This window comes from Chiloscyllium punctatum, chromosome 33, assembly GCF_047496795.1.
Source record: "Chiloscyllium punctatum isolate Juve2018m chromosome 33, sChiPun1.3, whole genome shotgun sequence".
Classification (NCBI taxonomy): Eukaryota; Metazoa; Chordata; class Chondrichthyes; order Orectolobiformes; family Hemiscylliidae; genus Chiloscyllium; species Chiloscyllium punctatum.
Genome location: NC_092771.1, coordinates 25,983,006 through 26,055,094, shown reverse-complemented (window position 1 = coordinate 26,055,094; position 72,089 = coordinate 25,983,006). Strand labels below are relative to the sequence as shown.

Here is a 72,089-nt window from a genome sequence, read left to right as displayed (position 1 = left end):
GACACCCCTCCCCTCACTTGACTGGCCACCAACCCAACAGGACTGCACACTTGGTATGGGCCTATCCCAACCTAGCTAAAATCCCAGTGGTGGTCAGAGGGGTGCTCAGTAAGGGCTTAAATTTGCCCACAGGTAGGTGGACTTCCCAAAGCCTCCCTTGCCATTGGTAAAGTTGGTGTGGGGGCAGGCCTGGCAGGTGTCAGAAAATCCAATTTTCTGGAATGTTTCCCATGGATTACAGTCAGTGGGCAGAATCCTGTGAAGTGACCAAAGGCACTTAGGGAGCAAGAAGCAAAAGATCAGCTTTTTGGCAGCAGTAAGGCTGCTAGGTATGAGGTTGATAGTTAACTGAAGCCTACTTGTGCTTCCCGATGGTTAGCAACGGGAACCTCTTTTTAACACATTAGCTTGTCATGCATACTCACTGAAATATAACTTCACTCGATTAGAATTAGAATTAGCATTATTGTCACATGTACTCAAATGGGAACAGTGAAAAGTTTACAAGTCACCACTTACAGTGCCATCTTAGTTACAAAGGTACCTAGTACAGAATCTTAAGTACAAATTCTTCAGGAAAAAAAATAGAAAAATAAAGAAATAAATTGTTCCTTTATGTAGCAAAGAAAAACATGTTACCAGGTTGTTTCCTGGGCTGGAGAGTTTTAGTCATAGAGTCATAGAGATGTACAGCATGGAAACAGACCCTTCGGTCCAACTCGTCCGTGCCGACCAGATATCCCAACCCAATCTAGTCCCACCGGCCAGCACCTGGCCCATACTTCTCCAAACCCTTCCTATTCATATGCCCATCCAGATGCCTTTTAAATGTTGCATTTGTACTAGCCTCCACCATTTCCTCTGGCAGCTCATTCCAGACACGTACCGCCCTCTGAGTGAAAAAGTTGCTTCTTGGGTCTTTTTTATATCTTTCCCCTCTCACCCTAAACTATGCCCTCTAGTTCTGGACTCCCCCACCCCAGAGAAAAGACTTTGCCTGTTTACCCTATCCATGCCCCTCATGATTATATAAATCTCTATAAGGTTACCTCGCAGCCTCCGATGCTCCATGGAAAACAGCCCTATCCTATTCAACCTCTCCAAATAGCTCAAATCCTCCAACCCTGGCAACATCCTTGTAAATCTTTTCTAAACCCTTTCAAGTTTCACAAAATCTTTCTGATAGGAAGGAGACCAGAACTGCACGCAATATTGCAACAGTGGCCTAACCAATGTCCTGTACAGCCGCAACATGACCTCCCAACTCCTGTACTCAATACTCTGACCAATAAGGGAAAGCATACCAAACGCCTTCTTCACTATCCTATCTACCTGTGACTCCACTTTCAAGGAGCTGTGAACCTGCACTCCAAGGTCTCTTTGTTCAGCAACATTCCCTAGGACCTGACCACTAAGTGTATAAGTCCTGCTAAGATTTGCTTTCCCAAAATGCAGCACCTCACATTTATCTAAATTAAACTCCATCTGCCATTTCTCAGCCCATTGGCCCATCTGGTCAAGATCCAATTTTGGTGTCATCAGCAAACTTACTAACTGTACCTCTTATTTTCCCATCCAAATCATTTATGTAAATGATGAAAAGTAGTGGACCCAGCACCAATCCTTGTGGCACTCCACTGGTCACAGGCCTCCAGTCTGAAAAACAACCCTCCACCACCACCAGTTGGAGCCAGTTCTAGCCAAATGGCTAGGTCTCCTTGTATTCCATGAGATCTAACCTTGCTCACCAGTCTCCCATGGGGAACCTTGTCAAATACCTTACTGAAGTCCATACAGATCATATCTACTGCTCTGCCCTCATCAATCCTCTTTGTTCATGAAGAGAGATTGAACACATTGAGGTTGATTTCCTTGGAGCAGAGGAGACTGAAGGGGAACATGATGGAGATTAATAAAAGTTTGAGGGGCAAATACAGGTTGGACAGGAAGGAACTCATTCCCTTTGCTGGAGGAATAAATGACCAGGAGCATAGATTTAAGGTAAAGGACAGCAGGCTTACAGGGGATGTGAGGAAAAGATTTTTCACTGAGAGAGAGGGTGACGGGAATCTGAAACTCACTGTAAGGATGGTGAAGGCAGAAACCCTCATGACATTTAAGAAATATTCAATTGCGCACCTATGATGCCAAGATAGACAAGGCTATAAGCCAAATGCTGGAAAATGGAATGAGAACAGTGAAGAGCTTGAGTTTGACTGATGCAGACGAAATGGGCTATTGACCTCTGTGACTCTACCTGCACTCAGATTCACAACTGGTAAAGATGTCATGTAAAGGATGAGTTACTCTTTGTGGATGCATTTGGATTGAATAGGAGTTTTGTTTTTGTTGAGGGAGCTTTGTTCGACTAGCAGAGAGGAAGCATTAAGCACATAAGAAGGAGGAACAGACCATGCCTGATTGAATGTGGGAGGGGTTTGGTGGCCTTACAAAAACCCATCCGGAACAGACTGAAATCCCTAGGGGAAGTCAATGTCAGTGGATGGATAGGTCTATCATGAGTTTGGGGAGAACAAAGGCCATGCAGGAAAGGTCAAAGATGAAGGCCTGAGTGTTGAGAGTCACAGAGGAAGGTTGAAGATGATAGGGGGAAGGTGGATGATGATGATTGGCAGGTTAAGGATAAGGGTACTGCTGGGCCATATCTGTTAGGCTGCGGGGAGATCAACCAATGGTGACAGGGCAGAGACCCATGGTAAGTCATAGTTAGTGTGTGGGTTAAGGATTGTTGAAGGCAGAACAGGGGAAATGGAGAGACACATCTGATTGTCGCCACATTCTTGCCAGAATGAGGCCCTGCCCCCACAAGACCTCTTCATCTTTCTCTGGAAACAGTGCTGAGTAACTGCCAACAGAAACTCCTCACAAACAGGTAATGAATGCCATTTGAACTCAGTGTCCCAATCTTTCAAGGTCAAGGTGGGGCCTTTTCCTGGCAAATGAGTGGATGGGGCCCATGGCTTGTCATATCTAATTGGCTGGCCACTGCAGGTATGGGCATGGCTGGGGTCTGTGCCTCAGAGTGCCACACATTTCTGTTTCCACCTTTGGATATGTCAACAGGAGACAAAGATTCCACCCAATGAACGTTTGACAAAACAACCCTAAGGTATAACAACTGTCCAGAAACAAGGCACTCAAATGGTAAAAGAAATGATTTTTTAATATATTCATGGGAAATGGGCATCACTGACAAGACCAGCTTTTATTGCCCATCTCTAATTGCCCTTTAACTGAGCGCTAGGGTTATTAAGAGTCAACCACTTTGCTGAAGGCTGGAGTCACACGTAGGTTAGATTTCCTCCACTAAAGGACATTAGTGAACCAGATAGGTTCATACAACTGGCAATGGTCGCAAGGTCACACTTTGCCACCAGCTGTGGTTGGATTCAATCTCATTACCCCAGAGCTTTATCCTGGACCTCTGCTGCATTCTAGAGTTTTCAAGGTGATTAGAATGTGAAATGCACTGCCTGGGTGTATGATGGAGGTAGATTCAACATTGGTTTCAAAAACCAATTTAATTATTATATGAAGAGTTATTATAATGAATTATTATATTTGCAGAGTTATGATGAGAAATGGAATTGGCTAAGCTCCCCTCACAAACTGCCAGTCCAAATAAAGAGGGCAAAATAGTCTCCTCCTGCAATATTGTTGTAAGTGCTCAACTGGACTTGAACCCATGACCCTTGCAGCAGAAATAACAATACTATGATTGGAGCTATAACTGCACCCTTCTGTAGAAAGGTTTTGAAATTATTACTGGTTGAAACACAATCTTACTTTTAAAATCATACTTGACAATCTAAGCAGTGATTTGTGGGGCTATGAGGCTTGAGCAGAGTCACTGACATTAATTGGAAGGCTCTTCCAAAGAAACATAATGGGCCAAATGGCATCTTTCTGTGCATTGTCATCCTCTGATTCCATCTTACAATTGTACATAATGAAATGATGCAATTACTCCAGCAACAAATCTTATGGCTCTTTGGCATATAAAGTATATAAACGTATTTGGGATGAATCTGTATTGTGAAGAAAAATCTCTGCCTTTCCCCACAGAAGTATCAAAAGAAGATTCATGATGGAGGATTTGGAGGCTCAATGAGCAACAACTTTATGATGAAGTCCACTGAGGAGGAATAGCAGCAAAACAGCAATCCTTTGGAGAAATGCCTTGGACAAAGAAATATCTCACACCCCCTTTTCACCATGTTTCACCGAATCATCGAATCATATCACTCAGAAAGATTTCTTCTCAAATCCCCTCACATCTTAACCTAAATATAAGCCGTCAAAGCAGATGTAGTCTGAGTCTGCTCTCTTAATTCTGGCTGATCTGTGAACACTCAACTCCACTTTCCTGCCTTTCCCCCATGATTCTTGATTCCCTTTCTGATTAAAAATCTGACTATCTCGGCCTTGAATGTACTTAATGACCCAACCTCTACAGCCCTCTGCAGTAACAAACTTGAAGATACACTCCACTCTGTGAAAAAAACTCACCTCTTAAATGTGTGACACCTTACTCTGAGATTATGCTGTCTGGTCCTAATCTTTCCCACAGGGAAAACAACCCTATCAGGACCCCTCAGACTCTTGCATATACCAATAAAATTATGACTAATTCTTCTAAATTCCAATAAATGTGATTTCAACCCACTCAACCTTTCCTCAAAAGAAAATTCTCCACACTTGGGATCAACTTCATGAACCTTTTCTAGACTGCCTCCAATACACTATATTTTTCATAAAATATAGGAACTAAAACTGTTCACAGTATTCCAAGTGTGGTCTGACTAAAGCTCTGTATAGTTTTAGAAAAATCTCCCTATTTTTATACTCCACTCCCTTTGAAATAAAAAACCAACAGACTATTTGCCTTCCCTATTCCCTGCTGAACTTGGATGCTGTCTTTTTGTGATTTCAATTAATCTATATGGTGTAGATGCAGGCCATTTGATCCATCAACTCCCTCTGATCAGCATCCCATCCAGACTCACCCCATTACTCTATCTCTGTAACCCTGCATTTCCCATGGCTAATCCACCCAGCCTGTACATCTTTGGATTGTGGGAGGAAACTGGAGAACCTAGCGTAAAGCCACACAGACGTGGGGTGAATGTGCAAACTCCACACAGACGATTACCCAAGGCTGGAATCAAACCTGGTTCCGTGTCACTGTGACGCAGCAGTCCTATCCACTGACTCACCATGCTGGCCAAATTCAAAAGGACTCTCTAACCCCTCTGCGCTGCAGATTTCTGCAGTATTCCCCATGCTAAATAACATTCAACTTCTTTATTCTTTTACCAAAGTGCATAAACCTCACAATTCCCCACATTGATATTCCACCTGCCAGGTTTGGTTTGTATCACTGTGTGGATTCTTTGTATCATCCTCACTACTTGCCTTAACCAATTTTTGTATCATCAAACTTCCTTCATCCAAATCATTAATATATATGATAAATAATTGTGGCTAGATCTGGAATTCCTATTCCATTGGTTACAGGTTTCCATCCTGTAATTCTCAATCTTCTATGAAGTTAGCTAATCCCTTACCCATACTAATAGATTAGATTCCGTACAGCGTAGAAACAGGCCCTTCGGCCCAACAAGTCCACACCGACCCTCTGAAGAGTAACCCACCCAGACCCATTTCCCTCTGACTAATGCACCTAACACTATGGGCAATTTAAGCATAGCCAATTCACCTGTCCTGCACATCTTTGGACTGTGGGAGGAAACCAAAGCGCTTGGAGAAAACCCACGCAGATACGGGGAGAACATTGCCTGAGGCTGGAATCAAACCTGGGACCCTGGTGCTGTAAGGAAGCAGTGCTAACCACTGAGCCACCCTGTTGCCCACCATTTGTGCTTATCTTACTAAGGAGCCTCATATGCAGTAGCTTGTTGATTACCTTTTGGAAATCCATATATATTATATTTATTGATTATCCTTTGTCTATCCTGCTTGTTACCTCTTCAATGAACTATAATAAATTTGTTAGGCATGATTTTCACTTCATGAAGCCATGTTGACTCTTCCTTGGTTATGCAAACCTTCAATTGAGGGGAATAGAGCCTTCTTCTTCACTAGCAAACCCTTCTTAATTTTTTAGTTACATTTCTCCTTGGCTTTGTATGTTTTAAAGAAAACAACCACAGCCTATACAATCAAAACTCTCCACCCTTAGAGATAGTACCCTCTCTAGCTCAATCACAGGTGGAATTTAATACCCACACCTGGTTGGATGTCTGGTGGCAGGGGTACTTAATCCCTAGTTGGGAGGGTGTCAGGAGGCAACCTCCCCTCTGTCCTAATTATAGAGTCATAGAGTTGTACAGCACGGAAACACACCCTTCTGTCAAACCCGTCCATGCCAACTAGATATCCGAAATTAATTTAGTTCTATTTGCCAACATTTGGCTCATATCCCTCTAAACCCTTCCTATTCATGTACCCATCCAAATGCCTTTTAAATGTTCTGATTGTACCAGCCTCCACCACTTCCTCTGGCAGTTTGTTCCATGCACGCATCACCATCTGTGTGAAAAAGTTGCCCCTTAGGTCCCTTTTATATCTTTCCTTTCTCACCTTAAACCTATTCCATCTAATTTTGGACTTCCCCACCCCTGGGAAAAAGTCCTTGGCTATTCACCCTATCCATGCCCCTCATGATGGGCGGCACGGTGGCACAGTGGTTAGCACTGCTGCCTCGCAGCGCCGGAGACTCAGGTTCAATTCCCGCCTCAGGCGACTGACTGTGTGGAGTTTGCACGTTCTCCCCGTGTCTGCGTGGGTTTCCTCCGGGTGCTCCGGTTTCCTCCCACAGTCCAAAGATGTGCAGGTCAGGTGAATTGGCCATGCTAAATTGCCCGTAGTGTTAGGTAAGGGGTAGATGTGGATGTAGATGTAGGGGTATGGGTGGGTTACGCTTCGCCGGGGCGGTGTGGACTTGTTGGGCCGGAGGGCCTGTTTCCACACTGTAAGTAATCTAAATCTAAATGATTTTATAAACTTCTATAAGGTCACCCCTCAGCCTCTGATACTCTCAGGAAAATAGTCCCAGCCTATTCAGCCTCTCCAGCTTCTCCCTCTATCTCAAACTCTCCAATCCCGGCAACATCCTTGTAAATCCTTTCTGCACACTCAAGTTTCACGACATCTTTCCGATGGCAGGGAGACCAGAATTGAATGTGGTATTCCAAATAGTGGCCTAACCACTATTCTGTACAGCTGCAACATGACATCCCATCTCCTAAACTCAACGCACTGATTAATAAAGGCAAGTCTACCATACACCTTCATCACTACCCTGTCTACCTGCAACTCCACTTTCAAGAAACTATGAAATTGTAACCCGATGTTACTCTCGCATGGTCCTCCCATATCACTGTCAATTGAGGCCTATGAATGAAAAAAATTGATGCCTGCTAAGGGTCCCCTCCCACCACAGCTCGTACTTACTCAGTGGTGGGCAGGGGTTTTGCAATGCAAGAAGTTCAAAAGCAAATCCTATCAGTGTTGCTTGTGAGCTTCCAGTGAAGTGGGTGTGAGGGCCCCTGTTCAAAGGTACTCAGTGCCTGATTGAGTGGCCTGGCATCAGGAAGCATGGGAGGCTGGGAATCCCACAACCCCTATTATGCCAACATTCACTGTGATCTTGATCCTGGATCTTTGGTGGATATAGCACTGGCAGCAGCCACCATGTCCCCAGTGGTGCTGCTGAGCAAGCCCCAGCTTTCCAGCTTCTGATTGTCCGACTGCTCTTGGGCTTGGTGGGGGGGTGCAGGGGAGGGATTTCAAGAGCATTGGTTCTGGGAAAAGCCTAGGCCTTTTTTAAAGGAGATGACATGGGCTTCTCAGCAGCTCTGTGTCTGACAAGTGAGATCTGTGTAACCACCATTAAACACAGCCCCACACAATTCACATGTTTCTTATAGTTAGTGAATTGCAAGCTGTACTGTGGCTGTAACCCAGTGCTTTCTACAATTCTAGCATCACCTCACAGCTCTTACACCCTATGCCTTGGTTAATGCCTTCTTGATCACCTTGTCTACCTGGCCAGAGTTCTGATTCCAACATGCCTGTTCCCCTCCACCTCTCACTATCCCCACTGTTTATTGTATAATTCTGTGCCCAATTGCATGATCTCACACTACTCCAGACTTACTTGAAATTGTTCTGCCCAACTTTGCAAGATTTTAGGGTGCACATTATTTTTAATTGTAAATCACTTTAGATTATACACTTTGCTGGAGAGAGCCAATCTAATGTTTAGTCATGGTTAGTTCATAAAACCATTTCATACAAAAATGCTCTCACAGGTTTCACTGAATTAGGTTTATCATAAAAAATACAAAGGAAATAATGTTTGATAGAAACAGCAGTTTTCAGCCTATCCATATTGCAATGCCAGTTTTGTAACACTAATTGACTAGGTAAAAGTCTCTTGCTTTGTCCTGTTGCCATATGTTCTTCTGTCTTTGGTTTTTTTTCAAAAACTCAGGCCTTATTAAATACCTTTCTTTTGGCTCCATAAGCGATCTGTTTAGCAAGCAGAACTTGAACCTGAGCCTTTAAGCTTACAAATCAGGAGCACTATCACAGTGTCTTATGAGCTGCTAGTCCCAGAACATAATCAAAAGCATCCTGAACTCAAATTGGCTTATTAATGCAATTATTATTAATTTTTTACGAACAGAGCTTGGTCAATTTTGATTGGTAAAACAATATTTGCCTGATTCCTCGTTGGTTTATTTAAAAGTATGGTCATGTAATGATATGACTTCCTACCGTCTCCTGACTGATTCTTTCACATTAATTAATTTGCCTGACAAGATTCTTTCAAATGGAGTATCTCTGGGGTGCAAGCTGCCTCCCCATGGATAAAGACTTTAAAATTAATCTTGATCAATTGGGTCAACGGGCTCAGAAGTGGCAGGTGGAGTTTAATTTGGATAAATACAAGGTATTTTGGTTTTTTGGTAAATATTTTGGAAAAACAAGGACACAGTTACTGGTAGGCCCTAAGTAGTGTTGGACAACACTGAGACCTAGGGGCTCAGGTACAAAATTCTTTGACATTTGTGTCACAGGTAGGCAGAGTGATTAAGAAGGCATTTAGCATGCTTGCCTTCGCTGGTCAGACCTTTGAGTATACGAGTTGGGATGTTATACTGAAGTTGTACCGACCTTTTCTGGAGTACTGTGTCCAGTTCTCACATTCTGCCGTAGGAAGGATATTATTACATTGGAGAGGGTTCAGAAGAGATTTACCAGGATGTTGCCGGGATTGCAGGTGTGAGTTATAAAAATAGGCTGGTTAGGCTGGGACTTTTTAACTGGATTATAGGAGGTTGAAGGGTGACCTTACAGAGAATTATGAAATCCTGAGGGGCATCGATAAGGATCTTTTCCCTAAGGTAGGGGAGTTCAAAACTAAGTGGCATATTTTTAAGGTGGGGGGAGAAGGTTTTGAAAAGGACATGAGGGGAAACCTTTTTACACAGAGAGTGGTTCATTCGTGGAATGAATTGCTAGAGGAAGCAGTGGATGCAGGTACAGTTACAAAGTTTTTTTTAATAGATGTAGAATCTCTACAGTGTGTAAACAGGCCCCTTAGCCCAACAAGTCCACACCAACCCTCCAAAGAGCAACCCACCCAGAGTAGTACACCTAACCTACACATCCCTGAATACTATGGGCAATCTAGCATGGCCAACTCACCTAAGCCTGCATATCCCTGGACTGTGGGAGTAAACCCATGCAGACACAGAGAGAATGTGCAAATTCCACACAGATAATTGCCCAAGGCAGGAATTGAACCCAACCACTGAGCCATCATAATTTGAAATGCTTTTAGATAATTATGTGTATAGGAAAGATTGGGAGGGATAAGGACCAAGTGCAAGTGGGTCAGGCTAGTATAGTTTGTGAACATAGTCAGCATGGACTAGTTGGACCGACAGGACTGTTTCCATGCTGTATGTCTCTATGACTCTATTTTACAACCTTATGCTTTTTATGTCTGCTCGTCCCTGTCAGCTCACCAATTCTGTAGATCTTTACTGAGAGAAGATGGCACCAATCAACAATGTCTGCTTAGAGTATCATGTATTGGCATCACTTCCTAGAGATTAACGAAAAGATGTGGGTGTCACTGGCTATGCCATCATTTATTGCCCATCCCTTAATTGCCCAGAAGGCAGTAAAGAGTCAATAACATTGCTGTTGGTCTGGAGCCACATGCTGGCAGGGTCTGGTCAGGACAGCAGCTTCCTTCCCTAAAGGACATTAGTGATCCAAAATGATATCTATGAATGTTCGACGAAACCTATCAACATTCTTTAACTACAAGGGCAATGTTTGACAGTATTTTGACCAAACATTGATGCCTGAAACAAATTAAGGTTCAACATAGCTGTACAAATTAATACTAGCAGGTCTGTTACATATTTAAAGTTCCTATTTGAAATATAGCTATGCCTTTGAGTTTACCTCAAGAATTTTACTTCAAAGCATTCTCATTGTATTAGTGTAAGTTTCCGTTGGCCTAGTCATAAAACAGTAATAACACAATATACCTTACTTTTGACCTGGTTCATATGGTTTCTTTTCTCCAGAAACTGTTGACTAACGATAATTAAATAGAATATAATTAATTCTTCACTTGCTTAAACAAGTTAAATTGTTGAAAAATAACTCAATCCTACACATTGGTGTCTACAACTTTCTTGGTACTGTAGTTTCCTCTCTGGCTAACACCACATTGATAATATGTAGTAAATTTTTTACTAGAGTCTTTCAGACTTTCTCATTACCTTTTCTGCTCAGCCTACATTAGGTCTGTGTTGTCCCACTATTTCCATAGCCCCAATGGCCTAATGGATAAGGCACTGGCCTCCTCAGCCAGGGATTATGGGTTCAAGTCCCATCTGGGGTGTGTTTTTTTTGTGTTGAGGAGAAATTATGCAAATTTTCTCAAGAATGTAGAAGATTAAGGGTGACCTGATATTAACAGGAACAGATAGTGTAGCTAAACCATTTCCACTGGTTGGTGATTCTAGATCCATTGTCTGCGAATTAGGGCAAACCGTTCAGGAGAGATGTTAGGCAGCACTTAGATACACAAAGGGTGGTAGATGTTTGGAACTCTCACAAATGGCAGTTGATGCTGGATCAGTTGTTAATTTTAAAACTGAGTTAGGTACATTTTTGTTAAGCCAATATATACAGGGATATGAGCCAAAGGCAGGTATTTGGAGTTAGGCTACAGATCACCTGAAAGTGAATGGTGGAACAGGCTTAACAGCTGAATGATCTACTCCTATGTTCCTGTGTTGGATGTCAGGAGAAGTTCAGTACCAGAGGCTAAACTACATTAAATGAGACAGATCTCCATTCAACTTAACACAAGATTGATGAGTGTTTGATATGGGTTTGCTTCATGATGTTTTAACCCACCAGCAGGACAGACTCAGCAGAGTGGTGGATAATTACACAGCTCACTGGAGGAGGAGGCTCAATGATGGAAGAGCCCAGCAATTCAGTGCAAACGTTAAGGCTGAAGCATTTGCAGCAATCTTCAGCCAGAAGTGCTGAGTAGATGATCCATGTCAGCCTCCTCCATTGGTCTCTAATGATGCTTGTTTTCAGTCAATTCAATTCAGTCCACATGAAAACAAGAATTGGTTGGAGACATTGAATTCTGCAAGGCTATGAGCCCTGACAACATTATGACAGTTGTACTGAAGACTTGTGCTCCAGAATGTGCCGCTCCCCTAGCCAAGCTGTTCTCCAGAACAGTTCTAACACTGGAAACTTTCCAATAATGTGGAAAATTACCCAGGTATGTCCAGCACACAAAAAGCAGGACAAATCTAACCCTGTCAATTCCCAACTCATCAGTCTACTGTTGATCATCAGTAAAGTGATGGAAGATGTCATAAATAGTGCTTCCAAGCAGCACCTGCTCAGCAATAACCTATATGGATGGGTATATGAATAGGAAGGGTTTAAAGGGATATGGGCCAAATGGGATTAGATTAGGTTAGTATATGTGGTCGGTATGCACAAATTGGACTAAAGGATCTATTTCCATGTTGTACATCTCTCTGACTCTATGCCTCTATAACCTACTCAGTGATACCCAGTTTGGGTTCTGCCAGGGCCACTCAGCTCCTGACCTCACTACAGCCTTGGTTCAAACATGGACAAAAGAGCTGAATTCCACAAGTGAGGTGAGAATGACAGCCATCGACATCAAGACCATATGAGTGTGGCATCAAGGAGCCCTAGCCAAACTGGAATCAATGGGAATCAGAGGGCAAACTCTCTGTTGATTGGAGTCATACCTGGCACATAGGAAGATGGTTGTAGTGGTTGGAGATCAGTCATCTTAGCTCCAGGACATCTCTGCGGGGGTTCCTCAGGGTAGTGTCCTAGGCCTAACCATCTTCAGCTCCTTCATCACTGACATTCCCTCCATCATAAGGTCAGAAGTGGGAATATTTGCTGATGATTGCAGCATTCAAGACTCCTCAGATACTAAAGCAGTCCATGTTCAAATGCAACAAGATCTAGACACTATCCAGGCTTGAGCTGATAAGTGGCAAGTAACATTTGCGCCATATAAATGCCACGTAGCAACTTCTCCAATAACAGACAATCTAACCATCATCTCTCGATTTTTATTGGTGTTACCATCACTGAGTCCCCCACTATCAAATGTCTTGGAGTTATCATTTCCTCCTGCAACATGTATGAGGTGAGGGATGCCATGGACGTCCCTGCTGATTACACTTGCAGGAAGTGCACCCATCTCCAGCTCCTCCAAGACCGTGTTAGGGAACTGGAGCTGGAGTTGGATGAACTTCGGATCATTCGGGAGGCAGAGGGGGTCATAGATCGGAGCTATAGGGAAGTAGTAACTCCAAAGATGGCAGATAGATGGGTGACAGTGAGGGGGACTGGGAGGAAGCAGCCAGTGCAGGGACCCCCTGTGGTCGTTCCCCTCAAGAACAAGTATACCGTTTTGGATACTTGTGGGGGGGACGACTTACCAGGGGTAAGTAACGGGGCTCAGGCCTCTGGCACGGAGCCTGTCCCCGCTACTCAGAAGGGAAGGGTGGAGAAGAGCAGAGCAATAATAATTGGGGACTCGATAGTTCGGGGCACAGATAGGCGGTTTTGTGGGAACGAGAGAGACTCACGTTTGGTATGTTGCCTCCCAGGTGCAAGGGTACGTGATGTCTCTGATCGTGTTTTCCGGGTCCTTAAGGGGGAGGGGGAGCAGCCTGAAGTCGTGGTCCATATTGGCACCAATGACATAGGTAGGAGGAGTGCTGAGGATGTTAGACAGGCTTTTAGGGAGCTAGGTTGGAAGCTCAGAGTTAGAACGAACAGAGTTGTTGTCTCTGGTTTGTTACCCGTGCCACATGATAGAGAGTCGAGGTTTAGGGAGAGAGAACAGTTAAATGCGTGGCTACAGGGATGGTGCAGGAGGGAGGGATTTCGGTACTTGGATAACTGGGGTTCTTTCTGGGGAAGGTGGGACCTCTATAAACAGGATGGTCTGCACCTGAACCTGAGGGGCACCAGTATCCTTGGGGGGAGGTTTGCTAGTGCTCTTGGGGGGGGTTTAAACTAACTCTGCAGGGGCATGGGAACCCAGACTGTAGCTTTAGGGTGCAGGACCTGGAGTGTAGGGAGGTTAGGAATATGGCATCAATCTTAAAGGAGGGTGCCTGTAAACAGAAGAGTGGCTTGAAGTGTGTATACTTTAATGCCAGAAGTATACGAAATAAGGTAGGTGAACTCGCAGCGTGGGTTGGTACCTGGGACTTCGATGTTGTGGCTATTACGGAGACGTGGCTAGATCAGGGACAGGATTGGCTGTTGCAGGTTCCAGGGTTTAAATGTTTTAGTAGGGTCAGAGGTGGGGGTAAAAGGGGGGGGGGTGTGGCTTTGCTTGTCAAAGATAGTATTACAGCGGTGGAAAGGAAGATGGACGAAGATTTGCCATCTGAGGTAGTTTGGGTTGAGGTTAGGAATAGGAGAGGTGAGGTCACCCTGTTAGGAGTCTTTTACAGGCCTCCTAATAGTCCTAGAATCGTTGAAGAAAGGATTGCGAAGATGATTCAGGAGAAGAGTGACAGTAATAGGGTGATTGTTATGGGAGACTTTAACTTTCCTGATATTGATTGGGAAAGCTATAGCTCAAGTTCGTTAGATGGGTCAGTGTTTGTGCAATGTGTGCAGGAGAGTTTCCTGACACAATATGTAGATAAGCCAACAAGAGGTGAGGCCATACTGGATTTGGTTCTGGGTAACGAACCAGGCCAGGTATTAGAACTAGAGGTAGGCGAGCACTTTGGGGACAGTGACCACAATTCGGTGATTTTTACTCTAGTGATGGAGAGGGATAGGTGTGTACTACAGGGCAAGAGTTATAGCTGGGGGCAGGGAAATTATGATGCGTTGAGGCATGACTTAGGATGTGTGGATTGGAAAAGTAGATTCCAAGGCAAGAGCGTAATTGATATGTGGAACTTGTTCAAGGAGCAACTATTGAGTGTCCTTGATAAGTACGTACCGATCAGGCAGGGAGGAAAGGGTCGTGTGAGGGAGCCGTGGTTTAATAAGGAGTTGGAATCCCTTGTTAAATGGAAGAGGGCGGCCTTTGTAAGGATGAGGCGTGAAGGTTCAATAGGGGCGATTGAGAGTTATAAGGTAGCCCGGAAGGACCTGAAGAGAGAGCTAAGAGCAGCAAGGAGGGGACATGAAAGGTCCTTAGTTGGTAGGATTAGGGAAAACCCTAAGGCTTTCTATAGGTATGTTAGGAATAAAAGAATGACTAGGGAAGGAATAGGTCCAATCAAGGATAGTAATGGGAAGTTGCGTGTGGAGGCTGAAGAGATTGGGGAGGCGCTGAATGAATACTTTTCGTCAGTATTCACTCAGGAACAGGACATTGTTGTCGATATGAATACTGAGGCACGAATAAGTAGAATGGATGGCTTTGAGATATGTAGAGAAGAGGTGTTGGAAATTCTGGCAAGGGTGAAAATAGATAAGTCCCCTGGGCCTGATGGCATTTATCCTAGGATTCTCTGGGAAGCAAGGGAGGAGATTGCAGAGCCATTGGCCTTGATTTTTGTGTCCTCTTTGTCGACAGGAGTAGTGCCAGAGGACTGGAGGCTAGCAAACGTGGTTCCCTTGTTCAAGAAGGGGAGTAGGGATAATCCTAGTAACTATAGGCCAGTGAGTCTCACTTCTGTTGTGGGCAAAGTCTTAGAGAGAATTGTAAGGGATAGGATTTATGCACATCTGGATAAGAATGATGTGATCAAGGATAGTCAGCATGGTTTTGTGAAGGGCAGGTCGTGCCTCACAAACCTTATTGAATTCTTTGAGAAGGTGACTAAGGAGGTAGATGAGGGGAAAGCGGTAGATGTGGTATATATGGATTTTAGTAAGGCGTTTGATAAGGTCCCCCATGGTAGGCTACTGCAGAAAATACAGAGATATGGCATTGAGGGTGAGTTGGAGGTTTGGATTAGGAATTGGCTCTCTGGAAGAAGACAGAGGGTAGTAGTTGATGGCAAAGGTTCATCTTGGAGTGCCGTCACTAGCGGTGTTCCGCAAGGATCTGTTTTGGGACCATTGCTGTTTGTCATTTTTATAAATGACCTGGAGGAAGGGTTAGAAGGTTGGGTGAGCAAGTTTGCGGATGATACAAAAGTCGGCGGAGTTGCAGACAGTGAGGAAGGATGTGGCAGGTTACAGCGGGATATAGAGAAGCTGCAGAGCTGGGCAGAAAGGTGGCAAATGGAGTTCAATGTAGCTAAGTGTGAAGTGATTCACTTTGGTAAGAGTAATAAAAAGATGGATTACTGGGCTAATGGTAGACTACTTGGTAGTGTGGAAGAGCAGAGGGATCTTGGTGTCCATGTACACAGATCTCTGAAAGTTGCCACCCAGGTAAATAGTGCAGTGAAGAAGGCATATGGCGTACTGGCTTTCATTGGTAGAGGAATTGAGTTCCGGAGTCCTGAGGTCATGCTGCAGTTGTATAAGACTCTGGTGCGGCCGCATCTGGAATATTGTGTGCAGTTTTGGTCGCCATACTATAGGAAGGATGTGGAGGCACTGGAACGGGTGCAGAGGAAGTTTACCAGGATGTTGCCTGGTATGGTCGGAAGATCCTATGAGGAAAGGCTGAGGCACTTGGGGTTGTTTTCATTGGAGAAAAGAAGGTTTAGGGGTGATTTGATAGAGGTGTACAAGATGATTAGGGGGTTAGATAGGGTTGACAGTGAGAACCTTTTTCCACGTATGGAGTCAGCTATTACAAGGGGGCATAGCTTTAAATTAAGGGGGGGTAGATATAGGACTGATGTTAGGGGTAGGTTCTTCACTCAGCGAGTCGTAAGTTCATGGAATGCCCTGCCAGTAGCAGTAGTGGACTCTCCCTCTTTATGGGTATTTAAGCGGGCATTGGATAGGTATATGGAGGATAGTGGGTTAGTGTAGGTTAGGTGAGCTTTGATCGGCACAACATCGAGGGCCGAAGGGCCTGTACTGCGCTGTATTCTTCTATGTTCTATGTTCTATAAACTCCACTGGGCTCACCGTACAAACACAGTGGCTACAAGAGCAGGTTAGAGGCTAGGAATTCAAAGTTTGTGAGAAGATTTGTAGCTTGGGTGCTCGTTGTTGTGGTTCTGTTCGCCGAGCTGGGAATTTGTGTTGCAGACGTTTCGTCCCCTGTCTAGGCGATATCCTCAGTGCTTCCTGTGAAGCGCTTCTGTGATCTTTCCTCCAGCATTTGTAGTGGTTTGAATCTACCGCTTCCGGTTGTCAGTTCCAGCTGTCCGCTGCAGTGGCCGGTATATTGGGTCCAGATCGATGTGCTTATTGATTGAATCTGTGGATGAGTGCCATGTCTCTAGGAATTCCCTGGCTGTTCTCTGTTTGGCTTGTCCTATAATAGTGGTGTTGTCCCAGTCGAATTCATGTTGCTTGTCATCTGTGTGTGTGGCTACTAAGGATAGCTGGCCATGTCGTTTTGTGGCTAGTTGGTGTTCATGGATGTGGATCGTTAGCTGTCTTCCTGTTTGTCCTATGTAGTGTTTTGTACAGTCCTTGCATAGGATTTTGTACTGGTGAGTTGTTGTCTGAGAGTGGCTGTTAGGTTGTGTGCTGTTATGAGTCCTAGTGGTCGCAGTAGTCTGGCTGTCAGTTCGGAAATGCTCTTGATGTATGGTAGTGTGGCTAGTCCTTTGGGTTGCGGCAAGTCCTCATTCCGTTGTCTTTCCCTTAGGCATCTGTTAATGAAATTGCACGGGTATCCGTTTTTGGCGAATACATTGTATAGGTGTTCTTCTTCCTCTTTTTGCAATTCTGGTGTACTGCAGTGTGTTGTGGCCCTTTTGAATAGTGTCTTGATGCAACTTATTTTGTGTGTGTTGGGGTGGTTGCTTTCATAGTTTAGGACTTGGTCTGTGTGTGTGGCTTTCCTGTAAACCTTTGTGGTGAATTCTCCGTTAGGTGTTCTCTGTACCATCACGTCTAGGAATGGGAGTTGGTTGTCCTTTCCTTCCTCTCTAGCGAATCGGATTCCTGTGAGTGTGGCGTTGATGATCCGGTGTGTGTTCTCTGTTTCTGTGTTTTTAATGATTACAAAGGTGTCATCCACATATCTGACCCAGAGTTTGGGTTGAATTTGTGGTAAGACTGTTTGTTCTAATCTTTGCATTACCGCTTCTGCTATGAGTCCAGAGATGAGTGAGCCCATGGGTGTGCCGTTGATTTGTTCATAGATTTGGTTGTTGAATGTGAAGTGTGTTGTGAGGCACAGGTCCAGTAGTTTGAGTATGCCGTCTTTGTTGATAGGTTCACCGTCCTGTTGTCTGTTCTGTATTTCCAGCAGGTTGGCTATTGTTTCTCTGGCTAGGGTTTTGTCGATAGAGGTGAACAGTGCCGTTACATCGAATGAGACCATTGAACAAGACCTTGTCTATGTGTATATTTCTGATGATAGCCAAGAATTCCTGTGTTGATTGTTTCAGAGTGTCTGGATTTGCTGATCAGGTGTTTCAGTTTCTGCTGTAGTTCTGCTGTAGCCTGTACAGGCTAGGAATACTGCTTTGAGTAATTCACCTCCTGCCTCCTCAAAGCTTGTCGATCACCTATATGGCACAAGTCAGAAATGTGATGGAATACTCTCCACTTGCCTGGATGGATGCAGCTCCAATAACACTCAAGAAGCTTGAAATCATCCAGGACAAAGCAGGCCATTGATCATGGTCAGACATCCAGAACCCTGTAGAGATTAAAGAAAATTTCTAAACATCTAATACTGCTCTTTCTATACAGATCAGTTAGTGAAAATCATCTTATTCATGGAAGCAGCAATTTTTAAAATCATTCTTGTCATGTATAAGAACAGAGAAACTTACTTTCATTCCCCTAATTCTTGAATTGTTTATTATAGCTATCACTCAAACTGCAAATTCTGAAGCATCTATTAAGATAATTGAAGTTTTTGAAAATTGGCCAATCATTCATAATGAACAGTTCTTTTGGAAATGTTGACAACAAACTTTATTGAATCTGCTTGAACTGATGCATCAGGTAACCTGTCAATCCAGCAGAGTTCTGTTTTAACAATCACTGACTGTTGCAGGTACAACTAGTTACATGCCACCTTTCACACAATATAGAAAAGAGGAATTTTAAATATCTTAGTTTAAGATAGCTAAACACACCTTGTTGATACTTTGGTGGCATTTATGTCCACACCATAAATTCATGACTCTCACTTTGTTGATTAAGGTCCTGCAAGTGAAGACTAAGTTTAAATGGACTATCTGATTTTAGTAAGGAGGAGGTTGAGCAATTCATCAACTTCACCAACACATTCCACCCTGACCTTAAATTTACCTGGACTATCTCTGACACCTCGCTCCCCTTCCTGGACCTCTCCATCTCCATTAGTGACGACCGACTTGACACTGACATTTTTTACAAACCCACTGACTCCCATAGTGACCTGGATTACACCTCTTCCCACCCTATCTCTTGCAAAAATGCCATCCCGTATTCCAAATTTCTCCGTCTCCGCCGTATCTGCTCCCAGGAGGAGCAGTTCCACCATAGGACACACCAGATGGCCTCCTTCTTTAGAGACCGCAATTTCCCTTCCCACGTGGTTAAAGATGCCCTCCAACGCATCTCGTCCACATCCTGCACCTCCGCCCTCAGACCCCACCCCTCCAACCGTAACAAAGACAGAACGCCCCTGGTGCTCACCTTCCACCCTACAAACCTTCGCATCAACCAAATCATCCACCGACATTTCCGCCACCTCCAAAAAGACCCCACCACCAGGGATATATTTCCCTCCCCACCCCTTTCCGCCTTCCGCAAAGACCGTTCCCTCCGTGACTACCTGGTCAGGTCCACACCCCCCTACGACCCACCCTCCCATTCTGGCACTTTCCCCTGCCACTGCAGGAACTGTAAAACCTGTGCCCACACCTCCTCCCTCACCTCTATCCAAGGCCCTAAAGGAGCCTTCCACATCCATCAAAGTTTCACCTGCACATCCACCAATATCATTTATTGTATCCGTTGCTCCCGATGTGGTCTCCTCTACATTGGGGAGACTGGGCGCCTCCTAGCAGAGCGCTTTAGGGAACATCTCCGAGACACCCGCACCAATCAACCAAACCGCCCCGTGGCCCAACATTTCAACTCCCCCTCCCACTCTGCCGAGGACATGGAGGTCCTGGGCCTCCTTCACCGCCGCTCCCTCACCACCTGCCTGGAGTAAGAACACCTCATCTTCCGCCTCGGAACACTTCAACCCCAGGGCATCAATGTGGACTTCAACAGCTTCCTCATTTCCCCTTCCCCCACCTCATCCTAGTTTCAAACTACCAGCTCAGTTACTGTCTCCTTGACTTGTCCGACCTGCCTATCTTCTTTTCCACCTATCCACTCCACCCTCTCCTCCCCCACTCACCCATTGTACTCTATGCTACTCTCTCCCCACCCCCACCCCCACCCCCACCCTCCTCTAGCTTATCTCTCCATGCTTCAGGCTCACTGCCTTTATTCCTGATGAAGGGCTTTTGCCCGAAACGTTGATTTCGCTGCTCGTTGGATGCTGCCTGAACTGCTGTGCTCTTCCAGCACCACTAATCCAGTATCTGATTTTAATCATGATTTGGAGATGCCAGTGTTGGACTGGGGTGTACAAAGTTAAAAATCACACAGCACCAGATTATAGTCCAACAGGTTCAATAAACCTGTTGGACTATAACCTAATGCTGTGTGATTTTTAACTGATTTTAGGTTTCCCTCCTGTGTGAGTTATACCCTGGCCCTTTTCTCCTCATTGCTTCCACTGCAATTGTGAGCTTTGTTATAAAAGAGCAGGCAAGTTCTGCTGAGTGTTCTTTCCAATATTTACCCCTCAATAATGTAATGAGGGAACATGTCATTAAGTTGCTGTTTGTGGAAGCTTGCTGTGCTCATATCACTTACCTTGTATCCTAATTTACAAGAGAGGCTCCACTTCAATAAAGGACTTTAAGCACTTGGAGATGTCTGTTTTTTTTTGTGGAAATGCAAAGGGAAAACACAGGGAAAATGTACAAGACGAATTTAATTGTGTTTCTGGAGAAGGGAAAGATTGAGAAAGAAAGACCTTTATGATAACCTCAACTGGTACAGGAATTGAACCTGCTTTGGAGCATCAACTCATCAGCAGTCTACCTAACTGAGCTAACTAACCCCTACAATTATACCTTGTGATGAATGGGAATGGACAGGGGCTGGATGAATGAATGGGACGTGAGCTACTGGGAAGGTTGGCATCAGGCAATGCGCTGGACAGCTTAGGCTTGGGGTCCTCATTACTGCCGTTCCCAGCAGTCTTCGCTCTCTTCACTGGTTCGCAATCCAAGATGGTGGGTCTGTCAGAATCGGCCACGATTAACAATCTGTTTCCATCCGCCCTTAAAACGGCCCTAAACCCGTCAGCGGATGGTCGGGCGCATCGTAAACTTGCCCGGCCATATTTAGCCGCCGATATGAGCGGGAGGCGAGCGGCCGATGGAGCGGAGGGAAGCTGTGACTCTCCGCCGCCGAGTTGATGGTGGCGTTTGGCCCGGGGCTGATTAAGGAGGGTTCAAGGGAAAAGCGGGCTCGAATTGAGGGGCCTCTTAGCCAGGCGTTGGGGTTGGTTGGTGGGTGGGAGGAGAGATAATGAAGCAGTGAGCCAGGCCTTGGGCTTTCTCCGAGTATTTTCAGGCTCTCAGTCGGTGTTCCTAGTGGCTGCTGGCGCAGGTTGGCAGCAACTTTCCCCCTTTTGAGATATATTCCAGGAGAATCTGGAATGCTCTTTGAGGCCGAGATATAATCGAGCTTAGGCTGGAGTAACTGGGGTAGGGAAGCAAGAAGGTTACGATTAATTGGCAAAAAAACAATGTTAAATATTATTCATAATATTATCGAGTTGATGTAGTTCGCAGTGTGCTTCCTGAAAGGGCAAGGAAAGCAGATTGAATGGCAGTTTTGCAAGGGAATACTTGAAAAAGAACTCGTTACAGGTCTATGATTGTTTAAATAAGTTCTTTTGAAACCCTAACAGTATTATGAAGTAGTTTAACCAGGCAGTGGTTATTGATCTCCATTTAGCAGCAGCAGCATTGTGTCTGTGGTACTCTTAATGTATTCAAAGGACATTCACTATAGATGATGGAAGGCTGGGTCCGTTGTCTGAATTAAAAGCAATAAAAGGGCTCTTGTTTTTCAGCTGCAGGTGCTGTATAGAGTGTTAGTCTTAGGGAAATGGGAACATGCAGGTCCGAAAGCCAGTGTTGTCTTTTGAGTTTACCTGGAATGTAAAAATACAGCTGTGGCCCAGACTGTGAGGCAAGAGTAATTTGTTTATCAGTTCTTATTCCACAAACCATTGTGGATGTCTGCCCTTTTATTGCTGTTGGATTATGAAAGTTGTGGAACAAGGATGGTTTTCTTAAAATGACGGCTTTTCTCTTCTGGTCAGGGTCGTGTCAGGACTAAGACAGTCAAGAAAGCTGCTCGAGTGATCATTGAGAAATATTACACTCGCCTTGGCAATGACTTCCATACCAACAAGAGGGTCTGTGAGGAAATCGCCATCATCCCCAGCAAGAAACTTCGCAACAAAATTGCAGGGTAGGTATCTTTGTGTTCCTCTTTACCTTTGTTGGATCTAATTGAGGTAGAAAGCAGCTTCATGTTCCTGTTATACTGGATCAATTATGCCAAATTGGTTGCAATCGACCTGCAAGTAGTAAGAAAGAATGCTGGGAAAATGCTTCACCTGTGGGCCATGTCTTGTGAGGAAGGCAGAGGCGAGCACAAAGGGATTGATCACAGTCCTGTTCTGGTTACTGGTTATTACCACCGCTTGACAGAAGAGTTGGGCCTTGTGGCCAATTGCAGATCTTCCTGTTGTCCAATCTTTCTTGAACATTGGCTCAGGCAATTACGCAGTCCAGAGCAAGGCCACTTGGACCATTGTGGCTCTGCATATCAGATTAGTTCCATTATTTATTTTTCTCCTTGATCTACGTAGATCCTGCTCCAAATATACACACTGCATCCAGGACTCGCAGCAAAGTCATCTCATCTGTTCTGCATTAATAAAAACCAACCCAGTAGCTCCCTCAGTGCTCTTGCTGTGTTCCTTTATGGTTGTTGAAATAGAATTCCCATCTAAATGAGGAAAGGGTTTGTTTGCACTATGATGTGGTTTCGGTTGGGCTTGGATAGTGAAGAAGGCATTTGATATGCTTTCCTTTATTGGTCAGAGCATTTGAGTATCGGAGTTGGGAGGTCATGTTGCGGCTGTACAGGACGTTGGTACGGCCACTTTTGGAATATTGCGTGCAATTCCAGTCTCCTCATTGGAAGGATGTTGTGAAACTTGAAAGGGTTCAGAAAAGATTCACAAGGATGTTGTCAGGGTTGGAGGATTTGAGCTATAGGGAGAGACTGATTAGGCTGGTGCTGTTTTCTCTCAGAGGCTGAGGGGTGACCTTTATAGAGGTTTATAAAATCATGAGGGGCATTGATAGGGTAAATAGACAAGGTCTTTTCCCTGGGGTGGGGGGAGTCCAGTACTGGAGGGCGTAGGTTCAGGGTATGAGGGGAAAGATATAAAAGGGACTTAAGGGACAACTTTTTCATGCAGAAGATGGTGCATGTACGGAATGAGGTGCCAGAAGATGTGGTGGAGGCTGGTACAAACACAGCATTTAAAAGATATTTGGATGGGTCTATGAATAGGGGCAGCATGGTGGCTCAGTGGTTAGCACTGCTGCCTCACAGCGCCAGAGACCCTGGTTCAATTCCCCACTGCAGGCAACTGTCTGTGTAGAGTTTGCACATTCTCCCCGTGTCTGCATGGGTTTCCTCTGGGTGTTCCAGTTTCCTCCCACAGCCCAAAGATGTGCAGATTAGGTGAATTGGCCGTGCTAAATTGCTCATAGTGTTAGGTGGATTAGTCAAGGATAAATATAGGGGGGTGGGTTTCTTTTCGGAGGGTCAGTGTGGATGTGTTGGACCGAAGGGCCAATATCTAATATCGAAGGGCCAATATCTAATAGGAAGGGTTTGGAGGGATACTGGCCAAGTGCTGGCAGTTGGGACTAGATTAGGTTAGGATATCTGGTCAGCATGGACGAATTGGACTGAAGGGTTTCTTTCCGTGCTGTACATCTTAGTGAACCTGAATGTCCTTCTGTGTTTGTTCCGATCTCCATTTAAGGGTGAAGATGGTTATACTAATTGAACAGCAGCAGAATGAGATGATACTGCTTCCCCTGCAGCCTTCATTTTGATTTGAAGGACTAGAGGACCTTACATTGTTCATACAAACAATGACCTGAAGAACAACCTGGAGGGTGTTGGTAGTGGGAAATGAAACTTGAAAGTCTGAAATTTAAAATGTTCTTCAGACTGGATTATTCCCAGTGCTACGAGCTAGTGAGGGCAGGAATAGGAGGATAGAGTAGATGAATGCATGGCTGAAGAGCTGGTGAATGGGAGAAGGATTCATATTTTTGGATCATTGGAATCTCTTTTAGGGTAGAATTGACCTGTACAAGAAGGACAGGTTGCACCTAAATTGGAAGGGGAATAATATACTGGCAGGGAAATTTGCTAGAACTGCTCGGGAGGATTTAAACTAGTAAGGTGGGTGGGTATGGGACCCAGGGAGATGGTGAGGAAAGAGATCAATCTGAGACTGGTACAGTTGAGAACAGAAGTGAGTCAAACAGTCAGGGCAGGCAGGGACAAGGTAGGTCTAACAAATTAAACTGCATTTATTTCAATGCAAGGGGCCTAACAGGAAAGGCAGATGAACTCGAGGCATGGTTAGGAACATGGACTGGGATATCACAGCAATTACAGAAACATGGCTCAGGGATGGGAGGACTGGCAGCTTAATGTTCCAGGATACAAATGCTACAGGAAGGATAGAAAGAGAGGCAAGAGAGGGGGGGGGGGGGGGGAGTGGCCTTTTTGATAAGGGATAGTATTACAGCTGTGCTGAGGGAGGATATTCCTAGAAATACATTCAGAGAAGTTATTTGGGTGGAACTGAGAAGTAAGAAAGAGATGATCACCTTCTTGGAATTGTATTATAGACCCCCTAATAGTCAGAGGGAAATTGAGAAACAAACTTGTAAGGAGATCTCCGCTATCTGTAAGAATAATAGGGTAGTTATGGTAGGGGATTTTAACTTTCCAAACATACATTGGGACTGCCATAGTGTTAAAGGTTTAGATGGAGAGGAATTTGTTAAGTGCGTACAAGACAATTTTCTGATTCAGTATGTGGATGTACCAACGAGAAGGTGCAAAACTTGACGTACTCTTGGGAAATAAGGCAGGGCAGGTGACTGAGGTGTCAGTGGGGGAGCACTTTGGGGCCAGCGACCATAATTCTATTCGTTTTAAAATCGTGATGGAAAAGGATAGACCAGATCTAAAAGTTGAAGTTCTAAATTGGAGAAAGGCCAATTTTGACGGTATTAGGCAAGAACTTTCAAAAGCTGATTGGAGGCAGATGTTCGCAGGTAAAGGGACGGCTGGAAAATGGGAAGCCTTCAGAAATGAGATAACAAGAATCCAGAGACAGTATATTCCTGTCAGGACAAAAGGAAAGGCTGGTAGGTATAGGGAATACTGGATGACTCAAGAAATTGAGGGTTTGGTTAAGAAAAAGAAGGAAGCCTATGTCAGGTATAGACAGGATAGATCGAGTGAATCCTTAGAAGAATATAAAGGCAGGAGGAGTATACTTCAGAGGGAGGTCAGGAGGGCAAAAAGGGGACATGAGATAGCTTTGGAAAATAGATTAAGGAGAATCCAAAGGGTTTTTACAAATGTATTAAGGACAAAAAGGTAATTCGGGAGAGAATAGGACCCCTCAAAGATCAGCAAGGCAGCCTTTGTGTGGAGCCGCAGAAATGGGGGAGATACTAAATGATTATTTTGCATCAGTATTTACTGTGGAAAAGGATATGGGAGATATAGACTGTAGGGAAATAGATGGTGACATCTTGCAAAATGTCCATATTACAGAGGAGGAAGTGCTGGATGTCTTGAAACGGGTAAAGATGGATGAATCCACAGGACCTGATCAGGTGTACCCGAGAACTCTGTGGGAATCTAGAGAAGTGATTGCTGGGCCTCTTGCTGAGATATTTGTGTCATCGATAGTCACAGGTGAGGTGCCAGAAGACTGGAAGTTGGTTAACGTGGTGCCACTGTTTAAGAAAGGTGGTAAGAACAAGCCAGGGAACTATAGACTAGTGAGCCTGATGTCGGTGGTGGGCAAGTTGTTGGAGGGAATCCTGAGGGACAGGATGTACATGTATTTGGAAAGGCAAGGACTGATTAGGGATAGTCAACATGGCTTTGTGCGTAGGAAATCATGTCTCTCAAACTTGATTGAGTTTTTTGAAGAAGCAATAAAGAGGATTGATGAGGGCAGAGCAGTAGATGTAATCTGTGTTCGACAAGGTTCCCCATGGGGGACTGATTAGCAAGGTTAGGTCTCATGGAATACAGGAAGAACTAGCCACTTGGATACAGAACTGGCTCAAAGGTAGAAGACAGAGGGTGGTGGTGGAGGGTTGTTTTTCAGACTGGAGGCCTGTGACCAGTGGAGTGCCACAAGGATCGGTGCTGGGTCCTCTACTTTTTGTCATTTATATAAATGGTTTGGATGCGAGCATAAGAGGTACAGTTAGTAAGTTTGCAGATGACACCAAAATTGGAGGCGCAGTGGACAGCGAAGAGGGTTATCTCCGATTACAACAGGATCAGGACCAGATGGGCCAAAGGGCTGAGAAGTGGCAGATGGAGTTTAATTCAGATAAATGACAGGTGCTGCATTTTGGGAAAGCAAATCTTAGCAGGACTTATACACTTAATGGTAAGGTCCTAGGCAGTGTTGCTGAACACAGAGACCTTGGAGTGCAGGTTCATAGCTCCTTGAAAGTGAAGTCGCAGGTAGATAGGATAGTGAAGAAGGCATTTGGTACGCTTTCCTTTATTGGTCAGAGTATGGAGTACAGGAGGTGGGAGGTTATGTTGCGACTGTACAGGACATTGGTTAGGCCACTGTTGGAATATTGCGTGCAATTCTGGTCTCCTTCCTATCGGAAAGATGTTGTGAAACTTGAAAGGGTTCAGAAAAGATTTACAAGGATGTTGCCAGGGTTGGAGGATTTGAGCTATAGGGTGAAGCTGAACAGGCTGGGGCTGTTTTCCTTGGAGTGTCGGAGGCTGAGGGGTGACCTTATAGAGGTTTACAAAATTATGAGGGGCATGGATAGGATAAATAGGCAAAGTCTTTTCCCTGGGGTTGGGGTGTCCGGAACTGGAGGGCATAGGTTTGGGGTGAGAGGGGAAAGATATAAAAGAGACCTCGGGGCAACTTTTTTACACAGAGGGTGGTACGTGTATGGAATGAGCTGCCAGAGGAAGTGGTGGAGGCTGGTACAATTGCAACATTTAAGAGGCGTTTGGATGGGTATATGAATAGGAAGGGTTGGCACGTGGGACTAGATTGGGTTGTGATATCTGCTCGGCATGGACGGGTTGGACCAAAGGGTCTGTTTCCATGCTGTACATCTCTATGATTCTATGTCCAGTTTGTGTCACCTGAAAGAGGAATATACTTGTCAGCTCAAATATGACTTTTAGAGCTGGTGTCTTCAGTTGGGAAGTCTACAAACTGGAAGCTAGTGATGAATTGCTTAGTGACTTGGTAGACAGATAGTGATTAAAATGTACAGTAACCACTGTCTGGCTTACCCAGGTATGTGACACACTTAATGAAGCGTATCCAGCGTGGACCTGTCAGAGGCATCTCTATCAAACTGCAGGAGGAAGAGCGGGAGAGGCGGGACAACTATGTCCCTGAGGTAAGTTTCTCTCCAGTCCAGTCCAATTCACTGTCTGCTGAAGGTAATGACTACTGGTGTAACCCATGTATGTTGTGAAAATTTGGTCTTTTTATTTAAATTGCAAGATTAGGAAGCTTGAAGTATTCAACTAAAGTACTAAATTTGGCTGTAAATTACCAGTGTTCAAGGTTCTATTTGAAATAATGTGAACCACTCTGTCTCTGAAGTCTGATCATAATTTGGATTTGAACTTAGGGCCTTCAGCCGCATTTGATTTCATTTTTCCAATAATTGCCATGACATTTGTAGGATGTGAGTTGTAGTGTGGAGAATAAATAGGGTCTTCATTCCTGCCATCTGAGATCTTGAGAGTTGCGCTGCATAACATTATGCTGTTACTTAGCCCCATTTGTGCTGTTGTTCAATTCTGTAGCATCATTCCACTGTCTTCCTAATATGATTTGATGTTGTGTAGATACCAATTGTTTGGAGTGCTGGCACTCACCCAGTTTTCAGATTGTTTGTTGGTTGTTCTTGATATCTGGGTTGAGGGTTCGTTTTAAAAGGAAAGGTTACATAGTCTGGGCCTGTATCCATTAGAGTTATAAGAATGAGACAGGATCTTAAATATCTCAAAAACACTGAATAGGGTGAAAGCTGTGGGATGGTTCCCCTTGTGAAATAGACCAGAATATGGGGCACTGTTTTAAAAAGGGAGTCTTGCCTTTTTAAAAAAAAGGAACGGGAGTAAGCCATTCAGCCCTTTCCGTTTGCCTTTAAGTCTGATCATGGCTGATTTTTTAAAAAGTCTGTTTATTTCTACTCTTTGTTACTGTTTCCTTTTTGCTAACCAGTTGGTGTTTGCCTGAAACATCGGTTTTCCTGCTGCTCAGATGCTGCCTGACCTGCTGTCCTTTTCCAGCACCACATTCTCTTGACTCTAATCTCCAGCATCTGCAGTCCTCACTTTCACCTACTTCTCAATCGGTGTCAGTGCACTACCCACAATGTCATGCGTTATAATTTTAAATGCTAATCTCTTATGTGGGACCTTATTAAGAACCTTCTGAGTCCAAATAAATCACATTCACTGACTCGCCCTTATCTACAATTTAAATCCTCAAAAAAATTCCTTTAGATTACTCAGAGTATGAGTTTTATATCCTAAATCTATGCTGATTCTGTCTAATCCTGTTACTGTTTTCCAAATATTCTGCTATTAAAGCTTTGATAATGGACTGTCAGGCTGACTAGTCTATGATTTCCTATTTTCTCTGTACTTTTTGAGTTGGCGGGGTTACATTAGTAGCCCTCCAATTCATAGGAGCTGTTCCAGAGTCTACAGACATTTGGAAGATGACCACCAAGGCCTCTTTCTACGGCCACTTTTAAGTACGGTGGGATGTAAATTTATCTGGCCCAGGTGATTTATCAGCTTTTAATTGCATCAATATGGGGCACTTTTTAAAACTGTGCCCCGCATCCTAATGTCTTTCACAAGGGGAACCATCCCTCTGCCTTCACCCTATTCAGTCTTATTAAGATATTTAAGATCCTGTCTCATTCTTATAACTCTAATGGATACAGGCCCAGAGTATGCAACCTTTCCTTTTAAAATGAACCCCCAACCCAGATATCGAGAAGAACCAACAAACAATCTGAAAATGGGTGAGTGCTGGCACTCCAAACAATTAGTATCTACTTGGCAACACCATTTCCCTACTAATACTGATTTCATCCAGTTCGTCTCACATCACCTTTGTGCAGCAACATTTTTGAGAGGTTATTTATGTCCTTTTGAAGATAGAAGCAAAATATGTATTTTATTGGCCTGGCATCTCTTTGTACCCTACTATAACTTCCACTGTTTTTGATTGTATGGAACCTACATTTGTCTTCGCTAATCTTTCTCTTCACATAACTATAAAGGCTTTTACAAACAGTTTGTACGTTCCTTGCAAGTTTACACTCATATTCTTATTTTCCCACTCTGTCCTGTTTTGCTAAAATCTAAATTGCTCTCCATCTTCAAGTCTGCTGCTTTTTTTTAATCAATTTGTATCCCTTCCTCGAATCTAATCCTCTTCTTAATTTCACTTGTTAACCATGGCCAGGCCACCTTTCCCATTTTATCTTTGTGCCAGACAGGACTTGGCGTTTGTTGCAGTTTCTCCATGTACTCTTTAAATGCTTGCCAATGCCTTTTTAAGTAATGTTCCCCAGTTTATCATAGCCAGCTCATGCCTCATACCATCGTAGTTTGCTTTTGTTAGATTAAGGACCCTTGTTTCAGAAGTCAATTTGTCATTCTTCATCTTAATGAAGAATTCTGTCATGTGGCCAGTTTTCCCCAAGGGGCCTTGCACAGCTAGGTTGCCACTTATTCTTTTCTCATTACACAATGCCCAACCAAGGATGGTCTGTACTCTTGGTCCTTAATTTATTGATCCAGAAACTATCGCATATGCACTCCAGGAATTCCTTCTGTCTGATATTGTAACTGATTTGACTTGCCAATCTATATGTGGATTAATGTTACCCATAATTACAGCTGTTTGTTGGTCCCTTTGTTGCTTGCTTCTCTAATTGTTTGTTTAATGCCTTCCCTAATGTTCGGGTCGATACACAACCCCATTCTCACTTTCTGTTCCTTTGTGTTTCTAATCTCTACCCGTACAGATTCCACTTCACTAGAGCTAATGTACTTCCTCACTGTTGCATTATGATCCTGTTCAACCAGCAAGGCTACCTCAACTCCTTTTCCTCTTTGTCTGTCCTTCCTAAAAATTGAATAGGCTGTGGCTTAGTATTATTACTAAACTATTTAATTTCAAAATCCAGCTAATATTCTGGGAGCCTGAGTTCGAATCCTACCATGGCAGATGGTGGAAATTGAATTCAATAAAAATCTGGAATTCAGAATCTAAAGCTGACCATGAAACAATTATCAATTTCCATTAAAAACCTATTTCATTCACTAATGTCCTTTTTGGGGAATGAATCTGCTGTTTCCACCTGGTCTGGCCTATATGTGACTCCAGACCTACAGTAATGTGTGACTCAACTGCCCTCAGAGGCATCTAAGGATGGCAATAAGTGTTGGCCTAGCCAGTGACACCCACGTGAGTGAGTGAACAAATGGATAGTAAAATATACCTCTGGATATTTAGTCCCCATCTGTGGTCACCCTACAGCCACGTATCCATAATCCCAGTATATTATGCATGTGCGACTAATTAACCCACTCTGTTTCTCCACGCATAAAAGCACAAGTTTGTGGCACAAGGTCCTTGTCTTTTTAAGCTGAATGTGCTTTTGTGGAAGTTTCCTTTAGTTAAACTACATCTGCAGTACTGTGTACAGCTTTGCTTTACTTGCTTAAGAAAGAATATAATAACATTGAACTACTTCTTGGTTCCGGGACTGAAGAGGTTGCCTGTTGAGGAAAGATTGAGCAGGTTGGCCCCTATACTCATTGAAGTTTAGAAGAATTTGAGTTCATCTTATTGAAAATTTTCCATGCTGTACATCTCTATGACTCTATGGTTCATGCTGACGATGATGCCCTCTCAGCTAGTTCCGATTGCCTGCATTTGGTCTATATCAGTTTAAACCCTTCCCATCCGTGTACCTATCAAAATTTTTTTTAAAATTTTGCCTCAAACACTCTCTCTGGTAGTCCCTTCCATATATGCACCACACTCTGCATGAAGAAGTTACCCCTCAGGTCCTCCTTAATCATTCCCCTCATTAAATATGAGAGATTTTTGATTAACAAAGCAAATTATAGTTATTGGTGGGGGAGGGGGGCGGGGGGAGGAGGAGGAGGAGGAGGAATGGAGAGAGACAGGAAAGTTAAGTTGAAGAAAATAAACCATGATCTTTTTGAAAGGCAGAACAGGCTTGAGGGCTGAATGTCATCAAGAGTGTAGTGCTGGAAAAGGTCAGCAGGTCAGGGAGCATCAGAGGAGCAGGGAATACGACATTTCAGACAAAATCCCTTCATCAGGAATGGTGATGAAGGGCTTTTGCCTGAAATATCAATTTTCCTGCTCCTCTGATGCTGCCTAACCTGCTGTGCTTTTCGAGCACCACACTCTTGACTCTAATTTCCAGCATCTGCAGTACTCTCTTTCGTGTTGAGGGGCTGAATGGCCTACTCCTCTTTCTTGTATTCCTTGATTCAGGCCTATGTTGAGCTAGTGTTGGTTTGTTTGTAAAGCATGAGTGCTCTCCATAATAAATCGTAGAACCTCTATAGTGTGGAAAGAGGCCATTCGGCTGTCTAATCTGCAACGACCCTCCGAAGAGCATCTTAGCCAGATCCAACCCCCTATCCTATCCCCATAACTCCACATTTACCATGGCTAATCCATCAAGCATGCGTATCCCTGGGCACTACAGGACAATTTGCCATGGCCATTACCTAACTTGCACATCTTTGCATTGTGGGAGGAAACCGGAGCACCTGGAGGGAACCCATGTAGACACAGGGGGACCACAAGTTATCATGGCTTGTGTAACTGAACCCAAATAGTTAATGTTTGTCTGTAACAACTATAGACAGTGACTTTGCATTTATGCTCAAAAAGGTTGTTTGCCAACATTGTAGACAGTTCCAGTACAGACAATTTCCATATCTTTATCACTGCAACTTGGCAATGCTTCTCTGTTGCAAGTCCTAACATGAAACATTGATTAGACTTTCAGCATTGTTTCAGGGCTTTTTGGATGCTCAGGGTTTAGCTTCAATCAAAAGACTGAGACTTGCTGAGATCTGTTGGTTTGATTCTGTTTTGCTTCTGGCTGTGTTGTAGCTCATTGCCAGCAATGTCCGCCTTAACACACTGTACACATGAAAGTGTTAAATCTGGAATACTGAATAACTTGCCTCCAGAGGTATTGCTAATTCAATTACAAATCATGAGTACAAATGTAGTTTGCTGTTAGAACATTCTTGCCCAGGTCAATCCTGTCCAAGTGATCAGTGTGTGAATACATTGGTTGTTTTCAAAGTTCGAAGTTTGCACAGAGTGTTCATCTCTGAGATTACTGACTGTTTAGTCTTTGCGTTTGGTTTAAGCCTTTTTATTTCCATTTTATTGTTATTTGGTTTTGATTTGTGTCTGGTCCTTTCCTGGAGCAGTGCATTGATGGGTTTTGAATGAGGTTATGTCATTCCAAGTGTCTGGAAGAAGGAAGCATTTGCGTAGTTCCTTTCACACCTCAGCACAATTAGTAGTGCAGTTATATTTGGTTATCACATGTGGGTGTTGTGCACAGGAAGATCTCTCAGCTGAGAACAGTATGAGTGACTGGATTCTCTGGCATTGGTTGAGGGAGTGAATGTTTGCTGGAACTCCCCTGCTTGCCTGGAGCACCATGGCAATTTCCATGACCATCTGAGCTTGAGCTGCACGTTTGGGCTTGAAGGTTTCATTTCAGGCAGTGACCGAATCTGAGCATCATAACCTAGTGTGAATGTCACTCTCTGAACCAAACTGTGTGAGCAACCACAGGCTCCAGTCCTGTGTTATGACTGGAAGGAGTGTTTTTTCTGGTTACTACATTCTGACTGTTTTCTCTGTTTTCCAGGTCTCTGCGCTGGACCAGGAGATGATAGAAGTGGACCCAGATACCAAGGAGATGCTGAAGCTGTTGGTGAGTATTTAGAGGTGGGGTGGTGACTGGCTGTTGCTTCGAATTTGTAATTCATCTAGACTGCTGTTGTTTGAAAGCCTCCAGAAATTGTGGCTTGATGATACAAAGCTGCATTGATCTTGTGGCAGGAACTTGCATGTGGAGGTAAAGTGTCCTTTCACGGAAAGTGGTGAGAGGATAGAAGATGTAGATGTGCGAAGGGACTCTGATGTCCTTGTCAGTAAGTTAATTGAAGGCTAACATGCAGATGCAGCAAGTTATTGGAAAGATTAATGGACTTTTAACCTTTATCACAAGAGGATTTGAGTGTAGGGTTTGTGAAGTCTTGCTTCAGTAGTATAGGGACAATAAAAACTGCAGATGCTGGAATCCAAGGTGGATAAGCAGGAGGCTGGAAGAACACAGCAAGCCAGGCAACATCAGGAGGTGAAGAAGTCAACAATTCAGATGTAACCCTTCTTCAGGACGTGGATGCAGTCCTCTGAGGTGCAGAATTCCAAGCATAAGATTGAGTTTTTAAAAAAAACCTTTTATCATGGTCGTAAATGGCATCCTTCCTGTTTGTTTATAAATTAAGGCTTACTCTTGTTCCATTGACAGTCCAGTGGCATTGTTCAAAACTGCTGGTTGAAGCTGGACTGGATTCCTGAAATGATAGGGGAGAAGGAACTGAGAACCTTCACAGTATATGAAGGTGATGGCATAGAGTAATAGAGGCCTACAGCATGGAAATGGGCCAATTGACCCAACTCAGTCCTGAAGAAGGGTTACATCTGAAACATTGACTTCTCCATCTCCTGATGCTGTCGGACTTGCGTTCTTCCAGCCTCCTGCTTGTCTACTTTCAATAGTATAGAGCTGGTTAGCCTGCAACTGGAGTGTTGTGTGTAGTTTTGGTCTCCTTATTTGAGGAAAGATATTTTTGCCAGAGAGGGAGTGCAAGAAAGGTTTACCAGACTTGTTCCTGTTTTGGTGATACATCCTGTGAGAAGAGTTTGGACAAACTAAGTCTGTATTCTCCGTAGAGGTTTGAAGAATGACAGGTGACCTGATTAAGCATTTTGTAAGTTTCAAAGAGATTGACAGGGTAGGTGCAGGTAAAATATTTCTGCTGGTTGGGAGGTCAGTAATCCAGGAGCATAATCTATAAATAAGCAGGAAGGATGCCATTTAGGACAAACAATGGAGGTGGTTGTTTTAAACTCAGTGGGTTATGTTTGGTATTCTGCACCTCCAAGGATTCTGGAAGCTCAGTTTTTGAGTAAGTAAAGGTTGATAAATTTTTGGTTTATAAAGACAAGAGTGTTAATATAAATAAGAAGCATTGAAGTGTTCAATCAGCCATTGTGATATGAAATGTTGGGAAAGGCTGAATGGCCTATTCTTGTTCCATTGACGGTCCAGTGGCATTTTTTTGAAGCCACTGGTTGATGCTGGGCTGGATTCCTGAAATGATAGGGTGGAAGGAACTGAGAACCTTCACAGTATATGAAGACGATGGCATAGAGTAAAAGAGGACTGCAGTACAGAAACCAGCTTTTCGGCTTAACTCGTTCACACCAACCAAGCTTCTAAACTGAAGTGGTCCTGTTTTCCTGTGTTTGGCTCAACCTTTCCTATCCGTGTACCTGTCCAAATGTCTCTTCAATATTGTAATCGTATCCGCCTGTACCATTTTTTCTGGCAGCTCATTCCACATATACACCACCATCTCTGTGAATAAATTGCCCCTCAGGTTTCTTTTTAACTCTTTCCCCTCTCCCCTTAAATCTATGCCCTCTAATTTTGGATTTCCCTAGCCTGGGGAAAAGACCTTTCCAGTTTAGTAACATCCTCCCAATAGCAGGGCAACCCAGAATTCTAAGCAGTACTCCAAATGTGGAGTCTTCTACTGTTATAATATGCCATCCCAACTCCTGTACTGTGTTCTGTCTGAGGAAGGGAATTGTGCCAAACACCACTTTCACCTTTCTGTCTACATGTGACATCCCTTTCAAGGAACTATGTACCTGCACCCTGAGGTGTCTCTGTTTGACAACACTCCCTAGGCCTCTACCATTAACTGTGGTAAATCCTGCCCTGCTTTGTCTTACCAGAATGCGACATCTCACATTTATCTGAATTAAATTCCATCTGTCGTTCCTTGGCCCACTGGCCCTGTTGATCAAGACCTCACTATACTCTTAGATAACCTTCTCCACTGTCCGCAGTGAATTTTGGTATCATCCACAAACTTGCTAACCATGGCTGCTGTATTCTCAGTGATCATGACATGAACCAGAAATCCAAAAGCTCAGATCAATCCTGTTCAAATCCACAACAGCCGGTGAAATTTAAATTACATTTAATAAATTTGCAATGCAGCCTTAGTAAAGAACATTAGGAGCAGGAGTGGGCTGTCCAGCCCTTCGAGCATGCTCCGCCACTCAATAAGATCATGGCTGATCGTTTTGTGGACTCCGATCCACTTACCCACATCTTCACCATATCCCTTAATTCCTTTATTTTTCAAAAAAGTACCTACCTTAGCTTTAAAAGCGATTACTGAAGTAGTGTCAACTACTTCCCTGGGCAAGGAATTCCATAGATTAACAACCCTCTGGGTGAAGAAGTTCCTTTTCAGTTCTAAACCTGCTACTTCTAATTTTGAGGCCAGGCCCTCTTGTCCTAGTTTCACCTACCAGTGGAAACATCCTATCCAATTCTGTTTTATAGATTGCCCTCATAATTTTATATGTATCTATAAGATTCCCCCACCCCCACCCCATTCTTCTGAATTCCACTGAATATAATCCCAATCTATTCAGCCTCTCCTCATAAACCAAAGTTGACCAAAAAAAACAATTAATTGTTGTAGAAACCAATCTAGGAAAAGAAATCTGTCCTTATCTGGTCTGGCCTACATGTGACTCCGCACACAAGTTATATAGTAAGTCTTAAATTGCCCCATGGACAGCAAGCTGCTCTTAGATAACCTTCTTCACTGTCCACCATATCACCAATTTTGAGGGTAGAAGGCCAATTAGGGATAGCTAACAAGTTCTGTTCCCCCTTCCTCCGCTTATTTTGCTGTACAAAATCAATGACTTCTGTTAGAATTTGGGGCTCTTATTCAGTAGGGCAGTTAATGGTAAGGCCCTTGGGGAGAGTTATTAAATATTGACCTGGGGTACAAGTGTAGTTCCATGAAAGTAGCATCAGAGTGGTGACTAAGGCATTTGAACACTTGGCTTTGTCAATCATGAGGTTCATGAAGAGGATACCCTCGTTGTGTTGTCTTATTTGTGTCACCTGATAAATTAGATCCTGCTTGACTGTAATCCTTCTACCTCAGCAGATTTGTGACTGCTGTCATTTTGTCATTTGGGTTTCGAAAGTCAGGTTGTAGTTGCAGTCCATTTTTGGTTTATCCAAAATTGCAGGACTCAAGCAGATCAACTTGCTGCTTGTTTGATGGAAGTGTTTCAATCCTTTCTCCTACCTTACGTCTCTTTGCTAGACCCTACACTAACATTGTCTAACTCAGCTAAGCATTCACTTCCCCCACTCCCCAGTCTATAAATCTTAATCTACTATTCTTTTGACCTCCCTTTTCCCAGATGCTATTCACAGTAATACTTGAAGGATAGTGTACGTTCATATAAAGAGCATTGGCAGAATCAACCATATTGTTTTGTATGTTATTTTGGGGTGTAGCACACTCGAGAGCATTAGATACACATTGAAATAGAGCAAATTTGGTCAAGATTCCAGTTACTGGCTTGATTTTCTTAATCTGTGTAATCCCAGAATGGATGAGAACATTTGTTGCTATCCATCAGATGTGCTGTGGGTCCCAGGTGAATCGAACATCAATGACAATAGACAATAGGTGTAGAAATAGGCCATTCGGCCCTTCGAGTCAGCGCCACCATTCATTATGATCATGACTGATCATCCACAATCAGTATCCTGTTCCTGCCTTATCCCCATAACCCTTGATTCCACTATATTTAAGAGCTCTATCAATCTCTTTCTTGAAAGTATCCAGAGACTTGGTCTCCACTGCCTTCTGAGGCAGAGCATTCCATATATCCACCACTCTCTGAGCAGAAACTTCTTCACCCAATGATGGAACTTGGGAATGGATGACAAACTCTACCATTCAGAGTAACAACGGAGCTTGACTCCACTTGCTTCAAATAGATAGCCATGTATAAAATTCTCATTGGAGAGGGAAGCAATGCACCATCTGTGCTGACTTCAATTAGTTTGGAACAGCATGATTAGGTTCATTTATATTTTACATTGAGTTAAGGCAAATGCATCATGTGCAAATAAAATTTACCATTGTGAATGGATTTGTGCCTGCATTGCAACGTTTGCCTTTTTTTTTTAACCTCCTATTATAGCTCCTTCCTGTTCCAATGCATTCCCACTGCCTGTAAGGGAGAGGTGTTCCATACATCAGGAGTCTGCATGGAAACTTAGATTAAGATCACATTTAACTCTATGCTAGAACTACACAAATTTTAGGATCTATTTTTAGCCCAACCTCAAATGGAAGGTATGAAGTAGGAATCAAAAAGCATTCAGCATGCACAGAAAGTACATGATGAAAATTAACTGCTAACCCTCCCACGCCATGGAGCTTTCCGAGGGCACTGTGACAGACATTTAACTGAACTTGTAACTGAACTGTCAGTGTTGTAACTTGCTTATCTTGTAAAGTTCTCTGGGACACCTGCGGATGGAATGTAAGTCTGTTGTCTGAAAAGACTGTCACTGGTCTGGTCTTACTGAGCTGACCTGTGTATTGGGTGGATTTGTTTCTGCCTTGGATTTAACGTGGTCTGTGTCTTCTCTTGCAGGACTTTGGCAGCCTGTCCAACCTGCAGGTCACACAGCCTTCAGTAGGAATGGCCTTCCGGACTCCAAGGATCTAAAATTATTTGTATGACATCCCTCTAAAATTAAACAAAACGACAAAAATATTGTGTCTGTAATTTTCATTGTTCCACATGCTGCATTTTCTTCTGACAACCTACAGGTGATTTCTGTGAAATAAATGGAGTTTCTACAGGGTTGGTGTGAAATGCTGGCTTCTTGATCAAAAAACCTTCAGTGATTGTGATTTCTGATATTTTACTTTGGGGAAGGGGTGGTGATGTTGGGGGGGATGCTATTCAGTTTCTCCTGTACATCGGTCTGGTTATTGTGGCTGAGCAGAGGTGTGGATAGCCTGGTGAATCAGATTCCTTGATCAACCTGAAATCTAAATTGTATGGATTTAACCTCGATACCTTGATTTCCTCTGTGCATGACTAAGAGACTCATGGAGCCCAATGCTTCCTCTTGCATAGTTACATTGGAAAGACTTGTGCATGCACTGCAGTGATAGGGACTGCTCGGAGTGGCAACTGCGATGACACCATCTGACAACGAACACATATTTGTTTCTTCTGGCAAATAGCATGGATTTGACTAGAGCAAACTCATGCCTCCACTTGGCGCAAGTAGTTGGGATGGCTTCTGCAATGGGCAATCATTGGGATCTTCGCTAATTGGGAGTTTGAGAAGACCGGCTTGTCAAGGCAGCAGAAACCCGACATGAATTATTATATTACATGACTCCAAGTGATTTGACTGAACCCTGTAACACGCATTTCACTGATTCTCCTGCATTAACTTGAAATCACCCATTGTGTGAACCCATCATTTTAGCAATGTTTAACTTGTGTACTATTATTGATATATGTGAGACAAGGGTACAACAGAGACCAAATGGTGTTGTGCTCACAGGAAAGCTAGCAAACTATTGAATTTCTCCAAGTTGGATTGCACCCAAGGTGAGGCTGGTGTCCATTTCTGCGTGCATTGATCGAGCTAAAATAAGAGATGAGCTTTTATGCATGGCAAGATAGAACAGAGCTGTGGCATGATTGCAATCTGCATTGTGTTTTGCATTGGACTTAGTCTGAAGTGCACACTTCCATACATTCTTCAGTTTCATCAACTTGTGTCTCTACTCCCTTGATGGACAACTGCACCATTAACAATAGCTATTTAGGTATAGCACTCATACTATAAATAATAGCTGTTTCATACACACTACATCTTAAACAATAACTGAAATACATTTGAACCATAAACAACATATGTTTGAAATGTTCCAAAGCCAAAAATGATAGCTTTGTGAAACACCCTTAATCATAAACGCAAGCAGTGTGGTGTCACAGTCACAGATACTGCTAAATACATGATCAATATCTCCAAACATTCTTTCTGAAGCATGTTTGTTTTTGTGCATAGGTACAACTTGTGTCCGCATTCTGCATGAAAAGAGAAGATAAAGTTCAAACTCCTTTGTTACTAATTATGATAAGCCAATATCTAACAAGGATGCTGAGGTCCTGAAAGCATGCCCAGCAGATTTGTGCATACTGTAAAACACCTAAAGAATACTAGTAGCTATACATAATCTGCATAAAGACCATCCTTGATTTTCATATAAAGAACTGGAGTATTCACACTTTAAAACAGTGATAATATCAGCAATTGGAAGTTGTGCTTAATGATGGTTATAAGTTTATAACTAGAGGACTTGCTGTCACATGACTGTGGCCATACTTGAGAGCAGGCTGTAGGGGTTGTTGGACTTTTTTTAGATTAGATTCCCTATAGTGTGGAAACAGGCTCTTCGACCCAACCAGTCGACACCGACCATTCGAAGAGTAACCCACCCAGACCCATTTCCCTCTGACTAATGCACCTAGCCCTATGGGCAATTTAGCATAGCCAATTCACCTGGACTGTCAGAGGAAACCGGAGCAAACCCACGCAGATATGGGGAGAATGTGCAAACTCCACACAGACAGTCCCCTGAGGCTGGAGTCAAACCTGGGACCTTGGTGCTGTGAGGCAGTAGTGCTAACCACTGAGCCACCGTGCCACCCTACATAAGGTTGGTAACCTGTCTGGTGATGGATACAATAGGGTGAGGGTTAGGGCTAGGCTTAGTGTTAGTATTAAGGTCTCATTGCAAATGTCTGGTTGGAAGTAGGATATGAATGCTTGCCGGATGACTTACCATCCATATCTTAGCCCTTGTGAGTTCTACTACAGTCAAGCCAACTGTAGCCGTTCAGCAGAGATGGTGGCACCTGCAATAGGCTTAGGGATATGGTTAGAAAGGGGATTTGGGAAAGTAAGACTTGGGATTAGAGGTAGTGTTATGGTCTCCTTGGAGATCACTGGGTGGGGTTGAGTTATCAACATTTACCAATGACTTCCTATCATTCTTGACGGGTTCTGCTGCAGTCCATCCACCGTTGCCATTCAGGAGAGGTTAGGGTGAGTGTTTATGTTAGGGTCTCCTTGTGGATGATTGGGTCGAAGTGTGATATCAATGTTGGCCAGATGATGTACTATCCCTATCTTAACCTCATAAAAGGGTGCACCAGAACACGGAACAGTCTTATAGGACATGGCAGCCCTTTTTAAATTATATTGAAACCGACTTGTCGGCAATATTAATTAGGGCCGTGGTACAGCCGTGGGAATCTTTACAGGCGCCCGTGGGGCCCTGGGAGGAGGAGACTGGAAGGAAAAGAATATGGGTACCGCAGGGGATACTCCCAGGGAAGGGAGTCTCAGTAGAGATGCGATGAGTAAGACAGAATAAAGTAGTAAGACATTAACTAATTTTAAGTAATTTGAATGTAATATAAACTAGTATTTATTTAATATGTTTGTAGTTTAGTTTTAGTTAAGTAGACAGGTTTGTTTCGGTGGAATAGTGGGCTGTTAAGTAACAATGGTACTGTTCGCCGAGCTGGGAATTTGTGTTGCAGACGTTTCGTCCCCTGTCTGGGTGACATCCTCAGTGCTTGGGAGCCTCCTGTGAAGTGCTTCTGTGATCTTTCCTCTGGCATTTGTAGTGGTTTGAATCTACCGCTTCCGGTTGTCAGTTCCAGCTGTCCGCTGCAGTGGTCGGTATATTGGGTCCACGTCGATGTGCTTATTGATTGAATCTGTGGATGAGTGCTATGCCTCTAGGAATTCCCTGTCTGTTCTCTGTTTGGCTTGCCCTGTAATGGTAGTGTTGTCCCAGTCGAATTCACGTTGCTTGTCATCTGCGTGTGTGGCTACTAAGGATAGCTGGTCGTGTCGTTTCGTGGCTAGTTGGTGTTCATGGATGTGGATCGTTAGCTGTCTTCCTGTTTGTCCTATGTAGCGTTTTGTGCAGTCCTTGCATGGGATTTTGTACACTACATTGGTTTTGCTCATGCTAGGCATCGGGTCCTTCGTTCTGGTGAGTCGTTGTCTGAGAGTGGCTGTTGGTTTGTGTGCTGTTATGAGTCCTAGTGGTCGCAGTAGTCTGGCTGTCGGTTCGGAAATGCTCTTGATGTATGGTAGTGTGGCTAGTCCTTTGGGTTGCGGCATGTCCTCGTTCCGTTGTCTTTCCCTTAGGCATCTATTGATGAAATTGCGCGGGTATCCGTTTTTGGCGAATACATTGAATAGGTGTTCCTCTTCCTCTTTTTGCAGTTCTGGTGTACTGCAGTGTGTTGTGGTCCTTTTGAATAGTGTCTTGATGCAACTTCTTTTTTGTGTGTTGGGGTGGTTGCTTTCATAGTTTAGGACTTGGTCTGTGTGTGTGGCTTTCCTGTAAACCTTTGTGGTGAATTCTCCGTTCGGTGTTCTCTGTACCATCACGTCTAGGAATGGGAGTTGGTTGTCCTTTTCTTCCTCTTTAGTGAGTCGGATTCCTGTGAGTGTGGCGTTGATGATCCGGTGTGTGTTCTCTGTTTCTGTGTTTTTAATAATTACAAAGGTGTCATCCACATATCTGACCCAGAGTTTGGGTTGAATTTGCAGTAAGGCTGTTTGTTTTGATCTTTGCATTACCGCTTCCGCTATGAGTCCAGAAATGGGTGAGCCCATTGGTGTGTCGTTGATTTGTTCATATATTTGGTTGTTGAATGTGAAGTTTGTTGTGAGGCACAGGTCCAGTAGTTTGAGTATGCCGTCTTTGTTAATAGGTTCACCATCCTGTTGTCTGTTCTGTATGTCCAGCAGGTTGGCTATTGTTTCTCTGGCTAGGGTTTTGTCGATAGAGGTGAACAGTGCTGTTACATCGAATGAGACCATGGCTTCTTCCTTATCTATGTGTATATTTCTGATGATGTCCAAGAATTCCTGTGTCAATTGTATAGTGTGTCTGGATCCGCTGATCAGGTGTTTCAGTTTCTGCTGTAGTTCTTTAGCCAGTTTGTGTGATGGTGTCCCTGGTAGTGATACTATGGGTCTGAGTGGGATGTCTGGTTTGTGCACTTTGGATAGTCCATAGAATCTGGGGGTGTTGTTGCTTTCAGGTTTCATTCTTTGTAGGTCAAACCTGGTTATCTCTCCATTTTTTTCTAGGTTCCTCAGTGTGTTGTTTATCCTATTGGTGAGCTGTGTGGTGTGGTCAACCTCCCTCTTTTGGTAGGTGTTGGTATCTGCAAGTGGTTGTTGCGCTTTTTTGGATGTAGTCTGCTTTGTCCAGGATGACTGTCATTCTGCCTTTGTCTGCTGGTAGTATGATTATGTTCCTATCGTTTCTTAGAGAATTCACCACAAAGTTATACAGGAAAGCCACACACACAGACCAAGTCCTAAACTACGAAAGCAACCACCCCAACACACACAAAAGAAGTTGCATCAAGACACTATTCAAAAGGGCCACAACACACTGCAGTACACCAGAACTGCAAAAAGAGGAAGAAGAACACATATACAATGTATTTGCCAAAAACGGATACCCGCGCAATTTCATAAACTGGAGGAGAACAAAGAGTTTGGGCGAGGCGCAGTGAGGCGAAGCGAACATTTTTCTGGCTGCTGCAATTTTGATTTTGCAAGATTAAAGTCTTGTGAAGGATTTTCTTCCTCTCCTGGTAATTTTTTATAGATTCTTCCACAACACTAGTAAGAACTCTCTGAAAGGTACCTGCCTAGAGAAGGGATTTGCGCACAAAAAAAAAGTTTGATACTGACCAGAGAGAAATTCTACAGAGGAAGATACCAAGAAAAGATTTGATTGCTGGCTGGTTTTGAAATTTGAACTTTTCTGTAAATCTTAATTGGCGGTTTTATTGGACCATATTGTAAGGGGGAAGGTAAAAGATAGGTTTAGATAAATGAGTTGTAAGTAGTTGTTTATTAATTATTCTCTGTTAGACTTTAAAAAAAATTAAAGTTATTCACTTTTACTTTAAATAGTGACTTTTGGGATAGTTCTTTGCCTCTTGAGTTTTCACAGATTATAGCAAGGGGTGAATCTTTTGTGAGTGTTGGGTTTAAATTAGCAGAGGGGTAACAAGATCCCTGGGTAGAAGTAGGATATCAATGGTTGCCAGATGAGCTACTGTCCCCATCTTAGCCTTTCCAGATTCTGCCACAGTCAAGCCATCGGGTGCTATTCAGTAGAGTTGAGGCTTAAGGTTCACATTAGGATTTGGGAAAGGGTTAGTGTTAGGGTTAAGATTAGGATTAGGCAAGTGCTCGGACGAGGAGTGGAGTTGAGGTTAGAGCTAGGGCCAGTGCTTGGGCTAGGGCTAGGGATCGTGTTTAGGTTAGGACTTGGTTTGGGCCTAGGGGAGGGTTACTGTTAGGGTTGAGGTTAGGGTTATGGTTAGGGCATGGGTTAGGGATGGGATAATAGTTGTGATTAGAGCAAGAGCTAGGTTTAGGGTTGGGGATGAATTAACTAGGGTTATGATTAGAGTTCAGGCGAGGGCTAGAGTGTGTAGTTAGGTGTAAGGGCTAGATAGGTATAGGGTTCGGGTAAGGATTAGATTATGGTTAGGATTAGAGTTTATGCTAGGGTTATGGTTAGGGATATATTTAGGGTTAGGGCTAGGGCATGGTCTAGATTTCTGGTTAGTTTGAGTGCTTAGTGTTATGATTAGGGATAAGGATAGAACTAGGTTTTGGGCTAGGGTTAGGCTGAAGGTTAGGGTTCAGGTTACAGTCTCCTTGGAGCTGGCTGGGTAGGGGTGGGGGGGTAGCTATCAATCTCTGCCAGATGACTTACTGCCTCTATCTTAACCTTTGCATGTTCTGCAGTAGCCAAGCTATTGTTTGCCATTCAGTAGAGGTATTGGTTCCTTGTTGATTCTAACAGCCGCTCACCTTTCTCTCTGTGTGATATTCTCCTACTCAAGCACTACCCTCATTGAATGGAAGATTTTGGCACCGTTTCTGGTGATAGTTTGCCATTGTGTGAGCATTTGTTTTTATTTATTCACTGGATGAGGGAGTCACTGGCTAGACCAGCATTTATTGCCCATCCCTAATTGCCTAGAGGATAGTTAAGAGTCAACCACATTGCTGTGGGTGTGGAGTTACATGGAGACTAGACCAGGTAAGGATGGCAGTTTCTTTCCCTAGAGGACATTAGTGAACCAGATGGGTTTTTAGAACAATCGACAGTGGATTCATGGTTAGACTCTTAATTCCAGATTTCTTAAATGTTTTGTTTTTATCAACACATCCCAAGTGCTGATGTTCATTGCAGAGACCTTTAGCAAGACTTTGCAACTGCCTTTGACCGGGGTATTGAATGTGGTGTATCTCTGAGCTGCCACCAGTTTGGGGGGTTGTAGGTGTCTGACATCCCATCCATCTCGGCTGCTGTGAGATGATAGCGGCCACGGCACATAGCACGTCTGTCTATTGGAGGATTCTCTCGTTTATTCAGCTCAAAATTACAAAATATGGGGCGAACAAGTAAATCCCCACGATTCCCAAAACGCTGGCTAAAATTTAGTCACAGTGGTTGAAGGGGCAAATCCATATGAAAATAAGATGCCCACCCTCCCTGGAAACTGGGTGGAGCTTCTCCTCCTATCACAGACTGGTTCCCGCATGTGCTTGCTGGTGATTGGTTCATTACTGAGCCTGTCAGCAAGAACATGGGAGAGAACCAACCTCTGATTGGAGGAGCAGCGAGCAGCCAGGAGTCATTGAGTGACCGAAATATAGGGGGAGATGCAACAGGTGCTACAATAATAAACACCATTTAAATTTAAAAGTTAAGAAAAAGCAGCTTGTTTAGAACAGTGCGGCTTTGTGAATATGTGATGGAAAAGCATGAGCCGTGGCCTCACCAATCTGGGTACTGCATTATATACACGCTAACAAGTGAATTATAAACAGCAGGAGGCCATTCAGCTCTTCAAGCCTGTTCTGCCGTCCAGTGCAGGCAACGGTCTGGTGGTATCATCACTGGACTGTTAATCCTGTGAAATGCCCTGGGGATCATGGTTGGAGATACACCACAGCAGATGGTGGAAATCAAATTCCATTAAAAACGTATGGAATTATGAGTCCAAGTAAGTGTCATGATTAGGGTCATAATTTTAAGGTGATTGGAGGAAGATTTAGGGGAGATGTCAGAGGTCGGTTCTTTACACAGAGAGTGGGTGGTCCATGGAATGCACTGCCAGCAGTGGTAGTAGAGTCAGAGACATTAGGGACATTTAAGCGTCTGCTGGACAAGCACATGGATGGCGGTAAATTGAAGGGTGTGTAGGTTGAGATTAAGATAAATATTCGGCACAACATCTGTACTGTTCTATGTTCTTTGTTATATGTTCTAATGATGACCAAGGATTCATTGTCAATTGTGATTCCAAACCCACAGCAATGTGGTTGACTCTCAAACTGCCCGCTAGTTAGGAATGGGCAATAAATGCTGGCCTACCCAGTGACGCCCTCATCCCATGAATGAATAAAACAGATCATGGCTGATCTGATTACGACTTCAGTTCCACATTACCATCTATCCTGATGACCTTTCAACCCCTTTGCTTAACAAGAATCCATCTATTTTAGAAATATTCACGTCTCAGCCTCCATCAGTCTTTTCAGGAAGAGAGTTCCAAAGACATAGGGCCCTCTGAAAGGAATAAAAAATGCTTTACGAATGCCTGAAGGTAGGTTGAGATAGAGGTGCAGATCTATCTCTTCTAAGCCAATAAACAGCTTCTGGGATCCTGGGTTTTTACTTAAGTTGGAACAATAAAAGCAGCATGAATAGGTGTCGTCACGTTCCCACAGAACCAAGGCTTTAGTTTAGCTTTCAGTATTCGGGGTTTTGAATACTGACAGGCTGTGGAACCTGTTACATTTCTCCCTGCTATAGCAAAAAGTTGGAGTTTTCTCTCTCTCTCTCTCTGTGCCAGAATTTTCTCTTAATGTTCTTTCCTCTTGGACTGGAGAAACTAGATATCAAACCTACAGCTCAGCGAGTAAACCTACACCCGAAACTGGAGAAACACCACACGTGAGACAATCTACTCTACTGACATTGCCTTTGCCCAGGTGTCTTTATGGCATGTTATTACACTGGAGCAGTTGCTGTTTAGCTGTTAAATAATCTATTATTCTGTTAAGTTTTCCAATAGAGTTAAAGTTACACCAAATCATCTTTCCTTCATTTGCATTTTAACTGGGTGTAAGAATAAAGTGCGTTTTTATTTCAAGCCAAGTAGTGTGACCAATCAAATCACACCTGAAACGCAGCACCTTAGTTTTGCTTTTAAATAAGATAAACGTTAGGGTCTAGGCTATCTCCTTAATATTTTTGAAGTAGGTTTGGTCTGGTCCATAACATATGCTGACCCCACACGCCAGACCTTGTCAAACACATGGGCTGCTATAACAACAACCCATTGTCAGCTACTAATAATCCCCATTAGCAGCTTCACCAATTCCTTTGTCTGCCCAATTGTTTTTGCCTCCCTGGGCTCCATTTCCACTTCCCATTTACTCATCATCTCCTTTGCCCACCTCATCTTCAGCCTTTTCCTAGCCATGATTTGAAGAAGGGGGTTTGGAGGGATATGGGCTAGGTACGGGCAGCTGGGACTAGATTGGGTTGGGATATCTGGTTGGCATGGCCCGAAGGGTCTGTTTCCATGATGTACATCTCTGTGACTCTGAAACACTCGCTCTGATTTCTCTCTCAACAGATGCTGTCAGACCTGCTGAGATTTCTCAGCCATTTCTGTTGGTGTTTCTGAAAGAAATAGAGATGGAAAAGGATAGACCAGATCTAAAAGTTGATGTTCTAAATTGGAGAAAGGCCAATTTGACGGTATTAGGCAAGAACTTTCAAAAGCTGATTGGAGACAGATGTTTGCAGGTAAAGGGACGACTAGAAAGTGGAAAGCCTTCAGAAATGTGATAGCAAGAATCCAGAGAAAGTATATTCCTGTCAGGGTGAAAGGGAAGGCTGGTAGGTATAGGGAATGCTGGATGACTGAAGAAATTGTGGGTTTGGTTAAGAAAAAGAAGGAAGCATATGTCAGGTATAGACAGGATAGATCAGGTGAATTCTTAGAAGAGTATAAAGGAAGTAGGAGTATACTTAAGAGGGAAATCAGGAGGGCAAAAAGGGGACAGGACATGGCTTTGGCAAATAGAATTAAGGAGAATCCAAAGGGTTTTTACAAATACGTTAAGGACAAAAGAGTAACTAGGGAGAGAATAGGGTCCCTCAAAGATTAGCAAGGTGGCCTTTGTGTGGAGCCTCAGAAAATGGGGGAGATACTAAACGAATATTTTGCATCAGTATTTGCTGTGGAAAAGGATATGGAGGATATAGAATGTAGGGAAATAGATGGTGACACCTTGCAAAATGTCCATATTACAGAGGAGGAAGTGCTGGATGTCTTGAAACGGGTAAAGGTGGATAAATCCACAGGACCTGATCAGGTGTACCCGAGAACTCTGTGGGAATCTAGAGAAGTGATTGCTAGGCCTCTTGCTGAGATATTTGTGTCATCGATTGTCACAGGTGAGGTGCCAGAAGACTGGAAGTTGGCTAATGTGGTGCCACTGTTTAAGAAGGGTGGTAAGGACAAGCCAGGGAACTATAGACCAGTGAGCCTGACCTCAGTGGTGGGCAAGTTGTTGGAGGGAATCCTGAGGGACAGGATGTACATGTATTTGGAAAGGCAAGGACTGATTAGGGATAGTCAATATGACTTTGTGTGTGGGAAATCATGTCTCACAAACTTGATTGAGGTTTTTGAGGAAGTAACAAAGAGGATTGCTGAGGGCAGAGCAGTAGATGTGATCTATATGGACTTCAGTAAGGCAAACGACAAGGTTCCCCATGGGACATTGATTAGCAAGGTTAGATCTCACAGAAAACAGAGAGAACTGGCCATTTGGATACAGAACTGGCTCAAAGGTAGAAGACCGAGGGTGGTGGCGGAGGGTTGTTTTTCAGACTGGAGGCCTATGACCAGTGGAGTGCCACAAGGATCGGTGCTGGGTCCTCCACTTTTTGACATTTATATAAATAATTTGGATGTGAGCATAAGAGGTATGGTTAGTAAATTTGCAGATGATACCAAAATTGGAGATGTAGTGGACAGCAAAGAGGGTTACCTCAGACTACAACAGGATCTTGATCAGATGGGCAAATGGGCTGAAAAGTGGCAGATGGAGTTTAATTCAGATAAATGCGAGGTGCTGCATTTTGGGAAGGCAAAGCTTAACAGGACTTATACACTTAATGGTAAGGTCCTAGGGAGTGTTGCTGAACAAAGAGACCTTGGAGCACAGGTTCATAGCTCCTTGAAAATGAAGTTGCAGGCAGATTGGATAGTGAACAAGGTTTTTGGTATGCTTTCCTTTATTGGTCAGAGTATTGAGTACAGGAGTTGGGAGATCATGTTGCAGCTGTACAGGACATTGGTTAGGCCACTGTTGGAATATTGCGTGCAATTCTGGTCTCCTTCCTATCAGAAAGATGTTGTGAAACTTGAAAGGGTTCAGAAAAGATTTACAAGGATGTTGCCAGGGTTGGAGGATTTGAGCTATAGGGAGAGTCTGAACAGGCTGGGGCTGGAGCGTCGGAGGCTGAGGGGTGACCTTATAGAGGTTTACAAAATCATGAGGGGTATGGATAGGGTAAATAGACAAAGTCTTTTCCCTTGGGTCAGGGAGTCCAGAACTAGAGGGGCATAGGTTTAGGGTGAGGGGGAAAAGATATAAAAGAGACCTAAAGGATGGCCTTTATGCAGATTATGTACAGCTGCTAGTGTTCTTTACAGTATGCACAAATCTGGTGGGCATGCTTTCAGGGCCTCAGCATCCTTGCCAGGCATTGGTTTATAATAACTAGTAACAAAGGAACTCTGTCTTCCATTTTAATGCAGAATGAGGACACAACAAATCGTACCTTTGCACAAGAACAAACATGTTTCAGAAAGAAGATTTGGAGATATTGATCATGTATTTAGCAGTATCTGTGACTGTGTGACCACACTGCTTGTGTTCATGCTGCAGGGTGTTTCATACAGCTATCGGTTTTGGCTCGGGTACATTTCAAACATATATTGTTTATAGCGAGTTTTGAGAACATTTGTAGCTCAGGTTGAGGTTTTCGATGTAGGTTTGCTCGCTGAGCTGCAAGGTTCATTTCCAGATGTTTCGTTACCCTACTAGGTAACATCTTCAGTGGGCCTCAGGCAAAGCAATGCTGAAAATTCCTGCTTTCTATTTATATGTTTGGGTTTCTTGGGTTGGTGATGTTATTTCCTGTGGTGAAGTCACTTCATGTTCCTTTTCTCAGGGGGTGATAGATGTGTTTGTTGATAGAGTCCCAGTTGGAATGCCATGCTTCTAGGAATCCTCTCGCGTGTCTTTGTTTGGCTTGTCCTAGGATGGATGTGTAGTCCCAGTCGAAACGTGTCCTTGCTCCTCTGTTTGTGAGGATACTAGTGAGAGAGGGTCATGTCTTTTTCTGGCTAGTTGGTGTTCATGTATCCTGGTGGCTAGTTTTTTACCTGTTTGTCCAATGTAGTGTTTGTTACAGTCCTTACATGGTATTTTGTAAATGACATTAGTTTTGCTCATTGTCTGTATAGGGTCTTTCAAGTTCATTAGCTGCTGTTTTAGTGTGTTGGTGGGTTTGTGGACTACCATGATACCAAGGGGCCTGAGTGGTAAGGTCCTCGGGAGTGTTGCTGAACAAAGAGACCTTGAAGTGCAGGTAGATAGGATAGTGACGAAGGCATTTGGTATGCTTTCTTTTATTGGTCAGAGTATTGAATACAGGAGTTGGGAGGTCATGTTGCGGCTGTACAGGTCATTGGATAGACCACTGTTGGAATATTGCGTGCAATTCTGGTCTCCTTCCTATCGGAAAGATGTGGTGAAACTTGAAAGGGTTTAGAAAAGATTTACAAGGATGTTGCCAGGGTTGGAGGATTTGAGCTATAGGGAGAGGCTGAACAGGCTGGGGCTGTTTTCTCTGGAGTGTCGGAGGCTGAGGGGTGACCTTATAGAGGTTTACAAAATTATGAGAGGCATGGATAGGGTAAATAGACAAAGTCTTTTCCCTGAGGTTGGGGAGTCCAGAACTAGAGGGCATAGGTTTAGGGTGAGAGGGGAAATGATATAAAAGAGACCTAAGGGGCAACTTTTTTACACAGAGGGTGGTCCGTGTATGGAATGAGCTGTCAGAGGAAGTGGTGGAGGCTGGTACAATTGCAACATTTAAGAGGCATTTGGATGGGTATATGAATAGGAAGTGTTTGGAAGGATGTGGGCTGGGTGCTGGCAGGTGGGACTAGATTGGGTTGGGATATCTGGTCAGCATGCACGGGTTGGACCGAAGGGTCTGTTTCCATGCTGTACATCACTATGACTCTAAATGACTCATCAGTTTGAAATGTGCACCCCCCCCGATTTTAAACAGTGACCCCCTATTTCTAGATCAAAGAGTATGGTGCTGGAAAAGCACAGCCAGACAGGCAGCATCTGAGCAGCAGGAAAATCCATGTTTCAGACATAAGCCCTTCATCAGGAATGAGGCTTGTGGGCCAAGGGGGTTGAGAGATAAATGGGAGGGGGGAAGGTAGCTGGGAATGCAGTAGGTAGTTGAAGGTGGGTGTGAATGATAGGTCAGAGAGGAGGGTGGAGCAGATAGGTGGGAAGGAATTTGGACAGGTAGAACTGTACAAGAGGGCAGTGCCAAGTTGGAAGGCTAGGGCTAGGATAAGGCAGTGGGGGAGAGGAGGGGTGGAAAATGGGGAAAGTGGTGAAATCCACATTGATCGCATCTGGATCGTCCTGTAAGAGGAAACATCCTCTCCCCATTCTCTCTGTCAAGATCCCTGAGGATCTTACCCCCATTCCAGGTATTAATGTAGTAAACCTACTTTGAACCACTTCCAGAGCATTCATATCCTTCCTTAAACAAGGAAAACATTATTGTACATAATACTTCAGCTGCAGCCTGACCATTGCCCTGTATAACTGAAGCATGAACTCTCTATTTTTATATTCAATTCCACTTGTGATAAATGATAATATTCTATTATTTGCTGTAGCTGCATCAGGACATCTCCATCCCTTTGTAGCTTTCTGCTCTCCAAACTTCTGTTCCATCATTTTTTTAAAAATCTGCCTGATTACCTTGAATTTAGCCAAGTGGTCCGCTGTATCCTCTTTGAAAATAGATTCTAGTATTTTCTGTCTGACAGATATTAAACTAACTGGACTGTTATTATTTATTTTCTCACCCCCTCCCGTTTTGAGTTATATTCGCTATCTTCCAATCTAATGGGACCATCCACAAATCAAGAGTTTTGGAAAATTAAAACCATCAGCTATCTCACTAGCTGCTTCTGTTATGAAGATAGGATGAAATTCATCAGGACTCAGGCTCTGATAAAGAGTCATTTAGACTGGAAATGTTAGTTTGTTCACTCCCCATAAATGCTACTTGACCCGCTGTGATCTCCAGCACTTTTTGTTTTCATTTTCCAGTACCTGCAGTAATTTGTTTCTACATAGCTCGATTTACTCCGTTTCATTTCCCTTAAGTTTTCTGTATTTCATGAATCTACCAGTTGCTGTACTATGTTGATCCTTATTAGTAGAACAAACCTGAGTAACTTACTAGATTCATACCAAATAACTAACTGCTTCTCCTGTAAAATCAACTCCTGAGGCTGAAAAGGTTTAGGACAAGCAAAAGCAACACAACACCTCTTTTTCTTCCCCCCCCCATTACAGAATCACTTAACTCCTGCACTGTATTGTAGATTGTGTTCCAGTACTAAGTGGCGCAAAGTTGGCAAATTTGATACGTTCTTAAATTAAAAATGCCAATATGACTTATAGGATAAGCACCTGGTTTCAGCTGCTTCATAATTAAACTGCTGTTTCATTGGAGCCATGTTAAAACCCTACTTAAGACTGGCAGCTACAGAATTATAAAATGTACACAACAGCAAATTATACAAAATGAACAAAAAGGCTTTCTTACTAAACCACTGCACTCAGTCCCAGGACAAACTGAGTTTGCTAGCTGCTTTTATATGCTCCTGAAACAAAAGAGTAGCTGACTTATTGCTCTTTCACTGAAAGCCTTGCTAAAACTCTGAGAAGAAGGATTATACCCAAAACGTTGACCTCTCCACCTCCAATGCTGCCTGGTTTGCTGTGTGCTTCCAGCCTCTGGGCTGTGAAACTAAAACCTCTGCTGTAGGCTGGCAACTGCAGAGCGTGTTGGCTTTTTGTGAACAGAAATGTGTTAATTAATTTGAAAAAAAACTTCTACGCTAACTTATGCCTGTTTGTTTTGTACCAATCTATATAATTGTGATGTACAGGAAGTTAATACATTCCTTTTGTGTTACTTTATGTTTGACAACTGTTGAGAATATTTTTTGTGTGGAGGCTGCGAGAATGCATTTCTACAATGTCCTGTTTGGTGACAGTTCAAAGCCTCCGCTTCTGTCGGTGTCTGGTTCCCCCATTGGTGTATGATTCTGCTGTGTGGAGGTGGTTTATTTTGACAGAAGATTTTATCTGCGCCAAATAATTGCAGGGAGTGACCCCAATGCTGGCTTTGCACAACTTCTTTGTGAAGAGTTGGAGATAATGGGATCATTTTTAGCAATGCCCCTCCAGCCAAAACAGTTTGCAACAACCTCCCAAGCAAGGGGCTAGAATGATTGCGTAGAATTCAGACTGTGAGCACAACAGTGCTGTCCAGTGAGTGGTACCAGCTCTTTTCATTGTCTGTCATAGAGCTAGTACAGAATTAATAGATTGAATGATCACCTTCTTGTGCTGTGATAGGATAACATGCCCTTGATTAAGTTATGCATGCCTTGAATTGAATCTAAACGCAAATAACAAGATAATAATATCTTATGATTAACTTTGTATATTCAATTTTTAAATAATTTCACTTGGGTCTTTCTGTTCATTTAATGATCAATGTATAATTTCCCTGAAGCGAATTCTTAATTCCTGCTGTCCTTCTGCTGTTATCACTGCCAGCTGCAGCACTAAGTGATTCATGGTGTGTTTGTAGTGTAGACTATTGTTCTGATGAAATCTTCTGTATTCTGTTTATGTTAAAACTAATGTCGATGTAAAATCATGCAGACTGATTCAATTCTTGTCAGTTTACATCTCCCTATTAACTAGATGTGGTGTATGGACAGGGGTAGACAGCACAGAAACAGAGACATCTTGCTGCATTTGTGTAGAGCCTTTGTGACATTGCACCTGGAGTATTGTGTGCAAGTCCTAAGGAAGAATATATTCTCCACAGTGATAGTGCTGTGGAGGAATAATCTAGAATGGCAGGTAGATTGTACCATACAAAATTCATCAGAGTAGCAGAACAGAGCACAGAATGCAGTGTTACAGCCGCAGAGAAGGTGCAGAGAGAGATCTGAATTAAAATTTGAGAGGTCCATTCAAAATCTGATAGCAGCGGGGAAAAAGCTGTTCTTGAATCTGTTCATGCATGTATTCAAACTTTTATATCTTCTGCCTAATGGAAGAGGGTGGAAGAGAGTATAGCCAGGGTGGGAGGGGTCTTTGATGATGTCGGCTGCTTTCCTGAGGCAGCAGGAAATGTAGATGGAGTCGATGGACGGAAGGTTGGTTTTCCTGATGGACTGGAATGTGTTTGTGAGTCTCTGTAACCTCTTGTGTTCTTGGGAACAGCAGTTGCCAGACCGCACTGTGATGCATCTGGATAGGATGCCTTCTGTACTGCACTTATTAAAACTTGGTAAGAGTCCTTGTGGGCGTGCTAAATTTCCTTAGCCTCCTGAGGAAGTAGAGACATTGGCGTGCTTTTTGACCATTGTGTAAACGTGGATGGACCAGGATAGATTGTTGGTAACCATCACTCCCAGGGACTTGACGCTCTCGACCATTTCCACCTCATTATCATTGATGCAGACAGGAGTGTGCCTTCCACTCTACTACCTGAAGTTAATGACCAGCTCCTTGGTTTTATTGATGTTAATGGAGAGATTGTTGTCTTTACATCGTGCCACTGAGCACGCAATCTCTGCCTTGTACTCTGTCATGTTGTTTGTGATCTTTCATCAGCCAACTTGTAAATGAAGTTGGGGCGTAATTTGCCCACCCACCCAGAGTGTATAAGGAGAACAGTCCTCTTCATAACTCACTTTCCCAACTACCTTTGTGCCATCAGCAAGTTTACCTCTCATACCCTTGTTGCCTTCACTCAATCATTGATACACATTGTGAAGAGCAGCAACCCAATGACACACCATATGTGACATCTTGCCAAGTCTGAAAAGGACTCACTTATATCTATTCTGTTTGCTGTTAGTCAGCCATTCTATCACATTAATCCAAGAGCTTCTATTTTATATAATAATCTTTGACATGGCACCTTATAAAATTCTTCCTGAAAATCTAAACATAACACATCCACACAGCTCCCTTTTATCCATAGTACAGCTCAAATAAATTAGCAAATCCATGTTGACTTTGCTTGACTACATTGAGCGCCTCCAAAAGCCATATTACAATGCTTTTAATAATTGCTTCTGGCATTTTCTCTATGACAGATGGCATTAAGATGGAGTATTAGACATGATTGTGTTGAATGACAGAATAGCCTACACCAGCTTCTAGCTTTTATGTTTGGAGGTTGAGTTTGTCAATACAAGTGTGGGTTGAAAAGCTACAGAACAATTATATTTTGTTAATACTTATGGGAAAGGATCTGCCACCCTGCCAACCCAGAATAGGCCCACAAAAGCAAGCTTGGCCAAACGGTATCAAAAATACCCAGAATGCCTCAGCAGGGACCAAGCTGGCTGACAAGCGAAACTGGACAGCACTCGCAGACAAGGGAATACACTTCAAGCTCCCACTATCAATGACAGAGCACCACAGCTATCCCAAAGCTCCGAGGGCAGTTTCACAACCCAGCAATACCAAAGCCCCACAAAGAGCAGGTCAGACAGAGAGGCACCAGCAAGAACACTATTCCCAGAACAAGACAATGGAAGCACCTCACCACTTCAACGGAGACATTAGCACCTACCTGTGAAGAGGAATGAAAGCTCCAAACCCATGGATACTGAAAGGATGTTGCTTTGTGCAGAGAATTAGGACATTCCTCCGATAACTGTTTTCCGATTAGCAGCATCGTAACTAGATTACTCCATTTCCAGATACATTGTATTTTCCCCATTTCTAATTAGCCCCATTGGACAGGAATATTGTAAAAACTGGCTTCATCCTCAGCTTGAGGAAGAGAAATTCTGATCTACCTGCACAGACTGTGTCAGCCTCGTCAATTTCTCTTCCAGCCATATCCCTTGTAATAAACAGCATGTCAATTTCACCCGATCTGGTTTGTGTGGTCTCTACCTTATTGGGCAAATTTCTCCGACAGTTTGGCGTTAGTCGGCAGGCCCTTTTTGTCTCTCAACAGGGTAAGCGAACTGACATTTCAAATTTAGCCCAATTCGGACCTGGCAGTCAGCCCTGCCCCAACGGGTCCGACCAGAGAAACGACTGCGGAGTGTGGCCACAATTCTGATCTAGCAACTGCGGCAAATTGGCATCGGCTGCTACGACTTGGCCTGTGGAGGTGGTCTGGTAAGCAAATAAGTTAACTAATTGGCAGCCGGTAATTCGGAATTGAGCAGCCATAGGCTTGGCCTGTGGAGGTAGTCAGCTGTACTAAATTCATTCCCTAAATTTTGCAAGAAACAGAAATTTGGCCCATGTGTGATCCAACTTGAGCCAGGCCGTGTATCACGAGTCAGGAGAAAGATGGTCGGGCGGAGAAAGTATGGTTCGCCGATTAAATTTTTACTTTAAAACCCACAGATCGTGTGAAATTGATAGGGGCCCTGCTGTCTTGTTTGTCTGTCCTGTGTTTGTCCTGTATCTGTCTCGTCTCCTTGTCCCGTTTGTTTCTGTGTTTGTCAGTGTTGCAGTCTGTTCTTTATTCCCAGCTCAAACCACAGGTGTATGAGGCTGTGGGACCCCAACTGTCCGGAGAAGGACCGCCCCGGGGACAAGTCTAACTTGTCCCGCTGAGGCAGCAGTCCGTGGTGATCGAATCTCTCAAGGAAGTACCAAGCACCAGGGTAACCACTTACACTGGGAGAGCAAGGTAGGGAATACCCTTTTTATACAGGTTACCAGCCAATATTGTTTGGGAGCAGAATAGGGAAGGTAGGTATGGCGACCCTGCGTGGCCTGAGAGTAAATAAGTTTAGGGAAGTGGTCAGCACCCCCCCCCAAACCCTTAAACTGAAATCACAGAGTCCCGAAAACTCTGAAAAACAAAGGTCCCTTCCCACCCCCCTTCCGTCAGTACCCCACATCAACCTTGTTGCTGAGGAACTTGGTCCTGGCGGGGGGAGGGGGAGCAGGGGGATGAGGTGGCTGAGTTTCTGGCTTCCCAGCTGCAGAGGGCAGCAGAGAGAGAAACTGACCAACAGCCCGTCAGAATTCATGTTGGTAATCAATAGGGTCCTCGTGCCTGGATGAACTTAGTCACTAAACCTTGGAGAAACCTTTGAGTTTTTTATGTTCGGCCTTGAATGCACATTTGATTGCTGGTGATTGAATGTCTGTTTCAATCCCTGCAGCTCAAGATCCAAAGGTGACTTGATTTATTTTGCATTCGGTGATCTATGATCGTTGTCCTTTTATCGGTGCTTTATGAAAGTTCTGCATAGGTTTTATTAATGAGGTATTAACACTCCCACCCTTCTCTGCTGGTTCTGCAGTCACTTGCCGAACTTGTGACTCACTCCCTGCCTGCGTGTTCTGTGAGCGCTCTCTGCCTTTTCTTTCTCCTCGAAAGCTAAGTACAGCACTTACAAATCATCCCAATACGTCCAGGATGCCACGGAGGCACGGACATCCGCCCTCTGCCAGGAGATGCCAGCTGTGGGAGCTGGGCAACCCCAACCACGTGGTGAGTACGTCCCAGGTCTGAAAGTGAGCAAGAGTACCCAGAAGAGGCATAGTGGAAAGGCCCGTACCTGATCCTGATGACGACCCGGACAGCTGTGAAACTGGAAGGACGGCCTGAATGGACACGTACCGCCCCGCTGCAAGAGGGCTCCACAACCAATGAACAAGGACCGGACAGGACTGCTCCCAGCAGCCATCAGCACTCTCGGCCTGACCTGCCTGACCATCACACTGTGGCTTGCCGGTAAACGGGGACAAGGGACAGGGCATTTCATAACCCGCTGTGACTTGTGGTCCAACACCTTCCTGAGAATGGCCCATGGGTATGCCCAGAGATTTAATCAGACCCACTGCTGGGTCTGCACTAGGTCCCTGTCCACTCTCACGGGGGCATTCCTTTAGGCTCAATCCCCTTAAACATCTTTGACATGGAGGAGTAGTGGCTCAACCAGACAGATCCCCTGAAGTTACTACACTGGCCATGCCCAACTACGGGGACAACAGCCCAGCCCACTGGAGGTCGGCGGGGTACCACCTGGACTAATTTAAAGGGTGGTTTTACCCAGCCCTGACCATTGCTGACACAGACGGGCCATCTGCAGGATCCATCTGTTTAAAAGGCACTCAGCCATCCAGTTGGGAGGCTGGCTGGAGCCGATGCACTGACTCCCTGCTCCTGACTCCTGCAGCTCGCTGATCCACTGCTGAAGGCAGCATTTTAAACCTGCAGGTCCTCAACAGGACCAGCCAGAACCCCACCTTCCTCACTGTCTGGACAGGGACCCAGACCTGGCATCTCCAGACCTACAGCGGCACCTATTTTATCTGTGGCTGCAAAGCCTACCCCTGGGAGCTGTTATGTCAGGTACGCCGTATCACTTATATGTCACTCCCAGTCCCCTCCCTTCCCAAAGCCCATGACCCACAGCAGACGGGCCCTCGCTGCCATTGAAGCAGCTCTCTACCTGATGTCACCCCACTCTACAACTCTATGGTTACAGGTAGAAGCCTATTACCTCACCGCCACACTAGAAGAGGTGGCAAACTCCACAGCAGACACACTCACCCAGCTGAATGCGGAGGCGGTTGCCAACTGTTCTGCAGCTCTGCAGAACAGGATGGCCCTGGACTACCTGATCACTGCAAAAGGGGGCACATGTGCCCTCATTGGTGCTGACTGCTGCACTTGCATTCCTGACCCCAGTGAGAACATCACAGACCTGGCCCAACATATCCAGTAGGCAGCTTCTGTCCTGCATGGCCAGAACTCCCACTGGGACTTATGGGACTGGGCATCCTCCTGGTTGAGGTAATGGGGCACAGCCCTACTACAGGATCTGATAGCCTTCATCACAATCATTGCTGGGCTTGTAGTGTTGGCCATGGCCATTCGACCCCTATGTGCAATCCTGCTACCCTCTGTCCCCCTCACTACTCAGCTAGCACAGATCCACTGGGAGAACATCCCTGCCCCAGAGATAGCCTCTCCTGGGCCAGACTCAAACACCGAGAGCTACCTGTCTGATAGTGAGCCCCCCCCCCTCACCCAACAATCCCCTGGCTACATTGCCCCCTTCTCATCCCTCCCCTAAGCAAAACCAAACAAAAACAGGGGAATTGTGGGAAAAGATCTGCCACTCTGCCAACCCAGAATAGGCCCACAAAAGCAAGCTTGGCCAAACGGTACCAAGAACACCCAGAATGCCTCAGCAGGGACCAAGCAGGCTGACAAGCGAAACTGGACAGCACTCGCAGACAAGGGAATATACTTCAAGCTCCCACTATCAATGACAGAGCACCACAGCTATCCCAAAGCTCCGAGGGCAGTTTCACAACCCAGCAATACCAAAGCCCCACAAAGAGCAGGTCAGACAGAGAGGAACCAGCAAGAGCATTGCTCCCAGGACAGAACAATGGAAGCAGCTCACCACTTCTGTGGAATCATGAGAACCTGAAATACTGAGAAAGATAGACGCCCTGGGATAGATCTGATTCTACAACTCCCCCTTCCTGCTGTTTGCAGGTCCTTTTCTGGGAGCTCAGGGTTGAAAGATTAGATTCCCTACAGTGCAGAAACAGGCCCTTCGGCCCAACAGGATCACACCGACCCTCCTAAGAGTAACCCATCCAGACCCATTCCCATACCCCTGACTAATGCACCGAACTCTATGGACAATTTAGTACAGCCAACTCACCTAATCTGCATATCTTTGGATTGTGGGAGTAAACCAGAGCACCCAGAGGAAACCCACGCAGACACCCAAAGCCCCACAAAGAGCAGGTCAGACAGAGAGGCACCAGCAAGAGCATTGCTCCCAGGACAGAACAATGGAAGCACCTCACCGCTTCAGAGGAGACATTAGCACCTACCTGTGAAGAGGAATGAAAGCTCTGAATCCATCGATACTGTCAGGATGTTGCTTTGTGTAGAGAAATTAGGACATTCCTCCGATAACAGTTTTCCGATTAGCATCACTGTAACTAGATTACTCCATTTCCAGATACATTGTATTTTCCCCATTTCTAATTAGCCTCATTGTACAAGATTATTATAGACACGGGGAGAATGTGCAAACTCCACACAGACAGTCGCCCGAGGCTGGAATTGAACCTAGGAACCTGGTGCTGTGAGGCAGCAGTGCTAACCACGGAGCCACCAAACATGAAGGATCATGTAGCTCTTGAATAAATTTAGGCAAATAGTTTGGATGAACATTTTTTAGTCCTTTGTCTGCATGGTATGTGTTTGTTCTTAATCCAGGGAACCTGTTTGAGTGCCTGACAAGATCCTTCTTCTGAGGTAACTTTGGTGGCACAACCACATCTAAAATAAACACAAAGAACTCCAGGCGCTAAGGATATGAAGCAAAACATGGAAAGTGCTGGAGAAATGCAGCAGCTGTGACAGTATCTTTGGAGCGATGAGTCACTGAACTTGAGACGTTAATTCTGTTTTCTTCCTTGGATGCTGCCACCTGCTGAATTTCTTCGGTAACTTATGCGTTCGCTTCATCTGCCTGTCCTGACTTGGAGAGTGCAAGTCGTACGTGTGATTGTAACACAGAGACAGATCCTGAAAGGCAGCAGGACAGGTATATGAGGTGGTTAAGAGGAATACGGGATACTTTCACAAGGCTCTGTTACGAATGAGGTTATGAATGGAGCTGTATATAAGGTTTAGTTCGGCCACAGCTGGAGTACTGTGTGCAGTTCTGGTCGCCACACTATAGGAAGGGTATGATTGTAGTAGAGAGGGTGCAGAGGAGATTCACCAGGATGTTGCTCAAGTTATGATAGACTGGGGTTGTTTTCCTTACAGTTGGTAGGGGTGGGGGTTTGGTACCTGAATGAGGTGTACAAAGTTCTGAGGGACTTAGGCTGGATGGTTGGGAAGAAACTTTTCTGCTACTAGAGCGGTCTATACTAGGTGTGGCAATGCAGTTTAAAGGTGAGGAGCAGGAGATTTAGAGGGGACTTGAGAACATTCTTTTTTTACCTGATATTTGAAACTCAGTGTCTGAAAGGCTGGTAAAATTGAGACATTTGAGAACTATTTAGATGAGCACTTAAAATGTCATAACTTACAAGGCTAAAGGCCAAGAGCTGGAAAGTGGGATTAGAATAGATTAATGTTTGATGTCCACTGGGCCATATCTCTTCCCTTGCTGTAAAAACTCTACGACTCTCTCCATGACTCTAAGCCTGAAGAGACCTAGAGGTTTTCTGCATGATTCTGTCTGAATCAGTTGGGGAACCAAAGTCATATCCAGGGTTATATTCGTTGTGAGAATCACTACAGTGAAGGGGGGGTGGGGGAGGAGAAATGGATTGAAGTGTTGTGTAAAATATGGAATAAACTAGTGACAGCTTACAGAAACCAGTATCTTTACCCATCAACAATGACAAAACATGTGTGATACAAAGACCATCATTTCCAAAGTTAAAATTCACACAACACCGGGTTAGAGTCCAACAGGTTTAATTGGAAGCACTAGCTTCCGGAGCACTGCTCCTTCATCAGGTGGTTGTGGAGTACACGATTGTAAGGCACAAATTTATAGCAAAGGTTTACAGTGTGATGTAACTGAAATTATACATTGAAAAATTATGCGTTGTACTTTGCTCAAAAACTGCATGACTCACACACACACAGGCACTCACACATGCACCCTTTCACAGACTTATACCCTTTACACACACACACATAAACAAATAAGTTTGTGGGGTGAATTTATACTTGCAGAGTTACATTGTACTTTGCTCAAAAACTGCATGAATCCATGTAAGTATCTGTTAATTCGTTTTTTAGATTGGAATCACTCTAAACATTATGGCACAGACAACAGAACACAAGGGGGCTAACACCTTCAATACATTATCTGAGCTGACATGAATTGTTAAAGTTCACTTGAGATTGTAACTTTAAAAAAAAATTGTGATTTACATATGAAAGAAGTTGTCATTCTAACATTTGAGAAACTTAACAAACAATCAAGGTATTTTTTAATGTATAATTTCAGTTACATCACACTGTAAACTTTAGCTATAAATTTGTGCCTTACAATCGTGTACTCCACAACCACCTGATGAAGGAGCAGCGCTCCAAAAGCTCGCGCTTCCAATTAAACCTGTTGGACTATAACCCGGTGTTGTGTGATTTTTAACTTTGTCCACCCCAGTCCAACACTGGTAACTCCAAATCATTATTTCCAAGATGAGGTAGCAACCATCCAATTCTCTTTTGACTACCTTGATTGATTCTGCCTCCACTCTCAGGAAGTGCATTCGAGTCTCTCACCACTCGCTGTGGGATCAAGTTCTTCCTCAGGCCTCTGTTGCTTCTTCTGCCAATTCCCTTCAATCCGTGTCCTCACGCTCTCTCTCCTTCCATCCGTTAGAGGGGCATTTTCTCTCTCTCTGCTCTGACCAGACGCCTCAATCAAATCCCAACTTATCCAAAGAAAAACAGCCCCAATCTGTATCTGTAACTGGAAACAGTTACTGTTATTGATGGGACTATTTTTATGAACCTTTTGTGCTTTGTATGACCATGAGACAGAGGAGCATGAAGTAGGCCATTCAGCCCATCAAGTCTTCTCTGCCATTGAATCATGGGTTGAGTTGCTCAAGTCTCTCTAATGCTCAATCCTCCATCTCTAATGCCTCGACATTTTTCTAGAACTGGATGTAATACTCTAGTTGAGGGTGAACTAGTGTTGCATTTGGGTTGTTACTTTCCTTATTTTGCCTGTTATAAATCTCACTTTTAGTCACTCAGGTACTGCAATCACACAATAGAAAAGAAATTGTATTTTGTTCCTTTTACAAACTCAGTTCTATGGCCCTGAAGTGCCTACAAAGTGCAGTCAATGTTGCAAAGTAGGAAACTTGGCAGCCAATTTGCACACAGTAAGCTCCCAAAAATCACTTAATTTCTGGTTTTTTTTCATCAGTGATGGTGCTTAAGGGAGAAGTTATGGTCAGGACACCTGAAGAATGCCCTCTGTTGTGCTGAAGAGCAGTGCCATGGAATCTTGTACATCCACGAGGCTGTAGACTGAACATCCCATTGAAAAAAAAGGACACTTCCAACAGTGAGGAACAGCATCAGAGTCAACTTGAAATATTTTCTTTTGCATCAGAGTTTCTGAAAGGGAATCCACAACTGCAAGGTTCACTTTGAAGAAGGGATTGGTAGTTAGCAGTGAACATGCTACAGGCCTCCTGTGGTATATGGTATATCCCTGTTTCATCTTGAGATGCAAGTAATTCAGGAGCTAGTGAAATCGCTTCACTTTTGTCACACTCAGTGGTGATTTGTTGGCTAGGAGCAGGCTGCCAGGCAGCAAAGTACTAAAGTCGAATGCAGAGTTGGCGTCATGATTACGTGTGGAAATAGGCCCTTTGGCCCAACAAGTCCACACTAATCCTTCAAAGAGGGTCATTTACAACTTTAACAGCAGCACCCTCCTGCAGACGGGAAAGGTTATTTCACTGACATGAGACTGCAAGAGACAGAAAAGGACAAATATAATCCCCAGGATGTGGTAACTCACATTGGAGTCAACAGTAACATGCTGCAAAGAACATCAGAGGGATTCTTGGTGAAGCTTGTGACTACTGAAGTGAACGCTATGTGATTTAGTTTGTGTTAACCATCTCCTAGTTAGCTGCACTGGATTGTGGAATCAGTGATCTAATGTTATTTACATATTATTGAACCAAAACCTGCAATTCATCCTAAAAGATGAAAGACTTAACAGCAATCTAGGTTTTTTCAATATATCATTTCAGTTGCATGACACTGTAATCTTTTGCTCTAAATTGTGTCTTTTTTAAATAGAATCCCTACAGCGTGGAAACAGGCCCTTCAGCCCAACAAGTCCACACCGCCCCTCTAAAGAGTAACCCACCTGGACCCATTCCCCCACCCTATATTTATCCCTGACTAATGCACCTAGCCAACACATCCCTGAACACTATGGCCAATTTAGCATGGCAAATTAACTTAACCTGCACATCTTTGGACTGTGGAAAGAAGAACGTACAAACTCCACACAGACAGTTGTCCAGGGCTGGAATCAAACCGGCTCCCTGGCGCTGTGAGGCAGCAGTGTTAACCACTGAGCCACCACGCCACCAATTTATGGTCTTATGGTCCTGCTCCACAGCTACCTGATGAAGGTGCAACGCTCTGAAAGCTAGTGCTTCCGAATAAACTGTTGGACTATAACCTGGTGTTGTGTGATTTTTGACTTTGTCCACCCCAGTCCAACACCGACTCCTCCACATAGCTCTATTGCAGGAGTTCAGTTGTTTTGGTGGCGTACTCTATGAAGGTGGCGCGTCAGAGTAATGTTCCGAAATTCCACTCGATGGCGCCAGAGCTCCACATTGATTATAATAATCATTATAAAAAGGTAATAAAGATTCTGCCAATGCACAACCACACAATCCATACATAAATGTTTGAGGCCAGCAGGACATGTTGAGATGGCATTTAAAAAGGATGCAGGATTTTGAGTTTTACAAACTGAGGCATCGAGTACCAAAGCAAGAAAGTGATGCTGAAGCAACTTTGCAGGTTTGCATCCAGTTTGAGAACACTGCAGTTCAGGAAGAATGTCAGAACGTGGGAGAAGGTACAGGAGAGATTTGCCAGAATACAATAAGTATTATTTTTTAAATGAATCTAATGCGATGTGGACATCACAGGCTAGGTCAGCATTTATTGCCCATCCCTAGTTGCCCTTGACAAGATGTTGGTGAGCTGCCTTCTTGAACTGCTACAGTCCATGTGCTGTGGATTGACCCACAATCCCATTAGGGAGGGATTTCCAGGATTTTGACCCAGCGACAATTAAGGAACTGTGGTATGGTTCAAGTCTGCCACAGCTCTCCCATTTTGACACAAGCGTCCAGATGTTGGTAAAGGAGGACTTTGAGAATGGACAGGACTGTTAGCTGGCAGCATTTTCGGTGCCATGCCCTGTCCTGAGTGATCCACCTGGTTTCATTCCTTTTGTCAGACCTTGCAGTGGTTTGATGGAATTGGATGGCTTGCTGGGCCTGATGGTGTTGCTATGGGTCTGGAGTCACATATAGGCAAAATTGAGTAAAGACGGTCGATTTCCTTCCCTAAAGGACATTAGTGACCCAAATGAGTTTTTATGACAATTGACAACGGTCACCATTAGTCTAGCTTTTTTTGTACAAATTCCAGACATTCTTTTTAATTGATTGAAGTCAAATTTCACCATCTGCCGAAGTGGGATTCAAACTCAGGTGGCCAGGAGTGGGGTCTCTGGATGAACTCAATAGATGTAGAGAGACTGGAGAAACTGCTACCATTAAGTGGGTAAAAACAATGACTGCAGATGCTGGAAACCAGATTTTGGATTAGTGGCGCTGGAAGAGCACAGCAGTTCAGGCAGCATCCGAGGAGCAGCAAAATCGACGTTTCGGGCAAAAGGCTTTCATCAGGAATAAAGGCAGTGAGCCTGAAGCATGGAGAGTTAAGAAGTGATCTGCTGTTGTCATGAGGGAGTTGTGGTGAGGTAAATTAGCAGCAACTGTTATCAGTAACCAGACTGAGATGAACAGTGATTGGCTGAGTAAGCCGAGAGGTGGTGAGGATTTGAATCTTTCCCCTAACGGCTTGTTATGATCCAGAGGATGCTGTCTGGAGAGAGGGTACAGTGCAAAACTGATTCAACACGATTGTAAGGGAATTGATCCGTTGACAGAATGACCTCACTCCACAATCCAAAAGCTGTCCTCGACTTTGAATGGGAACACAGACATGCACCTAGACTGAATGAGTTTACCGATAAATATTTTACACTTGACTTCATTTCCACACTTTGGCTTCTCTCTCAGACTGAACTTCACCCAGTGAGATAGGCACAAACAGGAACCACTTGATCACAAAATAGCTCAGCCAATCGAATCGCCTTCAGCATCTCTCAGTTTTGATAAGGATCTGAACCAGGTACAAAGTGCACTAAACGTTCAGCCATGAAGTGTAGCCTCACCAATTCACCTTTGGGACTCCATCTAACACACTCTTAGAGAAAGAGTCTCTCTGAAGATGCTGCCTAACCTGCTGCATTTCTCCAGCTTTTTCTCTGGCCCTTATTCCAAATGCTGCCTTGTGTTGTTTTCCAAGGCACTGGAATGGGTTCTCCACATCAGTTAGAAACTGAATCCCGACAATTCAGATTGTTCTATCAATCTCCTCTTGATCCTCCCTGGTTTGAGGACTCAAGAATCCTGAGCACTGCCACTATTTTTGCAAATCTCTTTTGTCCCTCTCCAAGGCCTTGAAGGAAATGCGGCAAAATCCCACAAACAGGTTGTGGACAATGGGAGAACAGTAGGATAGCCCTCCGTACTAATCCACAACACAATCTGTTTTAGGAAGCACAGATTCTAACTGCGGCAACTCTCAAGAAAAGACACAAGATCCATTTCATACCAGTTTAAATTTATATTTAATACAAATAAGCTTTTCTCAACACCTTTGAGGTCCTGCATTTTGGGAAAGCAAATCTTAGCAGGACTTATACACTTAATGGTAACGTCCTAGGGAGTGTTGCTGAACAAAGAGACCTTGGAGTACAGGTTCATTGAAAGTGGAGTTGCAGGTAGATAGGATAATGAAGAAAGCATTTGGTATGCTTTCCTTTATTGGTCAGAGTATTGAGTACAGGGGTTGGGAGGTAATGTTGCGGTTGTACAGGACATTGGTTAGGCCACTGTTGGAATATTGTGTGCAATTCTAGTCTCCTTCTTATCAGAAAGATTTTGTGAAACATGAAAGTGTTCAGAAAAGATTTACAAGGATGTTGCTAGGGTTGGAGGATTTGAACTATAGGGAGAGGTTGAATAGACTGGGGCTGTTTTCCTTGGAGCATTGGAGGCTGAGGGGTGACCTGATAGAGGTTTATAAAATCATGAGGGGCATGGATAGGATAAATAGACAAAGTCTTTTCCCTGGGGTAGCAGAGTCCAGAACTAGAGGGCAGAGGTTTAGGGTGAGAGGGGAAAGATATAAAAGAGACCTAAGGGGCAGCTTTTTCACACAGAGGGTGGTATTTGTATGCAATGAGCTGCCAGAGGATGTGGTGGAGACTGGTACAATTGCAAAATTTAAAAGCATCTGGATGGGTATATGAATAGGAAGGGTTTGGAGGGATATGGGTCAGGTGCTGAGAGGTGGGACTAGATTGGGTTGGGATAACTGGTTGGCATGGACAAATTGGACCGAAGGGTCTGTTTCTGTGCTGTACATCTCTATGACTCCATGACCTGATATGTAACCACACTAGCCACTTTTTCATTCACACAAGATGAACCCATACAAGGAAAGGAAGTGGCTAAAGAGGTAGCGTGCACTTAGAGTTTTTAAATATGAGTCTAAAAATTCACTGGTTAATGGAGATAGAAGCTAGAAACGCTGAAGTCTGAGGATTTATGTTTCATTCACTGATGGAAATGGAGGTCAGAAGTTGCTGGTGTAGATTTCATAGCAGCTCGCTCCTTGCAATAGCAGGTTTCTGGTTTTGCTCCAACTGAAGATGTAGTCAAACCCTTGTCAGAAAGATATGCTTGGTTCTGTTAGTGTGCAGGGGAAATATTAGCCCTACTTCCTGTGCCATCAGAATGCTGATAGGGTACTTTCCTTCACTAGGCAGCATCTCTTCCTCCGATGTCACCCAAAGCAAGTAGAATGTTAACAAGGTGGTTTCTGTCAGTATCTGCATTCTCATTGTTCACATAAATAGTCCCTAGTGGTATTAGCATTTGACACACAGTCAGGTTTAGTCTTGGCCTTTTCCGTGTCTGAGAACTATGATTATAAATTGATACTATTCGACTGCTTCCAGAACTTATCATTACCCCAGTTTGATTGACCAATCCACATTTTTGTAAAGAGATCAGGAACTTTAATGCAGGACTATAAATATACATCTTTTTACAAGGGATTACATACTTGAAAAGCTGTTGTTTTTATAATGGATTAAGTACTTGAAGGCAATTCATATTGAATGGGTCTAGAGCTATGTAATAATGTCTCTGAACAAATATAAGTATTGCTTGGGCTTTATCTATTAGAGAATTGTATTAATATATGAAGTCTGTAACAGATACTTAGAACTTTATTGCATTTAATTTCAATATGGCTGTCATATAAATAGTAGGTGAGTTGGCCTGGAACATAAAGGGAAAAAGGCAGTGGAGGGGGATATATGAGTTGGCACTAAGTTGGCATGAAGAGTATGAGGGGACAAGTGGGGGCTAGGGGGGCATAAGTTGTTGTGGAGGGTTTAAGGAACTGTGGGAGGTTGGGCAACAGGAATGAGTTGACATGGGATGAGGGTGGGAGATGAGAGTTGAGAGTTAGATGGCCTCACTATTTTTATTACAATCTGGACAAAGTTTCAGAGTACAGTCTGTCTGGGAACTGGCTGCCTCTGTGTAGGGCGACAGTAATCCATTCCAGTTAGTATCCCACCCCTCCACTCAGGCAGAGTGAGAAATATTCCAAATATTGTGCAAGCCAGTTGTGAACAAACATTCTATTCCTTAGTCTATGTGTCCCTTGTGGTCTCCTTCTGTCTCATCTCAACATTGGCAGATGTAAAATCCACAGGAGAAATTTGTTGGATTTTCAATATGTTTCTATTTTAATGTTTGATCCAGGCCTAGAGGCTACGTCCAGCCTTGGGTCGTTTCATGTGTAGTTACAAACAAAGAAGGAGGTCACCTGACCCCATAGACTCCATCTTGTTTGGAGGTAAGTTGTTCATTGTCCATTTGGTTTTACAGTAGTGTTTGTATTTTTAAATAAATTCGCACTCAAATGGACAGGTAATTATCCAATTTCTGTTGTCTGATTAAAAGGCCAATGCTTTGATTAAAAGGTCCAGTTTATACCTGATAAAAGTCTGTTGTTTTAAAAATATTCTTTCTATTCCTTAAAGCAATGACTTCAGACCTCCAACTTGGCTCTTTTAATTCATGGTAAAAGAAGATCCTGGCTCTGCCTTTCCTGCTGACAGACACATTTGCCTCATCCTCCCTCATAGAGACCCTACAGTGTGGGAATAGGCCATTCAGCCTATTGAAGCCATACCAACCCTCTCAAGAGCATCCCACCCAGACCCATCTCCCTATGCTATAACCTTGTATTTCCCATGGCTAACCCATCTAACCTGCACATCTTCGGACTGTGGGAGGAAACCCACGTATCACAGGGAGAACATACAAACTCCACAAAGACATTCACCTGAGGGCGGAATCAAACACCGGTCCCTGGTGCTATGAGGCAACAGTGCTAACTGCTGAGCCACATGGCCTCCCCTGACACATACCAAAGATAAACTTTAGATTTGTGCAGTCATGTAAATTGGGTGAATCTCCCTACATCTCTTTGAAATAATGCAACAGAGTATTTCATATTCACTCAAGGGGGCAAAGTTAATATCTCATCCAACGATATGGGACCTCCATAGGACAGCTCACCTTTAGGGCTACACTGGAAACATGTCTCTTGAGATTTTATGCACAAGTCTCTGGAGTGAGGCTTGAACCCCTACCCTTCTCACTCAGAGAGAGTTACCTGCAAATTAACACACATAAATTAAATTTTAATTTTATGATTTGTTGCCATGGGGAGGCAGTGTTGACCTACCTTCCTGAACTGTTGCACTCTGTGTTGTGAAGGTTCACCCTGTTCTGATCCCAACCCTGGAACCTGGCTTGATAGACTCTACGTTTAATTATTTTCCAGTTGTTTATTGTGGTGGTTAGTCACTAAAACATATCCTCATGAGGCTGTAAGTTTTCTTTAATATCTGTTTAGAACAATAGCAATAGAAATAGCAAAACAACATTTCAACTTTTGTCCCGGCAAGATGCATGACAGGTGCTCAGTCCCAGAGAAATATCATTTCTGTAAGAACTCATTAATTTATAACCTGACTCTGTCTATCTTTCCCTCTGAAACTGCTGAGAGGGTTTTTTACCTGTCCCCTTTTTCGAACTGCCAATCTAAATTTCTTTCCAGTTCTGACAACACAAACGTGTCTTCACACATTCCCACATTTTGGAGTTGAAACTCCGAAACACACAAACTAAAACCCTTCTGCTAAGGTGGCTGTCCACCCTGGACTGAGCATGGAATTCTCTTGCAAGGAGGAAGCTAGTCCCCATTCTGAATGGGACTCCTGACTCCTCTGAACTGAAGCTAAGCTAAGCTAACTGCCCCAGGTTGATTTTCTCTGTTTGTCATAAACTCAACAGTAATAAATGTTCCATCCATTAATACCACAGAAGTCCTATCAGGCACTTGACTGAATCTCATGCGTTTTTGGAAAGTAGTTGAAATGTCCAAAAGAAAGTCTTAGAAAAACGTTACCTTCACAAAACTGAAACCACACATCTGCCCCTGTTTTAAAATTCCAAGCTCCCAAATGATAAAATCATATTTATTATAGATTTTTTTCATCAGCCAACTACTCTGCCGTTTGGACAGTAGTTCTCGGATTTTGACCCAGTGATATACGAAACGATCAGTCATATTTGCAGAGAGTTGTAAAGTGAGCTGCCTATTCTTTATCACCCACATTAGGTTAGCACACAAGGTCAAATGCCAGGCCACACACGCACAAACATTACACATTATGATGCTTAATCACTTTGACCCATGTGCAAAGTCCTTCTATACACCATTGGTAAATGGTAATTCCAAAATGGAGCAGGAGGAACACCTGATGTGATCCCAAATATACCAGTATTTGATTGAACTGAGTTCATCTTTGGACAAAATCCTTTGTTTGTGAGTGTAGTTCAATATTTATAATATTTAGTGAATTATCATTTGACATTCTGACAGCACTTAATTGATCAATGCTGTCAGTGCAATGTCAGGAATGTAAGCTGTATGTGTCAATGACTGAAATCAAATAGCACATTCCTTCAGTTGTTTGTAACAGGTAGAAGACAGTCTGCACTCAGTTATACCATGCTTGCAAAACACCCCCAAAAGGAACTATCTTTAAATGCCATTCTACAACTGGGCAAGACTTGCTGAACAATTCTTAGTGTACCAAGAGCCATACTAACAACAACTAAAGATAATTGGATCATTAACTCGTAGTCTGACTCATTTACAATTGCTAGAAGTGGCATCCAATTAGAAGCACGGAGCCATTCTCTGCAAGCAAAAGGAATAGGTTCAAGCCTTGCACATTTTGTGAATCACCCGGAAGTTTGAAGAGCCTGCAGTTTCCTGTTTTTTTTTAACCATGACAATGCCTCGGTCAATCAGAATCAAATTACCAACCAATCAACACCTTCCTCTGTAATAAATAGTTGCAGTGGTTTGAAATTTGGCATTCTTGCATTTGTCCAGATGTGTTCAAGATGAAAAGCTTTAGCAACTTATCTCTCTGTCCAGATCATATCGAATGAGCCAATGACTCCTTTGCCATGGGGGGCAGCCATTAACCAGTGTCCTCCTTGGATAAACCAGAGAGTGCCATATGTGTCAGATGGGTATTATTCATGCCCCTGCTCAATACACCTCCCCAGCAATGTGACTAAGACAGAGCAACATGGTGGGACCCACATCTGTCTATGGGGTCACTCTTCCAGCTTTCATCCACCTCCCAGCCGACTGTCCCACATTCCCTCTGAAATCTGAACCTCCTTTCCTCAAGACTGTTAGTCTCTTCAATGTCCTATTCCATATATTCACTAAAAGGACATTTCTCTTTATTCCTTCACAGGATGTGGGTGCCACTGGCTTGGTCAATATTCATTGCCAGTTCTTAAGTGCTCTTGAGAAGGTGGTAGGAAGTTACCATCTTGAAGTGCTGCAGCTCAATGGGGTGGGGTAGGTAGACCCACAATGCCACTGGGGAGGAAATTCCAGGATTTTAACTCAGCAACACTGAAGGAACAGCAATGTGTTTCCAAATCAGGATTGTGAGTGTCTTGGAGGGGACATTGCAGCTGGTCGCGTTCCCATATATCTGCTGCCCTTGTCCTTCTGGATGGTAGAGGCTGTGTTCAGAAGGTACTTGTTGTATTCCTGCAGTGTATCTTACAAATGGTACCCACTGCTGCTTC

The 72,089-nt window shown here is 43.8% G+C and overlaps 2 protein-coding genes and 1 non-coding gene across 3 annotated transcripts in view; all 3 read left to right on the top strand.

Annotated features, from left to right (window-relative positions):
• LOC140458596 (uncharacterized protein CFAP97D2-like) overlaps positions 1 to 5,994 on the top strand; it is a 13,113-nt gene extending 7,119 nt beyond the window's left edge. The window contains exon 5 of the mRNA XM_072553351.1: positions 4,087 to 5,994. Within this exon, the coding sequence (XP_072409452.1) occupies positions 4,087 to 4,170 (84 nt within the window). The 3' untranslated portion in view covers positions 4,171 to 5,994. The remainder of the gene's footprint in view (positions 1 to 4,086) is intronic.
• Positions 5,995 to 10,902: 4,908 nt separating this feature from the next.
• On the top strand, positions 10,903 to 10,975 carry trnar-ccu (transfer RNA arginine (anticodon CCU)). Its single transcript has one exon. It is a non-coding gene; the product is annotated as a tRNA-Arg (tRNA).
• A 9,926-nt stretch (positions 10,976 to 20,901) lies between these two features.
• Positions 20,902 to 38,147, top strand: LOC140458499 (small ribosomal subunit protein eS17). The gene is made up of 5 exons (XM_072553187.1): positions 20,902 to 21,011; positions 22,112 to 22,263; positions 27,428 to 27,533; positions 33,111 to 33,176; positions 38,027 to 38,147. Exons 1-5 carry the CDS (start codon positions 21,009 to 21,011, stop codon positions 38,099 to 38,101), a joined length of 402 nt encoding a protein of 133 aa, XP_072409288.1. The 5' UTR covers positions 20,902 to 21,008; the 3' UTR covers positions 38,102 to 38,147.
• Positions 38,148 to 72,089: the final 33,942 nt, after the last annotated feature.

Bases quoted from the DNA above. Each gene is read 5' to 3' on its own strand.
- LOC140458499 (XM_072553187.1), top strand. The intron at 22,264-27,427 runs GTAGGTATCTTT...TGGCTTACCCAG, and splicing joins CTTCGCAACAAAATTGCAGG to GTATGTGACACACTTAATGA. The intron at 27,534-33,110 runs GTAAGTTTCTCT...TCTGTTTTCCAG, and splicing joins GGGACAACTATGTCCCTGAG to GTCTCTGCGCTGGACCAGGA.